Source organism: Mya arenaria, chromosome 9, assembly GCF_026914265.1.
Source record: "Mya arenaria isolate MELC-2E11 chromosome 9, ASM2691426v1".
NCBI lineage: Eukaryota > Metazoa > Mollusca > Bivalvia > Myida > Myidae > Mya > Mya arenaria.
The window spans coordinates 10,949,201-11,021,289 of NC_069130.1; the positions used below are offsets into that span (position 1 = coordinate 10,949,201).

General features: G+C 34.0%; 3 protein-coding genes and 1 pseudogene across 4 annotated transcripts in view; 2 read left to right on the forward strand and 2 right to left on the reverse strand.

Annotated features, from left to right (window-relative positions):
* LOC128245721 (uncharacterized) overlaps positions 1-3,186 on the reverse strand; it is a 14,111-nt gene extending 10,925 nt beyond the window's left edge. For both annotated transcript variants that reach the window (XM_052963949.1, XM_052963948.1), the window contains exons 1-2: positions 2,670-3,186; positions 1,592-1,654 (exon numbers count right to left, since the gene is read on the reverse strand). In XM_052963949.1, coding sequence (XP_052819909.1) covers positions 1,592-1,654; positions 2,670-2,690 — 84 coding nt within the window. In that variant the 5' untranslated portion in view covers positions 2,691-3,186. The remainder of the gene's footprint in view (positions 1-1,591; positions 1,655-2,669) is intronic.
* A 24,124-nt stretch (positions 3,187-27,310) lies between these two features.
* Positions 27,311-32,222, forward strand: LOC128245733 (uncharacterized). Its single transcript, XM_052963959.1, has 5 exons — positions 27,311-27,398; positions 27,513-27,836; positions 30,213-30,434; positions 30,952-31,242; positions 31,370-32,222. The coding sequence occupies exons 1-5, from the start codon at positions 27,311-27,313 to the stop codon at positions 31,567-31,569; spliced, it is 1,125 nt and encodes a 374-aa protein (XP_052819919.1). The 3' UTR covers positions 31,570-32,222.
* A 17,110-nt stretch (positions 32,223-49,332) lies between these two features.
* On the reverse strand, positions 49,333-51,097 carry LOC128245734 (uncharacterized). The gene is made up of 3 exons (XM_052963961.1): positions 50,960-51,097; positions 50,411-50,670; positions 49,333-50,197 (listed from the first exon to the last, which is right to left on the reverse strand). Exons 1-3 carry the CDS (start codon positions 51,095-51,097, stop codon positions 49,333-49,335), a joined length of 1,263 nt encoding a protein of 420 aa, XP_052819921.1.
* Positions 51,098-57,976: 6,879 nt separating this feature from the next.
* On the forward strand, positions 57,977-59,881 carry LOC128245735 (putative nuclease HARBI1; annotated as a pseudogene).
* Positions 59,882-72,089: the final 12,208 nt, after the last annotated feature.

Genomic DNA, 72,089 nt, shown 5'->3' on the forward strand with positions numbered 1-72,089 from the left:
TGTGTACACATGCTCCAAATGTCATTGAAGCACCTTCGAAAAAAGTGTCAAAAGGTCCCAGTCAAAGACATCTGAGGTCAACATTTATATTTACTATCAAATGTGTACACATGGTCAAAATTTCATTGTTGTAGCTTAAAAAAATTGATCAAAAGATTTTGAGTCATCTTAGTCTCTAGGTGCATAATTTGAACGAAATTCGGTAGAAGGCCATTATATGATGATACATAGCAAATATCAAGACACAAATATATAAGATAATAAGAACTTTGTGAAACCGTGAGCGGGGCCTGCTTTGATAAGAGGAGCATAATTTAAACACATTTGCCAAAAACCACATTATGAGGCTACATTAAAAATATTACATGTATTGGCCTTGTGGTTTCAGACTAGAATATTCTCAAATATTTCCTTTTATAAATTTATAGGATACTAGTTACCACCGGGGTTAGCCAGTTCTGATGAAATTGGTATAATATAAACAATTTTGGTACACGACTACTATATGATGTTACATAACTATTAAATACCAAGGGTCCCGGCCAAGGTGTTTCAGACAAACAATATTCAATGATTAATCAACGTATATGTTTGTAAAACAAGTGACTCCTAGAGTATGGACGTTTTCACTTTATCAGAATGAGATGTGTTAAGGGCAACTAGGCAATGCTGCACACCAAATATCTTGGCTTTAAGCCCTGCAGTTTTTGAAAAAAAAGGAATTTTGTTTCAAAGATTTCCTTTCGGTTGCAATGGCAATTCAAATTGTGGAATGAATTTCATACCGTACCAACACTCGAAACAACCCATAATTACGTTGTGTTTTTTGTCAGAGTTCTAACCTTTACCGAATAATGATGGGTTTTTTCGTCACGGATTGAAAATTACACAATTTACATGAAAAAAATCAATATTTTGAATTAAATTGTTTTCGATTAAAATTCATGGAACCGCAGCATTCGTAAACCTATCCTAAATAGCCAGTTAGCCATAATGTCAAATCAATACGTACATCCTAAAGATCAGATTAAGTTTGCTATCATACTGAAAGGAAACGTGCAGTGAATGTATTATGTATGACTTATATATCTTTGTTATAATTATAATTTCGTATGTGTTGGTAAAGATAAATATCGGGGATGAATCGTGCGGATCAACATGTGATCCAAATGTCACACAATGTGTGGTGCTCCAAATGCGCAATTCTATAAACACACCATATATGGCTTAGTAAAAGAAAATCATTCCTAGATAGATGAACATGTCGACAAGAAAAATATGGTTTCGATTAAATAATTAGCAAACAATTCACATTTTAAATCCGTAAAATGGTTCATTCAATAATTAATACCAGTTAGTATGTTGGCATGTTTGTCACAGATCACACCGTTCCCGAATTATGCACCTTTTGTTCTACTAGTTGCATCTGACTTCAAAAATACATTATGCAAAATCATTCAAATGGCTATAGGATACGTGCATTGATATAATGGCCCAAATCAAATATGAGGAATTCAACTTCTAATATTTTATGTAATGTGTGTTTAAGGTAATATGTGGAAGTACAATGCTGTGTGTAACTTTTACAAACCTTTTTCGATTGATCTAAGTCGCGCTTGACTTGCTTCAACTGTGCAGTGAGCTCCCGCCGGGTCTGAAATCAAACATCCAATTATATAACAGTATATTTATCATATAAAACTCAATTAATTGTTACCAGTGATAACACATATGTACGCATTTGATTTTAGCAAGGATTATTGTAAGTGCTTACTTCAAATTCTATCTCTGTACATATGTAAGAAACGTTTCATAAAATAGTTTTGTAAATGTCACACCTAAAGTTCAGCCAATGCAACAATTAATTGAATGTTCTTGGCATTTATTATTTACTTGTATCAACTTGCCTTGTAATGATTTTCCACAATAGTGTGCTACAAAATCAATGGCTGACTTCCTGTTTTGCTTTTAAAAAAATCTCCTCTGAAACTACAAGTTCAGATTCAATTAAACTTTACAGAAAGCTTCCTTGAGTGACCCTCTACAAAAATACAACAAGGGGTCACGATTGATGAACAACAAAAACAAAACAATGGCTGACTTCCTGTTTGGCTTAAAAAATATATCCTCTAAAACTACAAGTCCAAATTCAATGAAACTTTACAGGAAGCATCCTTATGTAACTTTCTACACAAATACAGCAAGGGGTCACGATTGATCAACAACAATCTGGCCAACTTCCTGCTAACGCTTTTAAGAAACATCACCTCCCAAACTACCAGGCCAAATTCACTGAAACTTTACAAGAAGCTTAATTGCATTACCCTCTACAAAAACAACAAGGCAATGAAATTGATTAACAAAAACAAAATGGCCGACTTACTGTTTTGCTTTTAAACAAATATCTCAAACTACCAGGCCAAATTCAATGAAACCTTACAGGTATCTTCATTACATGAACTTTTACAAATATAAAACAAGGCAATGTCAACATTTAAGATATGTTTAACTTGCAACATTTTCATAAATGCTTTATCACAGAGTTTTGGCCCTTTGCTTAGGTGAGCGTTTTAGGGCCAGTATGACCCTCTTGTTAATATTATAACAATATATGCCTTATGTGGTAATATATATCAATGCATATCATATCATATGTAAATGAAATATACCTCTGGATTGCAATCGCCCATGTCAATTCACTCGAATATTCGGTAATATGTAGCCACATAGTTATAATCAACTTTGGTTTACATTTAGTATCAATTATCGGCAATTTTATCCTTTAGCGTCGAACTTATTTAATAAAGCAATACCATGTCTAAATTCCAAACGTACGCACAAATCATTTCAGTCGTCACAGCTAAATGAAATCTATTTTAAAATCTGGATCTTAATGTTAATAATGCAGAAGCAAATCACTTCCTTGATTAAATTCAATCTCATTTTTATCTTTGCTACGCTTGAAACACTTATTTTTTATCAATTAAAACACATTTATTCAAATATTGAACACACTCCAAAAGATAATATTGAAACATTGATAACGATAATAACGGTAAGACACAGAATGGCAGAACGAAATAATAATTTAAATAAGTCAAACGCAAAACTTATGCGTCGATCTAATTTAATTCAAACATGCTTTTAACTAACATCCAAACCAGACAAGTAACTTTAGTCGACAGATCTTAGTGAATATATTTCAGCTATGAATCTAATACTTTCAAAAATGTATTCATAAAATGAATAGTGCGAATATCATAATACTTAACATGATCACTGAAAACCGAGGATAACATACCTGCATTTTATAATCAGAAGCCTAATACTTCCTTGTTTAAGTCAGATGTTTCGCTTTCGCATATCATTTAAAACATATATTCATATATTTAACACTCTCTTAAATGATCACTTTTAAAAAACCTATTTACAATATTAATTGAGATATATTGTCTAAATGTTATTGAAGGAATGTTTTAAGAGAGTTATTAACCTCTTTCGATAGTTATCTGAATTAATAAAAGAGAATATCTATGCTGTGATACCATGAAGTCATTATTGATTCAGGGAAAAACACAGTAGTTAATTAATAACAAAGACCCTGTATAGCAAAGACCTGTATAATGAAAACCCTGTAAAACGAAAACCCTGTATAACGAAGACTCTGTATAACGCAAACCCTGTATAAAGAAGAACCTGTATAACGAAGACCCCGTGAAAAGAAACCCTGTATTCTTAGAACCTGTATAACGAAGAACCTGTATAACGAAGACTCCGTGAAAAGAAACCCTGTATATCGAAGAACCTGTTTAACGAAGATCCTGTTTAATAAAAACCCTGTATACCGAAGACCCTTTAGAATAAGGATCCTGTATAATGAAGGCCCTGTATAATGAAGGCCATGAATAATAAATACCATGGATAACGAAGACCTTGAATAAAATTTTAACCGGCATAACATTCACCCTGTATAAAGAATAATTTGTAAAGCGAAGACCTGTGTAACGAAGATCCTGTAAAATGAGAACCCTGTTTAACGAATATCCTGTAAAATGAGGACCCTGTGGAACGAAGACCCTGTAAAACGAAGGCCATGTGTAACGAAGACCCTGTAAAATGAGGGCCCTGTGTAACGAAGACCCTGTAAATTGATGCCCCTGTGTAAAGAAGACCCTGTAAAATGAGAGCCCTGTGTAACGAAGAACCTGTAAAATTAGGGCCCTGTGTAACGAAGACCCTGTAAAATGAGGGCCCTGTGTCACGAAGAACCTGTAAAATGAGAACCCTGTGTGACAAAGAACCTGTAAAATTGGGACCCTGTGTAACGAAGACCCTGTCAAATGAGGGCCCTGTGTAACGAAGACCTTGTAAAAAGAGGGCTCTGTGTAACGAAGAACCTGTAAAATGACGGTCCTGTGTAACGAAGACCTTGTAAAATGAGGGCCCTGTGTAACGAAGACCCTGTAAAATGACGGCCCTGTGTAACGAAGACCCTTTAAAATGACGGCCCTGTGTAACGAAGACCTTGCAAAATGACGGCCCTGTGTAACGAAGACCCTGTAAAATGACGGCCCTGTGTAACGAAGACCCTTTAAAATGAGGGCCCTGTGTAACGAAGACCCTGTAAAATGACGGTCCTGTGTAACGAAGACCCTTTAAAATGAGGGCCCTGTGTAACGAAGACCTTGTAAAATGAGGGCCCTGTGTAACGAAGACCTTAAGGCATTACAGGCACTAAGGATGCACACAGCGTCACAAAACAACGATAGACAACAAATGCATCAAATATGTAATCATTTAATGAATCAATTGCGATATTGCTGTTATTACCAAATAGAGGACTCCACGCGTACTTCTCAACTGCGTTATTAGTTCAATTTTACTTTTTTACGAACACTTCACAGTAATTTTCCTTTTCAACCATTCTGAAATCGGAAACAGTTCATTATTTGACGCCATTATAACGCGGACAAAATTTAATCACGTCATAGTGGAAACGTTTATTTAACTTTTTAACTTAAAATCGAAACGCTTATGACAACAATTCATTTAATTATGTTTACTGTACTGTTTGCAATCATCTTCAATTAAAGTTCCATCATGCACAAATATCTATGGAATTCAAGCACAAATATCAACTCTCCAAACTCAGTAGGTCTCTAGCCACAACACAGTAGTTCACATAAACAATAAAAGTACAATTAAATTATAAATTCACACAAACTTATCAAAATGTCACAAATGTTGCACAATATTTTAACATGATCTATGACATCATGCCATTACAATAATTTTTTCCATTGCTCACTTTGATTTTGTCCCTAACAGCTCTTCATACTTTCATTTTACTTTAATCATCTGCTTCTCCTTAACACAATCATTTTCAACAAAATAATAGGCGATTAATATGCAGCCAATACTGAATATAGTGAGAATATTTGTTTATTTCAATGTAAGATCGTATTTTATTTCACGTATGTCATAGAAAAACATGTTTTCACGAGTGGCGAAGATTTTTGATGACCACGAGTGGAATAAAATACGATCTTACACTGAAATAAACACATTTTCTGTTTCTTTTATGCTTATTTTCCGAGTTTTAATTTATTTTCTTAATTACCCCCTTTTTGAAAAATGTGTTATTTACACCACTACCCGTGGGGAGCCCCTCATTCAAAATTATAGCTGTCAATTTTCTACTTCTGGTTTGTTGAGAAAGAGTTCTCTGATATTCTTTTTTGTTTGTTTATTATTCGACATTGTTTTTTTAGTGCAAATATTTTATGAACAGTTATCAATGAATTTTAATTAGTGCATCCATGTTCCAAAATATAAGGCAAACACTTTTATTAAAAGCGTGGTATAGATACATAACAAAATTACTACGCCGCCATTTATTGAATGAAAATTTGCAATGTGTTGGTAAAACAATTGCGGATACTCATTGGATATAAAACATTTTTCTTAATTTAAGAGTGTGTTTCATGATACATGGATATTCAGTCACCTTACTGGCAGAGACCAGTCTTTTTTGCTTGAGGACAGGTCTATTTCCAGGTAATGATGATGACCACGCTAGTTTGTCGACAAATTTTGAGACGTGGGTGGGGTAAAATATAATCTGTAAATTGTTGTTTGAATTTTCCGGGAAGTTCGTATTACGTATTACAACGAAAAACAGTTCAAACTACATTTCAATTATGTACCAACAGTTGTTTTTATCTGTAATTTGTTTGGTATGAAATCAAACGTTCGAACATTCAGCTTCAACATCAAGACGGAATAATCATTTTTCTAATAAACGCTAAGTTGTTAATTTCCAAATATATCTTTATTTAAACTTATGTAACATTTCTTTAAATTTCCAATATTTAATTTGCAAACACTTTCTGTTACAAAAGTGAAGTGTTCTGGTTTGATCAAAGGGTGGTTACTACAATGGAATATAAGATTAGTTCTGAAAGTTGATATTTGCACTCCTTATTTTGCAATGAAAATATAAAATTTATATTTATATTTACTTGTTATTTCACTGATTAAACTCCATATTTCATCGAAAAGCATAAAAGAAAAAATGAGTCTTCAAACAATATTGCTATGCATGTATGTCGTAGCATATTTTCACATCTCACTTGCAAAGTGAACATTGGCAAGGTATCTCTTAATTTCAAATAAAAGAATAAAACAAATTTAAAAACAACACACGCCAAAGTTTGTCAAGACTGCAAGTTGTGTAACGAAGTCAGAGCTATTTATTTAAATCTAACAACAAGAAATATTTTTTAATCAAGTAATTAATCAAGTGGACTAGTACCAAATTTAATCTTATTTATCCAATACCAAGTATACTGAATTGTTTTCGAGTCACAAAAATGTTAACTTAATAAAATTGAATCTAAATTCAAATCAATTAAAGTATGTTAAATAACAATACATATCACACCCTTATCAAACAATTTATTATGGCATAAAAATAATTCAAATGTTAGTTTTTTTCGGGAATTATGTTCTATTAGGAATACAGAAGAATTTCAAGTCTTCATTATTCCCAAGGCATTTATTACAAATACAGAAGAATGTGTGACATCTTCATTATTTTGAACAATTGTCAGCCTGTCAAATTAAATTTATCCAATAATTTCAAAGTACTTTTAAAATCTAACTAACTACAACTTATTATCAAATTTCTTTTGTTGAATCGTTTACTGTCGGGGATTAAATACAATGACTATTTCATCAATACATAATTCTATTTTACTGTAAATGTACAAATGTCAATACACATTATCTCACAAAACCATGTGTTCAGCCATGCAAACTTTCCAAATACGGAAAGTTTACTATTACTACGAGTTTTACCTGACCTTATAACTGTGAAGTAATTATCCAATGTAAATTCAAGGTTGCATTCATGTCACAGGACTATTCCCAAAATAAGTAATAGAAAAGTACTTCCTGTCCTCAGTTTATGCAAATTAGCCCACAGGTGAAAGTAGATTTAAATTTAATGAACCACCAACAATTGGACATGATCGGATGAGACAATTGTTTATTCAAGCTGCCCCCTTCTTTTTCGAGACGCAGAAAAAGAAAGATCATGGAAAGCAATTGAGAGGATAAAGCTGTTGAAAGCCCTTATATACTGCCACGTTGTTATCATACCAATTATTTAAACAATATACCATTATACTTGTTCGTGTTGTCAGAGGGAGCTTTTGGATAAACAATAAACATTCAAATAAAAGTGAAGTCCATGATTGTGTGGTACTTTTCAATAATATCATAACTGGCAAAAGTAACACTTAAAGTGCTGTCACGGCTTAAAGCAATCTTCTATGCTCAAGAAACAATAATTATGTTATACTGAATAATGCCCGCGAAAATAAATAATACGGAATAAAATTTGAAACGCTTCTCTTATGTTAAGAAAAAAATATAGAAAACACGTCGCTATTGTTTTGTATTCTTGTTATACAGCATGTGTTTAATACTTATTGAAGCCATTGTTCAGATCGTTTAAAAATATCATCATGAAAGTAATGTTGGCAATTATTTTAGCAAATATCAAATACGTATATATGGTTAAAACCAATTTAAACTTATAACATAATCGTATCATTTGTTTTGGTTGTTATTATTTTTATCAAATACACTAGAATGTATAATGTATGGCAAGGGCGATAAAGTTATAATAACAACAAATGGAATCGACCACTCTTCAACATATGAAATTATTTTGACATCTCTTAAAGTTTTCACAGAATTTACAGTTTCAAAGAAAATGCAAACCTACTGATTAATATAAGCCGACCAATATATCCTTTCCGCCTTCGAATTGTAAAGTGGGCTCACTTTTCATCAATTATATCATTCAACGGTTAATCATTTCACAACGGCGTCTGTACATCCAACACAATTGATGACAATTATGTGGTGTTAACATAGGCAACATTTGAATAAAATTCGAGGACACTCAGGTTTTGAATTAATAGGAGAAATCTTTGCACAAATTCTATCCCACGAAGTTCATTTTTCCAAGGAACAAAGCATCTGTCATGGTATAGATAAGCTAAAAATCAATTTCCTTAAAAACGTAATATAAGTGTTTATTTTTTTGAGACCTAACCGATAAAACTACAGTTGCCTTTGCAAAGGCGGTTACCCCCACAGTGGCTTGATGACAAAGACACAATAAATAATTTCAGCTAGCCAAAATTATATTTTATACATATTTGAACATATATATCATCAATATTATACATTGCCATTAACATAAAATGAGATTTGACAAAATTCAAAAATACCCCATACTGTAATATGAAACAAGAGAAGAATGTTCGCCCGGCGAAAATGTAAACAAAGACTAATTCTCGTTGAAAATTACAATTTCTTCGTAAGCTACAAACAAAATACCTGGCTAATAGATGCAGTGGCCCGTTATATACACATTAGAACCGGCATTCTTGTCGAAATAAACAATATACAACGAAAATGTTTCAAAATGCGAATTATCACAAGCGCTAGCCAGACATTGTTAAAATGATAAAATACCCGGCTCGCCTTAATCGATTAGCGAAAGCGGCCGAAGGACGGAAACCACCGGAACAATTAACAGAATAATGTCTGGCTAGCGCTTGTGATAATTCGCATTTTAAAACATATTCGAGAACTGAATGTGTTGATGGCTGTGGCTCCACCTGTATTAAGTCAATGTAAATACTACTGTTATATTTAACTCTAAATGTCCGACCTAACGGACTTTAAGCGTATCTTTTAAAAAAGTTTTTTGTTATATGATTTAAACAATGACTAGCATTTTCTTTGTATAATATATTAAAATGTTAATGCAATAATATAAAGTACAGGAATGCAACTATTAGGCTAAGACTAAACTTTAAAAAGAATATTTTGAAAGGCATACTTTTAACAAAATACTTGTATCGAACAAGTATGCACACAAGATATGGTTTTAGAAAAACGATTTCTTATTTTCATTATGAAGAATACGGGTACTGATCCGATGAAAATAAACATCAACGAACGAAGTGTAATGAGGATTGCTGTAGTATTTTGTTTGATACCTAATGCATCATCAATCGCCCAAACGCAATTCATTTATTGATAAAATAATTGTTAAAATAAATAATTCATGAAAACGGTTGTTAACACGATTCATATTAACTCATCGTGATGGTGCTAAAAGCTACCTCACTTTGTATTCACAGTTCGTAATTGTTTTCGTTCGGGGCATTCTGAAAACAATCGTTCTATATTGATGGGTATGTAGTATTCCTGCGTCCAAATGTGTTTGTTAATAAATGTTGAGATGACCGCCTTAGAACAGTCAGAGTTGTGTGACCTGGTACTGTCCGTTAGTGGCATAACAAAACACTGACCACACGCCAATTGACAAACGAACAAAATGCATGCAATAAAGCACACAACATCTGCCTTTAAGTTGTGTCTTTATAACGTCCAATTTGTGACACCGCAATGCAAATGGTAGTTTCGTGTGGTGCAATGATTGACTAAGTATGCAACGTGTGTTTACAACAAGAAACTTAAAAAAAACGACTGTCCGACAACGAGGTTGAGCATATTAATGTAATTAATCGAGGACCATTTATTATAAGGGTCAGGCATAATATCTGTACACGTATTTTTTTAATATGCTAGAAACATTAATCGCGATAACATAATTTGATAAGGTATTGAAATACCCAAAGACAGGTAAGAATGAGTCAGCATACTTTGTCAGCATCAATCATTTGTCTCAGTTATTAACAGAAACACGATGGGTAACACTGTTTCAAATGACAGTGCATCCTTTGATTCAAAATACAAGATATTGATTACGATCTGGTAATGTCTTAAGCAACCACCACCTAAAGGATAATTGAGATGAAGTAAGTGCTAGATTACAAGTCAATGTGACTAATAAAGTTTGTTTTTATTATGTTCCGAGGAATTTGAGTTTAAATGAGTATGTAAATAAAAGCAGTGACCTTCACTTTCTTCTTATTAAACTTCAGCACCCCAAAGATCAAACATAAACACCTTTATTTCCTTAGATATGAATGACACTCAAGTTAAGCAAATACTGCTAAATAGATATGCACGTAGACTTACATATAAATTATCTGTTATCAAACATTAAATGACGTCTTACACCAGGTTAGATATATTCTTATCTTTAAAGGTGACAGAACATTGTCGAAAAAGCATGTCTGATGAGCATACGCATATAACAGAAGAGTATAAAATTTCTGTGGATGCAATCGGTCTTCCAGCAATGCTGGAGTCTGGAAATGATACAAAGTCATATAACACGATGACACAAAACAGCGACCCAATTTCGGAATCACAATGTGTTGGAGTAGCCGGTTTGAATATGTTTAATCAGTCCAATAACGAACCATTTCTAGGAACACAGCCGCAAAGTCTTGAATCACTGCGTGAAGATAAGAGAAGCCGTTCTTTCGAAACATTTCCACAGGGTCTGTCAGCTGATACGCAAGAGAAAGAATTGTTTCTTTCCTGCGCAAACGATGTTTTGCAGTGCGAAATGCCCTGCTCCACATATTCGTTTTCGAGCGAAAACAACTTGTTGAATAGCATAACGCCGCTCAGAGAATTGAAGGGCTGGACGTTTAATAACTTGCTTTGTAAAATTTCTGACAATATGTCTGCTGAAGATTTTGAAAAACTGAAACTTTTCTATGAAGGTTAGTTTTATCACATAACATTATGTTACGTACATTTGTATGGTGCCCAAAGTCTTTTCCGGCTTGATTTATCAATTTACTAACGTAGTTAATATATGTTAATTGAGGTATTAAGCTTATGGCTAAGTATAATAAAGGGTATTTTGTAAATCCGTAAACTACATTTTAGTAGTATCCCATAAGTTAACATTGACCTCATGAAACTTTTGTTCATTTGCTTTCATCTCACCCATCCTGTAAACAGTTTATCTTATGATGTCACAATAACGTTGGAAAACAAATCACTACAAAAAACTTTAAATGTTAAATTGAAATGCTAATGACACTTAATGCATTTAACAAATCGTAAGTTCATACTTTTCAACATGCTTATTAAAGTCCTTAGTGGTCTGGTGACAAAATCAATAACAAGATAACCAATTTCAATTTATGTTAAACGCGATGATTTGCCGTCCGAACATATCCAAAGACGTGCGTTCATCAGAAAATATTCGCAATTACCAAATGGCCGCTCATTTAAGGAATGGAAGTAGAGTTGTACATATGAATACTTAACTGTGATATCTAGTTAACTGGTTTGACCTGTTAGTGAATACATTTTTGGAGTATCGAAGGCGGTAACCTTATCATTTATTATTCAGATATTTAATAGTTATGTGTTGTAATGTCTTCTTATGTTTGTCTACCATTGAGTGTATGTTACGTTGCTACCATTGTGCTTTTTAACTTCGCTGTGTCTCGCTCAAAGACGACAATACTATTGTCGAAATAATTTCCTTTAAAAGTATTAGATTTATCAAGAATATGTCTTGAGTTATTACTAGTAGTGACATAGTTGTTTACAACACTACAAAACTAGTCCATTACACGAATTGACAATTTATGTCCATCAAAACTTCAAAATATAGATATAAAGTAACAATCATTTAATATGATGTCTAATATTTGAGATTATTTCCCCGTGCTTTTAAAATAGCTGGTTTTCAAACGATGATTATATTCAGACACAGTTTACCAATTTCGTTTCCGATAGAATTTAAATCGAAAATAACAGCAATTTTTAGAACTTAATATATAGTTTTCGCATTAAAAAAATATAAAACAAATAGTTTAAGGTACAAATACATGAAACGTTTATGAGTTACTTAAAACAATAAATATAACATCACATGAAAGGAAACGTTTTAATACCCTCATTATTGAGGCTACAGTATTGAAATTTGGATCCGGGTTAAATTTTGCTAAAAAAAGACTATTACCTACCTTTACATATTTGAATACAGCAATGCAATCACGACTCTTTGTACAATTTCGCAAAGAAAATATGTACAAATTTCAGTCTGTCCTTTTAAGACTTTGCATGAGATTTTGCTTAACTTTTTTTATCTAAAAACTTCAGTAATGGAGCTTATAGTATATGTTATATTTGCAAACCAATATGATAAATATTGTCCTTGGATGACTTTTTATGATGTCTTATAAAACAATGTCATCAGCTCTCTTATTCAACCACCAGTTAAACCAGTGCTGAGTACTGCATTTTCCTTTTGATGCCAATCGACATTTAATGGCTGTGCTGAATCCATACTTAAACGACTTGCGGTATGACACGACAGGGGATTGAAACTGAGACCTTAATCAATCTATCACTGGGTCGGTGCCAGTGACACTGTCGGGGCGGTTTATACGTTTTAAACTAAGGATATGAACAGCCAAAAATATAAACATACATAGTGATAGGAGTACAGCTTTTCTTACAAACTATTTATAGAAGAATTTGAAGATCTTCTCCAACAAAATACACAACATAACGCAGTTAGTTATATGTGCGATCTAGCGTCATCTTGACCTACTAACTGTCTTTGGTAACGTTATCTTCATAGGACAATGGCTTGATATACCCTTTGATAAATGATAATTATTGCCGACAATTCCTTGTGTTGATTCGTTTCTCAAGCAAAAACATAATTAAATGATATATGTTTTGTTTAAGATGAGCTTGGAAATGCCAGAGCTGTTGATGATATTACTTCAACACCGAAGTTGCTTATTTCTTTGAAACGCCGACACCTGCTTCCGATATCAAAAAAATATTAAATGAACAAACAGTTCCCTGTTTAACAAGGTGATTTCAATGTCCCTTGTACTTTTTCTTAGGCTTTCGCTTTTTCATCACATACTTGTCAAATTTATAACGATATTCCGTAAAAACAACGTGTTAGATTGACGTTCAATTATGTTTATAGTTTCCTTTATATCTTTACTCGTTAAAACATTATGATTTTATATCCTCCCTTTATATCAGGTTTATACAATACATGACATATTCGGTAGATATAGATCCTTTTAATGCCTTTTAATGCCGTAAATTTAATATCTGCAAAGCATTTTTACATTGACTGTCGAGCCAAAATTAGTGGATAGACAATCATTTTATTACTTATATATATTCTACAGAGCTGTGGAGTCGGTTCGTAAAAAAAATGTTTGTTTGACTTGTTCATTATGATTGTGAACACTTTCCGTTCAAGTTCCAATCGTTCTTAAGCTGTACGATGTATCCTTTTTATTATTCCTGAACCAGTTGAGCATTCACCTTTACAATACAAATATATTTTTCTCCCTGATGTTTGTTGTTTGTTTTTGATATTTTGGCTCCAGATGAATATTACTCTTTTGGCAACAAATTGTTTATTATATAGATATAACTGTTATGAGACTAGTACGTTTTTTTAATTTTGTTATTCGAATCATTTGATATAATTTGGTGTTGCAGGAATGAGGTCAAGAACGGTGTGAATTTAAAATGATTGCGTTTTACGTTTTTTTCTTATCTTTTAGATCCTTTAAGACTTTAAATGTTCACACATTGATAAATGTTTATTGTTCAAACATAGAGAAAATACAGTTCATAGGTTTTGCCCATGATACTTCCAGTGTTGTCCATGTATGTTTTTTTCCCTTGATGATGAAGACTGTGCAGGAACGGTATGTGCTGCTTGGACTGACAGTCATCTTACTGAAGGCATAAGATATTGTAGTTGTATTGTAGTATTATCTTAAGTTTTGTTTGTTGTACATTCTCACGAATAATTCGTCCATATTCTTTAATTTCCGGCCTGTTATGTTTGTTACCCAGTCTTTGATTTATTTTATTACATGTACTTAATGTAGAACTGGATGTCAAAATAAATGAGTTGAAGTTTGAGATATGCCGAAAAAAAAATAATGCTAGTGTTGACACCAAGAAATCGTCATGAGCTATTATTCCATATTGTTTATCCGTTTATCGATAGAAGATTTTATCATGTATTTTATATTGATCTGAAAAACTGTTTATTTATAAGTTTTAACATCATCATCATCATCATCATCATCAGCAGCATCATCATCATCATCATCATCACCACCACCACAACCACCACCACCACCACCACCAAAACCATTCGTCATAACTTCATAAAAAGAAGTAGTAGTAGCAGTAGTAGTAGACAAGTAGTAGTAGTAGAAGTGTAGTAGTGTAGTAGTAGAAGTTATAGCATTAGTAGTAGTAGTAGAAGCAGTTGTTGTAGAAGTAGAAGTAGTAGTAGTAGTTGTAGTAGAATTAGTAGTAGTAGTAGTAGTAGTAGTAGTAGTAGTAGTAGTAGTAGTAGTAGTAGTAGTAGTAGTAGTAGTAGTAGTAGTAGTAGTAGTAGTAGTAGTAGTAGTAGTTGTATTATTTGTTTTAGTAGTAGTAGTAGTATAGTAGTAGTGGTAATTGTTGTAGTTGTTGTTGTTATTGTTGTTGTTGTTGATGTTTAGTAGCAGTAGGAGTACGTAGAAGTAGTAGTAGAAGTAGTAGTAGTTCAAAGGGACTGGAAAGTTTACGAGACGTTTCCGAAACGACTTCATGATTATCATTAAGTTTGTCGTCATTATGATGGTACATTCACGATCATAATGGAAGATCGTATAATCATTTTTCAATAGTTAATAGACAATTATTTTTTACTTATATATATTTTTCAGAGCTGTGGAGTCGGTTTGTCAAAATAGTTTTTTGAAGCTTTTTCATTATGATTGTAAACGTTTTCCTTTCAATGTCCAATGTAGTTTTGTAGCTGTATAATGTAATTTTTGTGTTATTCCAGAAACAGTTCAGCATTTATCTTTACAATGTAAATTAATACTAATCCTGATAAGTGTTTGTTTGATAATTTGGTTTCAGATGGAAATTACTCTTTTAGCGACAAATGGTTTTCTTATTTAGATCTTAATTTTTATTAATATGCAATATACGTTTTATTAACTTTGTTATTCGACTTATGTTATATAAGTTGGTGTTGTAGAAATAAGGTCAAGAAACGTGTTTATTTTAGATGATTCCAGTTAACGGTTAATATATTAGAATCCGTAAAGACTGTAAATGTTAACGCATTGATTCAAGTACATATTTCATAACAATAGGTGAATAAACTTTGTAGTTTATCTTAATATGAAACTTTCAGTTTTAATATGATGTTTGTGGTTTGTGAATGTTTGTTTTGTTCTATATCTTTGGCGTTTTCCCTGTGCAATTTGACGGGGTTTAAGTTTAAACTTTCGGCTACTGAGTTTTTCTGTAGTTTTTCATTTTCATTATGGTAGCCATCGCAATTGATTGAAATTTGTATTTGAACATACTAACTTGAGCGTAGAATCTTATAAAGTAGCTGCTATGTTAATTCCTCTAAGGAAAGCATGTTTGTAATTCTTCGGTTGACTAATCACTCTCAGAGGGCCTAAAATCCAAACTTCTCGGACCGCAAAACCTAGAGCAATCATTGTGTTGGTCGAGACTTCGATAAATTGGCGGTGGGATTAGAAAGTAGGTCTAACTCATTGAGTGTACTGTATATAGTGTTTGTGTGTTGAGGGGGGGGGGGATGATGGCGGATGATGCTTATGGTAATTCAACCAACCGCACAATATTTACCACAAACTACGAGCATTGAAACCTTTTTATAAAATACACAAGCCAGTTAAACGAGTTATTAATTTGTTATGACAAGATTAGTAACATTTCAACGTAAATGTTCATGCTTTTTTCAATGAAAAATATAATTCACCTTTACAGGAAGTAATTAGACTTATTTTTACTGCCTTATAAACAAAATGGCGTCCAATGTTAACTTCAAACTTCATCAAGTTCATTGTAGCGTGATATGCAGACTTATAGATTTAAATCTTATTCCATAAACGAATAATTTTAGCGATAGTTTTTTCTGCATTATTAGTTAAAAATACGAAAACTAGTTCGCTACAAACTGTTTTGCACAGTAATGAAACATACTTTCCTATCAACAGTATTTTGAACGCATAATCAAAAATGATAGTATCAGGGAAAACCGGACTCCTCGGAGGAAATCACCTTGTCCGGCTTCGTCACCACAAACTAAGCTCACAAGCGCCCAGGCGGGAATCAAACTCCAATCGCCTAAATGAGAAGCGTGTGTGCTACCGACTTAACTTACTGGACAATTTTGATGTCAGTTATTGGAACGTCAGCGTTTACCTGTTTTGGTATCTTCTGGATATTGTATGATTATCAGATTGTGACAATGTATTTCTAATTAATGCATACTGAGCGTTCGGTGAACAGTGCGTCAGGTTCGTGAACATATTCTGTCAATAAACAAAACAGACGCGTAGAACAAATATGTCAGCTTAAACAATCATGCACAAGCTTGTCTATCACATGTATGTCCAATATATAACGTAGATATAACATTATCCTCTACTTGACCTAAATAATTTGCAATTCTGTTAATGATACTTACATTACTAGTTGAATCTTTTTTTACAAATTTAACTACAAGAATGTAACTTTGGAGTGTGTTTGGGTGTGTGTTTTGTTTTGCAATTGAAATTATGTTGCACTCTTATATATATTAGACATCATCATTATGATGTGTTGTTTTCTAATGTATGTTTCTAAAACAATTGAATTGTTGAAAAACAATATAAAAATAAATAATTAAATATAAATTTGCGAACCCAAAAACATTAATAACATATTATAAAACAATTTAAGAGGTGATTAAAAAATGGTGTTTGTTTTAACCAAATTCCTTACTATCGCTGCGTATGTTGTCTAAAAACTACCGTGCTCATAACTGTAGCCAGACATCTTCTGGAAGACTTATAATATCTTTATTGTCGTCTGAAACCGGCTTTGGCTAATATTCTGCATTCCTCTAAGCATTTAAGCCAGTTATAAAGCAGGCTTTGAATGCACTAATAATAAACCCCATATAAAATGGCCTCTACGTTTAATAATACGAATATTGCAACCAAAAAGCCGTAATTCACCGCTTTTTTCTTACAAATTGCTTAGTCTGAACAATTATTAGTGTTTCTACTTATTTATGTTCTTTGCAATAACACAATGCAAGACTGTACAATTAGCTTTTAAACGAAACCTCATAAAAAGACGGAGGCTTCATCTTTTTTCAGTAAGATTGTGTGATAAACACACTGTCATTCGATCAATTTAAGCAGCTGCAACTTAAGGCAACTTTGTCTTAATGTCATGTTATAAGCCCTTTAGTGTATAATTACATCAATTTATTAGCGTTTCGTCTACATTTTGAGGGACATACGATATTTCGAGGCTGCTTCATAAACCTTTTACAAGACAATTTATAATGCTTTTACCATTACTTTATTGCACATCCTCAGACTGAACGAGGACCAGGCTCAATTCAAGGTGGTTAAATTTAAACTGAACGATCAACATAAATACAAACACCTAACCTTTTGTAACTGTAATTTGTGGCGATTAACTATTACAGTAATACGTGACTGAAGTCATCAGGGACGATCCTAGATTTGACGATAGTGGAGGCGAATCTTATGGGGCGTAACCTTTTGACCTGCGCCCCTTCCTCAGATTCGATCTATAAGGTTTAAGGTGCTGGCAAAGGGGCTGGAGTTCTTCCCTTAGTAAATTTTGCAATTTATAGTCCAAAAGGTGTATTTTAGGCGTATCTTTTATTACTTTCTTCTCCTATGTTGAAACTAAAAGTAAACCTGGACGATTTCAGGTTGGTGAGACGGTTGCAACCCCCTGACCATCTAGAGAACCGTCTACGGTTAATGTTCATAGGGACTACTTGCCGTCATGGCCGGAATTTAGCCTTTCATCTTTTATCAGGTCAGTTAATTTGAACCAGAAAAATTTGCCAATCGTTGCTTTTTAAGGCGCCTGTAGGCTGGTAAGCTAAATACATGTCTTTGGTCGGGTCTGACCGTCAACCACCGTCAACCAATAACAATCAACACGGTGATACCCGCCGTACATGAGCATTTGTAAATCGTTACTTTCCATATATATATACTCATATATATTTACTCACTCATTCGGTCAGCTGTTTGAATTGAATGAATTGAAATCGTTCAGGGCAGAGAGGATAATAAGTGTCTCGATTACATAAAATTAGAACCTGAACAACTGAACATACATCCTAACCACACCTTCTAAATACAATCAACTTGCCTTAAGATTTGAAGAACACAACTTATTGTTTATTTATATAGCCCGAATGCTTAGGCTCTGGAGTTAATTTATCTAGAAGAAACGGTGCTGGTTAAAGTAAGATATTGATTTCAAAATGTTTGAATTCATGAACTCGACTGCACTAGTCATCAAACTATGTCTACAATTAGAGTTGCGTATGCCTCAAATGATTATTTACAGGCATTTTTCATAATTTAAACTATTTTAATGTGTGAAACATTGTTGTTTTTTCTTCGTTACAGAACTACCGCAACCAAGCTCAATCAACAAAACAAATCATTCAATTTAATAAAGAAATCAGACATAAAAGCATTGCTTGCCTATTCAATTCGTGCAATTATATTCCCTGGTCGTTGCGCTCATGGCATTACAAGGCGACCTTTACGGATTTATCAGTAACTTTTAAAGTATATTTATGTTGGTTTTTTGCTTTTCTTAGTGTTGTTTTTTAAATACTCCAAGCAATGCCCTTATTAGAATCTACAAGGACAAGCAATAAAAGTATAACCTGAGCTTATGCGCATTACACCAAAAGCTTTATTTGCTACAATCTCCTGGTCGTGTCAATCCTTAATGTATTATTGCACGATACCGAGAACGGCAAAACAAATATTTCCTCGAGGAAAACTATTCTTACAGAATTTTGCAAACAGTGTTCAGTGATGGTTGTTTATATGATACATTCATCTCCAACAGAGGAAATTGCAATACAACCTGCCCAGTTTAACGTGCAGAGTGTAATGATTAAGTCGACGTATTTGACAGACCTAATCTAGGTAACGTTTGTACTGTTACAGTTAAAACAAAGAATCAGGCAGTAAAAGGTATTTATGACATTATTTTCTCGGCATTCTACTCCAAGATAAACACTAGACGTTTTCCCTCTTTGTGATTAAATGAGCAATGCCAATTTCCTGTTGCCATCTTTATCATCAAATATCATGGAATAGTAAGCGTTAAGTCTAGCTTCGTAAGACTGCGAATGTGTACATGTTGGTAAATAGTTGGAAAATACTGTACATTTTTTGCCATTTTCCTAGTATTTGAACTGTTTAAAGATTTCAATATTAGGCATAACTTTAATTTTATTATGCACAATATTCTGCGATTTGTTATTAAAACCAATTCTTATTATTAACACATGTGTGTTATAGGGGTTACATTGGTATGTTGCTTCCTTTTTCCATCTGCTTGGACAGTATCTCCAAAAGGTTTTGTCAGCGTTTTATTGACAAAAACAAGCATATCTATCTATACCCATAGACAAGGCAAAATTAGCATTAGTATGTAGGAAATAAATCAATTTGTAATATGATACTTAAGCATGTGCTTATCAATTGACTATTTCAGATCTTTAATAAATGTATTAGAGCCATTTCACTTTCTATTGTGCTGATATACAAATTATGATTTTGTGTTTGAATTAGCCCTTTTCAACATTATATTGCTGTACAAATAGAAAATATAGATAACGTTAACACAATAAATATAATTATACATCATCAAGGCTTGCTTGTTTAAACATTACAAACAACTGTAATGTCCGCTACATAAATCATTGTCGTATCCATATCTTAGACCATCGACAAATGCAGATGAACCCTTTGTTCTGTGTCCGAAAAACCGCTTGGAATATTCATCTCCTATGTTTTACTTCTGTCTAATCACTGCAATTTTGCCATGAATGATTAAAGTGCCGTCGTTTAGTTTTCGTGAAAACAATAACACTGATATACCTTTATGACCACCTTCATGCAACAAATGCCTGTCGTAGTCCATAATCATCATCTGTTATTCGGCATACTCTTTACGTACACGAGACATAACTGAACTCTTCTACAGATGATAGCGGGATCTGGAAGGCGAAACCTACCAAAATTTTAAACTGAAAATAGGTGTGTCAAGGGAACACGCAGACAAATTAGTGCAATTTGGTGACCAGTTCTGATCAGGAACTTAACACAATCGCTGATTTAGGGGAAACAACTGCAATAATAAAGAGGCATTGTACAATGCAAGGTTTACTTCTCATTTTCAATTCTTTGTGTGGTTTGACTTTTTAAGTCCGAAATAAAAGTATCCGTTTAGTTTACAAGTCTTGTTCGCATTATGTATACAAATACTTAAATACATAATACATAAATACTTCTTTCAATTTACCGAATAAACATGAAACTTGTTTGGTTTTAAAACAATCAATGGAAGCTTGATTATCAACGTATCTCAACGCTGTCAGAAAAAACTCTGTAAATCAGTAAATTGTTTAAGGTGGAAGGATATACTGAGAGTTAGATACCAATATTCGGTCATAAATCCAGAAACCTCTGTTTACGGGAAACAAATAGTTCAAATGTCTAAACACAAAATAGTCCACACAACAAAATAGTCCACAACACTGGTCTCTTAACAAACTGACTTGAGATAAACATCCCGTGACCAAGTTACCAAATAGAGTTGAATGTATTTGGCACCCTTTTAACGGATCGACTTCAATGCAAGTGAAAGGATACACATATTTAGGGTTGCTTTATGTTCTGTCATTCTTTTAACTGTGTAACGTTTTTTTTTTCTGCGTTGTGTATATATTGTTTACAAACAACTCTAAATTAAATGTGTAAATTGCATTCTTTATTAAACATCCTTTCCCATTTAATAAAGGACCGTCCGATATTTTCAGGAAAACAAATGCATGGCTAACCTGACTAGAACTATGTAAGCAAACTGTTAAGGATTATTAGTACACGAAATACAATGATGACATTGGAAAGTACAAATGTGACTGTTCGTTGAAGAGGGACAGAGCAAGGTCAACAATGCTGACGATATTGAACAAGACGCGGCCAAAATAGAGCATGATACATAGATAAAGCATCAGTTTAAGAACTAAGTTGACGAGAAGAGCTTTGCAAGGAAGAGGAAAAATTAATCATTATAATTGATCATAATTCCTTTTTCGCATGCACGCAGTAGGGCACACCAGCAGATTCAATAAAGCGCGCAGCAATGTCAACGAGCTATGCACTGATATCTCCGAAGTTACCGTGCGACAGAAAATGCAAGTAAAATAGAAATACCGTATGGACTTTTCTTTGGTAGCCATGAAAACAAAACTGCCACCATAACACATTACTGTGATCTTTCTACATATGTTAGGAACAAACAACTAGCTGAATTTTAGCCATTCAATTTATTTGTAACAATACATCTTATTATGAACATTACGTCCGACAACTATATAATGAGGGCAGTAATTGGATATTTAGAATTGACGGTAGTAATAACATTAGACTAAATCTTAACAGTTTATTGTACATAATAAATTGATTGACGCTCGTGTTATTTATATGTGTTGTTTCTAACTTTGCTCTTATTTGATCTTAGAGTGTTATCATTAGTCTCATTTATTGTTTGAAATTTGATCTCATTAAACTCGTCAGATCCCGCGAAAAGAGAAGATGTGGTGTTTAAATATCGAAGGGTTAAGCCCTGCCACTTCCTATACTACCTCTACGACCGCAGCATCAGATTAGAATAGATGTAGCACTCGTTCTATAAACATGTAACCAGCATACCTATATAGTCTTGATAAATGTATCAAAAATAAGTGTTTTAAATCCTGTTATGACTTACACCATTAACAGTACATTGAATTGGTGTGACTGTCAAAAGACAATTAAAACTGTTTTAGGCGTTTAAGATTTTGAAACGTTTTATTTATGTTCAATTCTCTAAATATATCAACGTTTGAATAAGAAAAAAATATTGATATATAATTTTATATTTTCAGAGCACTAGATAAAAGCAAATGGTTCTGTAAATATTGTAAAACATAAAGAAACAATTGGTAGTGGAAATCCAAAATATGGCTTTTTTAGAGATGCATTTAAAACCGGATAGTTTTAAGCATCGGTACAGGACCTATCTTCACGTATTATTGATCCCTTAATCAATCGGAAGTAGATTAATAATAACAAAATAACAGGCACAAAGAAAACAATAATGTTACCGGGATCCATTTATCGTATCGTGTGTTCGTGCTTTTTTCACTGATAGATAAAAGTAGAATTATTATGTTAGTTATGTTGTCCAGTTAGCGCAGTGGTGGTGGAGATGGTGATAATGATGATGACGACGACGACGACGACGACGACGACGACGATGATGATGATGATGATGATGATGATGATGATTTGATCGAACTAATTTATTTCTAACAATAGCATCAGTACCTAAATGTGACAATACTCATTTTATCCGAGCTACCATTCACGATCTGTGCTAATAAGGTTTGCTGGAATGTTTTAGATATTTGTCAAAATCAGTGGTTGTCTCACGGAAAAAGTAATATTCCTGACGTTTCAGTGATTTCATGATATTTAATGGATGATATATAGAAAAGCGTATTATGCATTGGCAAACCGTTGCTGTACCATAAAGGAAGAAATAATTAATTATGATCTAATTTCATTGTTATGAAGATGCTAAATGATGCTCCAAAGGCAAAGTGAATATCTTTTAACATAAAACAGAACACTGATAACTAAATATTTCTACAGTGTCGACGCTACTTGTACACCGTTACGTGACTTGGATTCAGTACTTATTACATAAAAAAATTGCTCAAAATACGTTAAACAGGTATTGTAATAATAAAAAAGAAAGTAATTCCCGATTAAATGAACTTCTTAGAAGGAAACACTTATTTTTTAATCTTTGATTAAAGAAAAAAGTCGATATTATACCAAAGTATCGTTGAAGACATCATTGTTCATTGCTAGTAGAAATCACATTTCATTTTTTAAGTCTACCAAATAGATAAGATTTCTGGTAGCACCATTTACTAGGATAATAAGTAGCTCGATTATTTAAAAAAGAATGAACTACTCGCCAGAGGAGTATCCTTAATACAAATAATGGCTCCTAATTACTTTAGAATTTAGATGAAAGTATTAGAGCACATTGTGTCAAATTAAAGTTTGAGGACAACTTGGAAGTTTAACTCATAACTTCCATAACCTTCACACAGTTACAAACGGCCATTAACTATTTGGGTAACATCACTCCAAGTTATCAAATATCTGCAAATTATGGCTCTTGATCGACTTAAAAAGCTAAGTTAAAGCTTTTGGGAAACTTTGGGTTTTTAATTCAGTTCTCAAAAACTGTTCGTCCAATGGCCTTCATACTTTACACAGAAGCCATCACACAATTAGGATACATAACTCAATATAAACGCTGAATCAAATTATGCCCATTGATTGATATCCTTTTTACGTTTTTATTGATTTTTACAGGCACATTATTGAATTATAACCAGGGTTCATTCATCAAAGTAAAACTTGGTTGTTAGAATAACGTACGTCGTCATTCGGGTGGGCCGGCGGTAGGCGGCGTCAAATTCAATTATGGTGTCGAATAGTTTGAGATTTTAGGCTTGACATTAAGTGAACATACTTAGTATGTAGGAAGAGGTTATGGCTACCTTTCATGGTATTTCGTCTTTGGCCCCTAAGGTCAAATTCAAGGTCATTGTTATTAAAAATAGAAACATGATTGGAACTGAATAAGTTTAGATAGTGTTAACATATTGCAACCAAATTGGTATATTTGTGAAGTTAATAGAGACCATTTATTGGATTGTGCCACGAGAGTGATTGGCAAGGCCAACGTCACTGTTTCTCAAAAAAAAGGAAAATGGTAAAAAATGGAATAACTTTAGTGAGAATTGATAATTGTGACCAATCTTGATATGCAGGAAGATTAATTGAGCCCTTTCATTGAATTGTGTTTGTGGCCAATAGGATTAATGTCACTGTTTTTTTAAAAAAGAAACACGGTTGGTGCTGAATTATTTTAGTTAGGGTTAACATATTTCGACCAACCTTCGTATATAGGTAAAGTGTATGAAGACCTTTGAAAAAAATGCGTATGCCCCCATTGGGTCAAGGTCAATGTCATTGTTGCTAAAAATGATGGAACTGAATTATTTTAGTAAGTGTTTACATGTTGTGACTAAACATGGTGTGTCGAAAGAATTTATGGAGGACTTGCAGCGTTTACTAGAACGCGCTGTAGTACGACAACTCTTTTTGCATAGTGACGTCATACAATGAGGTATCATTTAGAAGGCATGAGCTCGCACATTTCTAAATGGGGAAATAAATGACCGAAATTACATCATTCATAAAGTTAAAATAATTATTTTTTAATTCAATAAGAAATGGACAAAATATTGAATAGTAATAAAAATTTTGAGGCCAAAAAAATTTGTTGCAATATTTTCGGTGAATCAAAGCTAGGATATACCATCTCAGACCATCGTTCGGATTGGGTCACTCTAGCGAATGCATTGCTGATTTTACCATAAGACATGTTACTTCTGAACGTTATTCAATTTTAAGTACACACGTGAAACTTTCTACCCATACAAATAGTTAAACCGTAGTTAAATGGTTTTACATTTTGGTTTATAAACAAGCTGACCTGTCTTAAACACTCCACGCCCGTTAAGGTATCGATAAAGACATTGTACCTAGATATTTCTTCGCATAGGTGGCAGTATCAAAAAGGGATGTTTATTTTTAAATTTTATGATTAACATAATACGAACGTCTCCAGGTCTGTTTTACCTCCTCCGAAATGAGACCGAAATCTTCAAATTCAAATATAAAAATGGAAATACTATATTGAAAAGATTCGATGTACGCGAAATCATATATATATTTTTCATTCCCTTTTTATCATGTTATCATATAATTTAATATGCATATAACTTTATCGATATCGTTTTCTATTTCTGATTGACACTATCACCAGTGTGTCTGATCTTACATCAATTACCCACAGTTATCAGTTGTTACCACACGTACCAGTTATCGATAGAATGACAGACGCACATTCATCAACGTATCTGCTCATATCTGATTAGAGAAGTTCAAGCCTTGTCAGGTGTTCTCATATGCTGACCGTTATCTAGTATCAAATGACATGATTAGTTGGAGTGGATGTAATGTTTAACTGTTAGATAGTAGGCTTAATTTGCATTAAATCCCCGCGTCAACAAAAAGTTGATAAATATGTTGTATAATAAAAGTCAGTGTTAAATGATTACGCGCCAGTTTACACGCGTAACATTTACCGGCAGATTGACAGACACACAGTTGCCCCCGTAAATAATCCTACCTGACTACGAATTGATGAACAAGGCTTTGAAGTTGTCAATGTATGTTAACAATTATTTAGACTTATCATATCGCACGATTAGTTGATTCTGGAACAACTTTATTACTTTAAATGCACTGTCCTATCGAATAAAGATGAAAACTTAAATTTGTCAATATAATTATTTAAGTACAAAGAAGACTTCATGTACCAAACTTAACCGAAGTTAAGTCTACCCTGGGTTAAGCGCACTTAGGTATTTTTTTTTTATTTTGTATCCCTGAACAAAATCCAAACACTTTCAGTCTTTATAACTAACACCTGGACTGCATTAGGAGGCATACACTTTAAAACGGAACAATGATAAAATATTCGAAGAATTAATGAAATTTAGTTAGTAGTTTGTCACATCCAAGGCTAATGAAAATCAACTCCTATATAGTATAATTTGTACAAAGAAATATCCTTAGGTACTTGAGATGCAAAACCTTAAATTATTTCATCAATTTATCACCAAACTTATTCCATCATTGCATTCACAGCCACAACATACTTTTCAGTCTAATGTGTGTTTTGTCAGCTTTAACTGTGACCGTCTTTCAAAAATGTAAGACCAGCTTTAAATCTCTTAATTTAGTCTTATTTGAAGCTTCATTTGTATGAATAAAGCTTCAATACTATCAGTCAACACTTTATAGACGTGTGTTTATGAATTGACGATGTCGTTTTATTTTTCAATTATATGACTTAAGTTCTAATTTCACTTTATTGCCCATTTATTGGCCAAAGTATGCGAGATTTTCTATTACAAAATTAAATAACATTTTCATTCCTCTATCATCGTTATGTTCTGTAGATAAAGACTTGACTAACATGTTTCTACAGAGGTGTTTGGTACATGTACGAAGTTTAACAAATTAATTTTATTATCATAGAAATTAATTAAGTACCCTTTGAAGTTGTATTAATACAAAAAACACTAAATCAATTTGACCTCATTAAGTATTTATCATGGTTGTAAGTATGTGCAAATAACACTATCGTTTAAGTGCAGTTGAAGTGGTTGCTTAGTGATTACAAATATAATCTAGGTTTCTAGTATTTAAATGCGTAGCTCCAATTAGGCACAAAAACCCGGGCCTGCTGATGATTTCAAAAATGGTATTTTAAACTGTTTGCATTTTTGGCTTTGTATTTTATATCCAAAGAGGTATATAGTGGTATATACGCACCTAATGGCATCACAATCAAAAGCGAGGGAACATGCATTTGAACACCGCTAGCAAACCGGGCCTGTCCTTTTAAATTATGTCTAGCTACGTCCTGTATTTAATTTTCATTTATATCTTAATTACATACAATAATGACAGCTCACTGTTAAAAAGTCATGTCTGACGATCATACAAATTTAACAGAAGAGGATGATATTTCTGTTGATGCAATAGGTCTTCCAGCTATGCCAGAAACTGGAAATGGTATATATTCAGATCACACGATTACACGAAATAGTGGAACATTTTCTGAATCCCAATGTGTTGGTGTGACTAGTGTCGATTTGTTTAATGATCCCAATAACGAATTCGTTCCAGGAACACAGTCACAAAGTATTGAACTATTGCGTGAAGATAAGAGAAGCCGTTCTTTAGGAACACATCCACAGGGTCTGAAAAAAGACGACGGCCGAAACATGTCAGCTGATATGCAAGAATATGAATCGTTTCTTTCCGGCGCATCCGATGTTTCTCAGTGCGAGATGACCTTCTCCACAAATTCGTGTTCAAACGAAAACAGTTTATTGGATAGCCAACTGCCTGTCAGAGAATTGAAGAACTGGGCGTTTAATAATTTACTTTGTAAAATTTCTGACAGCATATCTGCTGAAGATTTTGAAAAACTGAAACTTTCTTTTGAAGGTTAGTTTTATCATATAAAATTACGTTTTGTATATTTTAGTAGTACCCAAATATTTTACCGGTTTGATTTCTTGATTTGCTAACGTAATTTAAATGATTATGTCCATTGGGTTTATGGATAAGTATAAGAAAATATATTTTGGAAATCCATAAACTAATAATACTTTTTAGTAATAGCCTATAAGTTAGACCTCATGAAACCTTTGTGTAATTTTTATTGGCTTTATTCTTTTTCAAAAGAATGAATTACGTCATTGATGTCTTTATCGGGGTATAAACGTTCATTAATGTCAATATCGGGGTATAAACGCTGTTGGACTGGTTAAAGTGTTAGATGTCCGAAGTGCCAACTGCGTTCAAACCCCTGAAAATAACACCAATCACGCGATTTTTTTTTATATTTACACCTTTAATTTATTATTTCTTTCCAAAATTGTGAATAAAATACTGAATTGCATTAGGGAAACCTAAACTATTTATTTTTCACCCATTCTGTTATTAGAAGGACCAGACCGTTACCGGAAACAGGTTATCTTATTATGTCACAATAACGTTGGAAAAATCAATACGAAACACTTGTTAATAATAAATTGAAATGCTTATTACATTAAATACATTTAACAAATCATAAATAAATACTTTTCAACATGTTCATTAAAGTTTTGTAGTGGCCTGGTGACAAAAACAATAACGAGACAACCAATTTTCAATTTATTTTTAAACGAGATGATTTGCGGTGCTAACATATCTGAAAATGTTGCATTAATCGAAAAATATTTCCAATTGCCGGAAGGCCGCTCTTTTAAGGAAAGGAAGAAGAAGTGTAGATATCAATACTTAACTGTGATATCTAGTTAACAAAATTGACCTGTCAGTGAATTCATTTGTTGAAGTATCAAGGCGGTAACCGCAATATGTATTGTTCATATATTAAATGGTTATGTAAAATGTAATCTCTTCTGGCGTTTGTCCATCATTAAATGTATATTATGTTGATTTCATTGTGCTTTTTTTACTTTGTTGTGTCTCGCTAATAGCCGACGATACTATTTTTGAAATAATTCCCTTTAAAAGTACTAGATTTATTAAGAATAAGCCCATAGTGTCATAGTTGGTTTCATCACTACTTCGTTGCTCGAATTGACAATTTATGTCCATTAAAACTTCCCAGTATAGCAATAGAGTAATTGTGGAGAAAATCACTCAGCTCTCAAATTGTAACGATTATAAATCTCTTCTGCCGCAATTTTAACGACAAACAATTATGTAATATGATATCTAATATTTGAAATTATCTCCCCTTATTCATTAATTGCTGGTTTTCAAACGATGATTGTATCGACAGAGACACAGTTTACCAATTTCTTTTTCGTCAGATTTAAATCGGCATTAACTGCAATTTTTAAAACTCATTATTTACTTTTTCGCATTAAACATTATAAAACACAACTAGTTCAAGGTTCGTATTATACATAAAACATTAACATTTTACTTTAAACAATAATTATAACATGTTAAAACCCTCATTCCTTCGGCTATAATTTTTAAATTTGGATCCGGTTAAAATTTTGCCAAAAAATGACCAAGACTTTTACCAACCTTCTCATATTTAAATACAGCAATACAAAGGAATTATGTACAAATTTCAGTCTATAATTCATGGCAATACATGAGATTTTGACTAACTTTATTAATTTTAAAACTACAGTTAAGGAGTTTATATCATATGGTATATTTGCAAACAAATATGATCAATATTGTCATTGGATAACTTTTTATGAGGCCTTATATAACCATGTGACCAACTCTCTTAATTAACCACTAAGTCACGGGATACAATTTTTCTGAGTTAAACCAGTGCTGAGTATTGCATTTTCCTTTTGATGTCAATCGAAAGGCAATGGCTTTGCTGAAATCATACTAAAACGACTTGCGGTATGACACGCAGGGGATTGAAACTGAGACCTTTATCAATCTGTCACTGGGTTATCGGGGCGGTCTAATGTTTAAAACTAAGGATATGGACAGAAAAAAAATAATGGGTTTCATCTGGTAAATATACATAGTGTTAGGAGGTACGGCTACTCTTACACACTATTTATACCAGGAATTTAAAGATCTTGTCCAACAAAATGTATTACATACCGAAGTGACTCATATTTGCGATAAAGAGCCAACTTGGCCTACTAACTGTATTTGCTTACGTGATCTAAATAGAACAATGGTTGTATATACCCTTTCATAAATTCAAATCATCGGCAGTTAGACATGGAGTTTTATTTATTTATTTTTTTTGTATCTAATAAAATAGATTATCTATACATAATGGCATAACAAAAATATAATTAAATGATGTATAATGATTTATCGTTATAGATGAGCTTGGAAATGCCAGAGCTGTTGATGATATTACTTCAACACCGAAGTTGCTTAGTTCTTTGAAACGCCGACACCTGCTTAGTTCCGATAATCTTATCTATTTGCAAGCCGCTTTGTTTAATTTGCGCAACATGGAGCTGGTGAGGCTTTGCGCAGAATACACTCGGGAGGAAAGAGATGTCTTTCATTTTTACACATGCACTGAAGAAGGAGATCTAGGTAACATATTGTGATATATTGAACGAACACATGCCAAGGCCAATCGCATTAATTATCTAATTGACAACTCATTATGTATCGTCTTAATTCATATAAGAAATAACATTTCATTATAAACATTTGGACTCTTTTGAAATAAATAAGGTTTTGTCCGTCAGGGCACGGAATATCTTATTGAAATAAGTATTGGTACCGTTCAATATTTAGGAGTATTGTTTGCATTCCTAAAATTGATAACAATTAAGAATGTCAGTACGTTACCTAAAAAAGTGTTATAAAATTATCTTTAATAATCTCTAAATTTATATTGATAAATAAAAGTCAAAACTCCGTATGTCGAAGTCATTGGGACCTCGGAAAATATTTTGAAATAACAAACAAACGGTATGACCGAAATGCAAGGAATGTCTTACGATAACTATTATTCGAAGAGTTCGAGATAACAGAGTTCGACAATGCGAGTTTCCACGGTAAAGTTTTGCAATATATGAATGTGTATACTGTTCTTGCCTTTTAGGATCACAACAGACTTTGATCAAAGTCCATGTCAAGGGCTTCGACAGGCTTTCCCTAATCCAACTGGATACGATTAAACTCAGGATATCTAGACTGATATTTCTCCCAATGGAACACATACGTCTCGTCTGCATTCAAAAATCATCGAGTTTTATACTCGTATTTCAATTGCCAAAGGAATATGCTTCCTACTTAAAAGATTTGTTCGAGGAAGATATCACTCTTTTCAACCAAATTTCTGGTTATGGCATCGACAGCATCCTTGTTGAAGGTGTTACTTATCGACCCAAAGGTAAAATAATAAACCGCATATGTTAACTATGGTGATAACTTTTTTTTACTTGGTTATTGTGATTCCCTTAATTTAAACATGAGTGTATATTTGTCTGTTTTTGTGCAAGATGAATTTACACTTCCAGACCATGTCTACAAGGAAACCGGAACATGCGAAAATTTTCAAAAGCAGACACATGCATTACCTGTGAGCACCTCCCAGATTTCGGAAACTAGCACTTTTGAGCAACAACAATTGCAGACCGGAAATGCTGAAAACGTTCAAAAGAAGAAAACGTTTGGTTCCTGTCAGAATTTGATATCGAAAACAATGACGAGCATTTAAACGAAGACATTCGAAGGTAGTCAATAGGATATTGAAGCATTCAATCAACAAAACATTGAACCAAAGCATTCGGAGAAAAACGAAGAGTGATCTAGTTTGAACTCAGTCAAAGGGTAATAACGATAGACATCGTGTCATGTGGTAAAGTTCATGTGAGATGACCTTTTATGGACATTTACCATCTTTATGAAGAATATTTAGACATAGCTCCCTGTCCCTTATTGATATATCTGCAAAGCATTGTTACATGCAACTGTGTTAATACACAATTTCCGCCATTCACTTACAATATTTTGTTTCAAAAAATAGTCTACAGAGTTGATGAGTCGGTTTGTAAAGATAGTTTTTAACTTGTTCATAATAATTGTAAACACTTCCTTTCAAGTTCCAAACGTCCTTTAGATGTACTATGTACTCTTTGTGTTATTTCAGAAACAGTTGAGCATTTATCGGCACAATGCAAATGTATTCTAACCCTGATAAGTGTTTGTTTGTATTTGAATTTTTGATTTCAGATGATAATTACTCTTTAAGCAACAAAGTGTCATTTTTTAGAGAAAACTTTTTTATGTATTAAATAGTATGTAATTTACGTTTTATTCATTTGTTATATGAATCATGTTATATAATTTGGTTTTTCATGAAAGAGGTCAAGAAATGTGTGAGTTTTAAAATGATTCCTTTTCACGGTTTATTTATCTTTCAGAAACCTTTAAGACTTTAAGTGTTTACACATTGATACATGTTTATAGTTCATATAACAAAACATAAACACAGTTTATAGTTTTGCTTATAATACGCTCAATGTTTGTGTCTTTCCATTTGACGTTGATGGCTGTGCAGGAAAAGTAATGGGCTGCTTGGACTGACAGTCATATTCCTTAATGCAGAACATATTGTAGTCTTTGCAGATTTATTTAAAGTTTGGCTTGTTTTATACCATCATGGACATGTCGTCAATATTCTTAAATTTCCGGACTGCTATCTTTCTTTCTTTAACCCAGTCTTTGATTTATCTCTTTTCATGTACTTAATGTAAAAGTGGTTGTCAAAGGAAATAAGTTAAAATATTAGTTTATGTCCCCAAATGGTTCATTCCTCCAGTTTATTCATTAAACATGTTGACGAGATATCCGATAACATTAATTTAATGCCCGGGTTTACACACAAAAAATATCGTCATGCGTTTTCCTTCCATATTGTTCATTCGTTTATCGATCGGCGATGCCAAAATATGCTTCTGTAGACACTCTGGATCTGAAACTGCCCGTTACAACCTTATTCTGGTTTCTGTTTTACTTTTGTTTTGTAGGGAGTGATGAACCACAATATATCTATAGTTTTTTAATCTTCCACATATCTAACTATATTTTCTATATTTTCCGATAGTTCAAAACATACATACTACTTTTAAGGTGAACGAATATATTGGTGATACTGTACTGAATGTTATGATCTCTAGCATGTTTCTGCCTACTACTGCTTGCATCATCACCTATATCTCATAACACCAGTTAATGATAGATTCATCCCACAATAGTTGAGTCATTGCTATAAGACTACTACAATATTACACAAATGATCTACACAATCTGGCAATTTGACATTTTTCAGTGAATTTAACAAGTGGCAACTTTATTAAAAATGATATTTAACAGTTACATTTCGTCAATGTTTATAATACATTTTAGAATGATATATAGCTTTAGTTTATATTAATTTGCTTAAAAAAACAAATAAAAGGTGTTTTTTTCGGGGCAAAATGAATTGATGCATATTTTATGTAAGCAGTGAATGAATACTCATGTAAAAAGCAATAATAAATTCCAGTATGTAGCTTTCGTCTTCAGCAGTCAGTGCTAACTCTATAAATACACGCCAATTAATGAACTAGCCCTTTTTATTGCTATTTTGTAGAGCTATTATTTGTATATATAATATGACTAATTGTTATACTCCAAATAGTTTTCCTTAATTATTTTCATCTGTAGAATTTATTAATCAACACTTAATTATTTTTTGGGGGTGATTCAAGCCGTCGTTATACCCTTGTATCTGAAAAAGGAAATTGACATTTTTCGAAAATTAATGTTAACGCAATATTCATATAAATTGGTTTATAAAATAACTTACGGCGCAGGAGTTATATAACCCCATGCAATCATTTTCATATTAAACTAGTGTAATAACTACGCAAAATTAGGTTACCGAATAAACCGTTGTATTTGGACATGTTTTATTACGGAACATGAGTATGTTGTAAATTTAAAATTAATGACTTGCAAAGTGTATACTCACATAAATGATGTGTCTCCATTATCTGTGAATACAGCCATGCATGGACTTCTAACTGATATATAACTGTTGTTTGTTGTAAGTTGGTAAATGTGACCATTAAGCATCGTTAGCTATTCTTGACAAAAAAACGTAAATCTGTTTATCGATTGTTAATAGCAAACACCTAATTGGCAGCCTTATAAACTAAATTGAAATTAACTTTGCAGCACATAGTTTTTATTTATTGTTGTTGTATTTGTTATGTTAAAATGTGCATTTCTGTCGTTTCATTCAATACGCACTGTAAATATTGTGTTTATTTATTGAATGCCACCATGCTAAACGTCCTTTCACATTTCGTTTTAAACCATTATCTAGGTTTGTGGTTACATGGTTGGATAGGTAAATCAATTTACTCACTTAATCTATAAACAGATGCAAGCCATATTAATTCTTAACATTATTTAACTGTTATAATTCTAAGCATGCAATCATCTAAAGTTAGCCAGAATGATATATTATTCCTTTATGATAATTTCTTTGATTTTATAAAGAAATAAATGAAGTCTCACGTTTATCATAATAAAACATGTAGTGACCTTGTAATATCAAAAAACTAACGTTTATATGTTTTATCATAACTGCTTTATTTTGAGCATTGTTTAAACAACTAGCGTGTATCTTTGTCTAATCATGTAAGTGTATGTACCATTGGAAATATTTGAAAACATTGTGTTTGTCCTCATGCTTTTGGAATCGAAAATAAACCTCTGTCGAAGCTCATTTCATGTAAAACTGTATAGTTGTAAACCTTGGTAATATATCTGCAGGGGTCTGTAATACTCAGAAGATTTCGTTATACATGACCATAAGTAACGATGGGGATAAGCATCGAATTCAAACTGGATGTGTTTTGCTTTTCTCAACCGAAGACATCAGTTTGCGTTGAATGTGTCATGTGAAAAATAAATGTAGACCGACTCTTCACATTGCCACGTGCTTAGTGTCATTGGAATCTTAAGACTACGGTCCCTGTAATTCTATGTTTTGGAGAAGCCAAAAGACGAAAGCCATTTTCAATGTTACCATGCTGGTGGAACCCCAAGCCAGGTCCGAGATGAGAGGGGGAAGCTCATTGAGCCCATGGCTCAGTAACGCCTCTAATGTCCATATCCAAACTAACACCACCTTGTCAGCCAAGGTAGCAAGACTTGCCATCTAAATGCCATTTTCGACCCACACACCACAGGGCCTACAGTGTGGGTCAACTAGAGGTTACAAGACAATGCTTGTCCTCCAAGCACTTAATTTGGCCCACTAGTGGAAATAAGGGTACGGGCATTTCATCAGTCAGTATGATTGAGTAAATTTTGTTGTCAACTGTTATCGAGTTAAAATTCGGCTTTGAAACGTTAAAACAGGAATATTTAGCTCTTCAACATCAGATGTTTTTACCCCAATAATAGCATAATAATGCCTTTCAGAAGAAAAATATACATATGATTTTTACATTAAATAAATGACGAGTGAACAAAGCGAACGAGCAAACATAGGAATATGACCGAAAGTTCGTGCATATCACAGTCTTACATATAATGCTTCTCATTTCGATGTTCGTATGCACTTGGAGTTCAAAGCCTTGTCGTTCGACGAAGAATGCGGACTTTCATATCCAATATGGCAATTCCAGTTATAGGTTGCGTATATTTCTACGTATTTTATATTAATTTACGTTGTAAATCATTCCAATTATACATTGCTTCAAATCAAATTTTATTAAGAGATGTATTTGATAGTCCAATATACAGCTTGAAATAGTAAGTGAAGGCAATCGGGTCAGTAGTCGCTGTATCAACTCATATCTGATAACCCTATTGTTGAACAAGTTGTCAGTTGTTATCATGTACTGACCTTTATCTGGTATCACATTATTCGTTGAATAAGACTCGATATTTACTGTACATGAAACTATGATTGTATGCAGATTGCATTGATTCCGAAAGTTAAAACCCCGCGTCCCAAAGTCTATAAAGAAGTTGTACAATTACATTAATCAGTGTTATGTGTATTCTAGCCGAATATTGGTGACAATGACCGAAAGGTGTCAGTAATTAACACTCTTACCAGTGATACATAGGGACAGAAGCACTATCGACCTCTTATCTACTTTTACCTGATGACATAATTGACGAAGAATGTTTTGTCAGTTATCAGCATGTGTTGACGTGTATCTCCTATATACAAATCGCATGATTCGCTCACGATAGCTATGCTTTGTTATGTATCCGTATTGAATCGCAGTGCATACACTGCAAGCTGGGAAAAACATTGCATCACATTCAGTCCCAACTCAGGTCAGCCTTTTCAATATACAGCTTGTCTGCAGTTGTCTGCGCCTGTTTGTATTACATAGTAAAACAGCTGACATTTCACACGATTGTGAACCATGACCCTTGATGTCATTCGGTTGGTCAAAACAATGTAGCGTTTACTTATAGGATAGTTAATATTGGTGGTTAAAATAAGTAGTGATGTTTTTTGGAATTCTCCATAGAAAACGAGACAGGCATTTTTGACCCCAGTCACATTCATCAGTGTGGATTTTCCGAAAATCTTTCAAAAGGTACATAGCCTGTTTTGGATGTAATGTATTTACCCATGTTTATACTATATCAAAATAAATTAATCAGACATGATATAATCAAACATTTTCAACAAGAGCAAAATCACGTTCTTATATCCATGGGCGAACGAGACTGCATTTCGTATGTAAAACAAATTTCATGCAAATGATAATGTTTCTATGTTTATCAAATACTTTCACGGAAGTGGATTTGAAAACAAGAACCGCAATTTACTAAAGCGATCGCAATTGATTGATATTTGTATTTGAACAATACCAGCTTTAGCGTAGAATCTAATAAAGTAGCTGCAGAGTGAATCCCTCTAAGGATAGCAGTTTTGTAATATTTCGGTTGATTGATCACTCTCAGATGGCCTAAAATCCAAACTTCTCGGACCACAGAACCTATAAAAATTAGTGTTTTGGACGCGACTTCGATAAATTGGCGGTGGGAATGGAAAGTAGGTCTAACTCATTGAGTGTGCTGTATATTGTGTTTGTGTGTTAGTTGGGGGGGGGGGGTGAAGAGGAGAGCTAAAAGCAATTCCGCCAACAGTAAAATATTTACGACCCACTACAAACATTGAGACCATTTTATTAAATACACAAGACAGTTAAAGAGTTATTAATTTGGTTTGACAAGATCAGTAACATTTTAAAGTAAATGTTCATGCTTTTTTCAATGAAAAATATAATTCACCTTTACATGAATTAATTAGACTTATTTGTACTGCCTTATAAACAAAATGGCGTCCAATGTTAACTTCAGACTTCATCACGTTCACTGTAGCGCGAAATGCAGACAGATATATTTAAATTTTATTCCATAAAAGATTAATTTCAGCGATATTTTGTGAATTTGTCATTCTGCATTTATAGTTAAAATGACGAAAACTAGTTTGCTACAAACTGTATTGCACAGTTAGTAATGAAACATACTTTCCTATCAAAAGTATTTTGAACGCATAATCAAAAATGATATAATCAGGGAAAACCTGACTCCACGGAGGAAATCACTTTGTCCTGCTTGGTCACCACAAACTAAGCTCACCGGCGCCCAATGCGGGAATCGAACTCCAATCGCCTAAATGAGAAGCGAGTGGGCTACCAACTAAGCTAACTGGACAGTTTTAATGTCAGTAATTGGAACTTCGTTTACCTGTTTTGGTATCTTCTTGAGATTGTATGATTAAAGATTGTGTTTAACAGTGTTTTTCTTATCAATGCATACTGAGCGTTCAGTGAACAGTGCGTCAGGTTCGTGAACATAATTATTCTGCCAATAAACAACAATGACGCTTAAAACAAATATGCACCGATGACAGCTTAAACTCGCATGTACAAGCTTGTCTTTCACATATATGTCTAATACATAACGTGATAGAACATTATCATCGTCTTTAGAAAACTTGACCTAAATAGTTTGCAATTCTTTTAATGATACTTCCGTTACTTGTTGACTCTATTTTTACAAATTTAACTACAAGAATGTAACTTTGGAAAAATAAAGTTTTGTGTGTGTTTCTTTCAATTGAATTTATGTTGCACTCTTTGATATGTATGAGATAACATCATATGAAGTGTTGTTTTCTTATTTATGTTACTAAATCAAATCATGGAATTGTTGAAAAGCAATACATTTTGTTATTAAATATAAATTAGCAAACCCAAAAAACAATAAACGTATTATAAAACAGTTAAAGAGGTAATGAAAGAATGGTGTTTGCATTCACCATTTAAAAATAATATCGCTGCCTATGGTGTCCAATAACTACTGTTTCCATAACTGTAATCACTAATCAGACTTCATCTCGAAGACTAATACTATCTTTATTGTCGTCTGAAACCGGCTTTCGCTACGTTTTTTCCTACCTCTAAGCATTTAAGCCAGTTTTACAGCAGAAATTGTATGCAATAATAATAAAACCCATATAAAATTGGTCTCTATGCTTTAATAATACGAATATTACAACCACAACGCCGTAATTCACCGGGTTTTTTTCTTACACATTGCTTAGTCTGAACAATTGTCAGTGATTCTACTTCTGTGCAATAACACAATGCAAGACTGTACAATAAGCTTCTCAACGAATCCTCATAAAAAGACGGTAGCTAAATCCTTATTTTCGGTAGGGATTGTGTGATGAACAGACTGTCATCCGACCAATTTAGGCAGCTGCAACTTAAGGCAACTTTGTCTGAACGTCATTTAATAAGCCCCTTAGTGTATAATAAAACTTATGTATTATCGTTTCGTCTACATTTTGACGATCATACGATATTACGAGGCTGCTTGATAAACCTTTTACAAGTAATAAAGACAATTAATATTGCTTTTACCATTACTTCATTGCACATATTCAGACCGAAAGGGACAAGGCTCCAATAAAGACGGTTTAATTTATACCGAACGATCAACAGAAGTACAAACACCAACGCGTTGTTACTCGTCAATTTGTGGCGGTATAATATTACTATAATACGGGTCTCAGGGACGATCGTAGATTTGTAGATGGTGTAGGCGTAACTTAAGGGTTGTAACCTTTTGACCTGCGCCCCTCTCTCAGACGCGTTTCTGTAAGGTTTAAGGTGTTCGCAAGGGGGGTACAGGTACTCGTCAAAGACAATTTTGACAATTTCTAGTCCAAAAAGGTGCACATCGGGCGTATTAAATTACTTTTTTCTCGTACATTGAAATAAAAAAGTAAGCATGGATGCTTTAAGGAGGTTGGGGGTTGCACCTCCCCATGGATCCGCTAGTTGTCCTTTTACGGTTCATGTGCATAGGGACTACTTCCTTTCTTTGCAGGACTTTAGCCTTTGACCTTTTTTCAGGTCAATTAATGGGAACCAGAAACGTTTGTCATTAATTGCATATTTTAAGCACGTGCGGGCTGGTAAGCAATTAATTAATGTTCTTGACGGGATCTGAACTCCACCAACCAATGAAAATCAAAACGGAAATAACCAACGTACATGACAATTTTTAAATCGTTACTTTCCGTAAATATATATGTATGCTCATTACAGCGGCAAGTGGCATACTTTACAGTCTGTGATAATTGGTTGATCTGAGGCAGGCTTGGTGGTATGACACCCACTTCGTGTCGCGGTTTGACATTTTAGAGTTTAGCCCCATCAGTTGAACCTACATTCATTCATTCATTCGTTCGTTCGTTCGTTCCTTCGTTCCTTCCTTCATTCCTTCCTTCATTCATTAATTCCTTCCTTCATTCATTTATTCATTTATTCATTAATTAAATAATTAATTAATTCATTCATTCATTCATTCATTCATTCATTCATTCATTCATTCATTCATTCATTCATTCATTCATTCATTCATTCATTCATTCATTCATTCATTCATTCATTCATTCATTCATTCATTCATTCATTCATTCATTCATTCATATTTACTCACTCATTCGGTCAGTTGTTTATATTGATTTATTAAAATGGTTTAAGGGCAGAAAGGATAATAACTGTCCTGATAACATAAAGATTAGAACCTTTACCCTCCATACATCCTAACTACAGTCAAAATGCCTTAAGAGTTGAAGAACACAAGTTATTGTTTATTTATATAGCCTGATTGCTTAAGCCCTGGAGATAATTTGACTCCAAGAATCTGCGCTGGTCAAAGTAAGACATTGCCTTCAAAATGTTTAAATTTATGAACTTGACTGCACTAGTAGCCAAACTATGTCTACATAATTATATAGTTGCGTATGCCTCAAATGATTACTTATTCCAGGCATTTGTCGTACTTTAAACTAGATGGTATTTTTAATCTGTGTCAAACATTGTTGTTGTGTCTTCTTTACATCATTTTATGAGTAAAATACAGCACCCAAGCTTAATCAACAAAACAAATTTGCTATTTTCGACAAAGTAAGAACTCTTGAATTTAATAAAAAAAAAACAGACATAAAAGCGTTGCTTGCCTATTCAATTCGTGCAATTTTATTCCCTGGTCACTTAACTTATGTCATAACACGGCAAGCTATACTGATATTCCGGTAATTTTAAAAGTATATTTCTGTCTTTCTTGTTTGTTTTTTTTTTGTTCTATTGATGTTTTGTTTCTAAACACTCCAGACAAAGCCCTTACTAGAAACAACAAGGACAAGCTGAGCAATAAAAATATAACCATGAGCTTATGCGCATTACTCCAAAGCTGTATTTGCTACAATCTCCTGGTAATGTCAATTCTTAATGTATTATTGCACGACACAGAGAACGACATGAATGTAAGGCAAAACAAATATTCCCCCGAGGAAAACAACTCTTACAGTGAAGAATATTGCAAACGGGGTTCAGTGATCGTTGTTTATATCATACATTCATCTCCAACAGAGGAAATTGCAATACAACTTGCCGTTTTTACGTGCAGAGTGTAATGATGAAGTAGACGTTTTTGACAGACGTAATCTAGGTAATGTTTGTATGGTAACAGTAAAAACAAAGAATCTGGCAGAAAATGGTATTGATGGCACTATTTTCTAAGCATTTTGTTCCAATATAAACAATAGACGTTTTCTCTCTTTGTGATATAATGAGCAATTCTAATTTCCTGCTGTCATCTTTATCATCAAATGTCATGAATATTAATCGTTAAGTCTAGCTTCGTAAGAGTGCGAATGTATACATGTTAGTTAATTCATGAACAATATTCTACATTGTTGCCATTACCACAGTATTCTAACTTATTAAAGTTTTCCATATTAGGCAAAATTTAAATTTTATTTTACATATTACTCTGTGATTTGTTATTGAAACAGATTCTAATTATAAACACAAGTGTTGTTATGAGTAATACAGTGGTGTGTTGCTTCCATTTCCCATCTGCTTGGACAGTTCTCTAGTTAATGATTTGCTTCTCCAGTTGAGTGTCTTTTGTATTGTGACGTTGTGTTCCCCTAGTTGAGTGTTTGTTGTATTGTGACGTTGTGTTTACTCTAGTTGAGTAATTGTTTTATTGTGACGTTGTGTTCCCCTAGTTGAGTGTTTGTTGTATTGTGACGTTGTGTTCCCCTAGTTGAGTGTTTGTTGTATTAAGAGGTTGTGTTCACCTTGTTGAGTGTTTGTTGTATTGTGACGTTGTGTTCCCCTAGTTGAGTGTTTATTGTATTGTGACGTTGTGTTCCTCTAGTTGAGTGTTTGTTGTATTGTGACGTTGTATTCCCCTAGATGAGTGTTTGTTATATTGTGACGTTGTGTTCCCCTAGTTGAGTGTTTGTTGTATTGTGACGTTGTGTTCCCCTAGTTGAGTGTTTGTTGTATTGTGACGTTGTGTTCCCTTAGTTGAGTGTTTGTTGTATTGTGACGTTGTGTTCCTCTAGTTGAGTGTTTGTTGTATTGTGACGTTGTATTCACCTAGTTGAGTGTTCGTTGTATTGTGACGTTGTATTCCCCTAGTTGAGTGTTTGTTGTATTGTGATGTTGTGTTCCCCTAGTTGAGTGTTTGTTGTATTGTGATGTTGTGTTCCCCTAGTTGAGTGTTTGTTGTATTGTGACGTTGTGTTCCCTTAGTTGAGTGTTTGGTGTATTGTGACGTTGTCTTCACCTAGTTGAATGTTTGTTGTATTGTGACGTTGTGTTCCTCTAGTTGAGTATTTGTTGTATTGTGACGTTGTATTCCCCTAGTTGAGTGTTTGTTGTATTGTGACGTTGTGTTCCTCTAGTTGAGTGTTTGTTGTATTGTGACGTTGTATTCCCCTAGTTGAGTGTTTGTTGTATTGTGACGTTGTATTCCCCTAGTTGAGTGTTTGTTGTATTGTGATGTTGTATTCCCCTAGTTGAGTGTTTGTTGTATTGTGACGTTGTATTCCCCTAGTTGAGTGTTTGTTGTATTATGACGTTGTATTCCCCTAGTTGAATGTTTATTGTATTGTGACGTTGTGTTCCCCTAGTTGAGTGTTTGTTGTATTGTGACGTTGTATTCCTCTAGTTGAGTGTTTGTTGTATTGTGACGTTGTATTCCCCTAGTTGAGTGTTTGTTGTATTGTGACGTTGTGTTCCCCTAGTTAAGTGTTTGTTGTATTGTGACGTTATGTTCCCCTAGTTGAGTGTTTGTTGGTATGTGACGTTGTGTTCCCCTAGTTGAGCGTTTGTTGTATTGTGACGTTGTATTCCCCTAGTTGAGTGTTTGTTGTATTTTGACTTTGTGTTCCTCTAGTTGAGTGTTTGTTGTATTGTGACGTTGTGTTCCCTTAGTTGAGTGTTTGTTGTATTGTGACGTTGTATTCCCCTAGTTGAGTGTTCGTTGTATTGTGACGTTGTATTTTCCTAGTTGAGTGTTTGTTGTATTGTGACGTTGTGTTCCCCTAGTTGAGTGTTTGTTGTATTGTGACGTTGTCTTCCCCAAGTTGAGTGTTTGTTGTATTGTGACGTTGTCTTCCTCTAGTTGAGTGTTTATTGTATTGTGACGTTGTGTTTCTCTAGTTGAGCGTTTGTTGTATTGTGACGTTGTATTCCCCTAGTTGAGTGTTTGTTGTATTGTGACGTTGTGTTCACCTAGTTGAGTGTTTGTTGTATTGTGACGTTGTATTCCCCTAGTTGAGCGTTTGTTGTATTGTGACGTTGTATTCCCCTAGTTGAGTGTTTGTTGTATTGTGACGTTGTATTCCCCTAGTTGAGTGTGTGTTGTATTGTGACGTTGTATTCCCCTAGTTGAGTGTTTGTTGTATTGTGACGTTGTATTCCCCTAGTTGAGTGTTTGTTGTATTGTTATGTTGTCCTCCCCTAGTTGAGTGTTTGTTGTATTGTGACATTGTGTTCACCTAGTTGAGTGTTTGTTGTATTGTGACGTTGTCTTCCCCTAGTTGAGTGTTTGTTGTATTGTGACGTTGTATTCCCCTAGTTGAGTGTTTGTTGTATTGTGACGTTGTGTGTATCTAGTTGAGTGTTTGTTGCATTGTGACGTTGTATTCCCCTAGTTGAGTGTTTGTTGTATTGTGACGTTGTGTGTATCTTGTTGAGTGTTTGTTGCATTGTGACGTTGTATTCCACTAGTTGAGTGTTTGTTGTATTGTGACGTTGTATTCCCCTAGTTGAGTGTTTGTTGTATTGTGACGTTGTATTCCCCTAGTTGAGTGTTTATTGTAGTGTGACGTTGTGTTCACCTAGTTGAGTGTTTATTGTATTGTGACGTTGTGTTCCTCTAGTTGAGTGTTTATTGTATTGTGACGTTGTATTCCCCTAATTGAGTGTTTGTTGTATTGTGACGTTGTGTGTATCTAGTTGAGTGTTTGTTGTATTGTGACGTTGTGTTCCCCTAGTTGAGTGTTTGTTATATTGTGACGTTGTGTGTATCTAGTTGAGTGTTTGTTGTATTGTGACGTTGTATTCCCCTAGTTGAGTGTTTATTGTATTGTGACGTTGTGTTCACCTTGTTGAGTGTTTATTGTATTGTGACGTTGTGTTCCCCTAGTTGAGTGTTTGTTGTATTGTGACGTTGTATTCCCCTAGTTGAGTGTTTGTTGTATTGTGACGTTGTGTGTATCTAGTTGAGTGTTTATTGTATTGTGACGTTGTGTTCCCCTAGTTGAGTGTTTATTGTATTGTGACGTTGTATTCCCCTAGTTGAGTGTTTGTTGTATTGTGACGTTGTGTGTATCTAGTTGAGTGTTTGTTGTATTGTGACGTTGTGTGTATCTAGTTGAGTGTTTATTGTATTGTGACGTTGTGTTCCCCTAGTTGAGTGTTTGTTATATTGTGACGTTGTGTTCCCCTAGTTGAGTGTTTGTTGTATTGTGACGTTGTATTCCCCTAGTTGAGTGTTTGTTGTATTGTGACGTTGTGTTCCCCTAGTTGAGTGTTTGTTGTATTGTGACGTTGTGTTTCTCTAGTTGAGTGTTCGTTGTATTGTGACGTTGTATTTATCTAGTTGAGTGTTTGCTTTATTGTGACGTTGTGTTACTCAAGTTGAGTCTTTATGGCGTCTTCGCCGATTAATAGTTTTATTTCTAGATGCTGGGTTTATCAGTGTACCTTTTGCCGTTGAAAAAAACAGCGCCAACGTTTAAAATAAAAAGAATATAAAACGTATGTGATCGAAGTGTTTAAGTCTTCCGGTCAAGGTCTTATCTGGACATAACTTCAGTAATTCCATGAGTCCTCAAATAGAACCGTCGTTTATCTTCCTTTTAATACCAACTTCGTTAAGGATCATAAACATTGAGCAGCTGCATATTAGTGCAATCTAGTGACTAGTGCTGATCAGGACCTTAACATTATTGCTGATTCAAGGGAAACAACTGCAATAATCTAGAGGCATTTTTTATTCAAGATTTACTTCTCATTCTCATTCTTCATTGACTTCTTTGTCTGTTTGGACTTTGGTTGTAAGTCCGAAATTAATAAATCCGTTTAGTTTACAAGTTTTGTTTTGCATTATGTATGTAATACTTCAATACACACAATACTACTTTGACATGAAGCTTGTTTGGTTTAAACACAATCAATGGTAGCCTAATTATCAAATTATTTCAACGCTGTCAGATATAAAACCTCTGTAAATCAGTAAATTGTTTAAAATGAAAGAAAATAACATAGGTTAGATACCACTATTCGATTGTAATTACAGAACACTCTGTTTAAGTGTGAAATTTTTGTTTAAGGGAAATAAATAGTACTTATATATTAACACAAAATATTCAACAGAAATGGTGACCAAATACGGCTGAATGTATTGGGCACCCTGATAACGGATCGAGTTTGTTACATGTGAAAGGATTCATATATATCTAGGGTTACTTTATGTTATGTCATTCTTTTAACTGTATAACATTACTTTCTGCTTTGTGTATATATTGTTTACAAATAACTCTTTATTATATTAGTAAACGTTTAAATTGCATTTTATTAAACATGCTATTCCATTTAATAAAGGACCGTCCAATATTTTCAGGAAAATAACTGCATAGCCTACGTGATTCGAACTATGTAAGCAAACTGTTAAGGATTAATAGTACAGGAAATACGATGATGACATTGGAAAGTACAAATGTGACAGTTCGATGAAGACGAGAAAGAGCAAGGTTAACAATGTTGACGATATTAAACAAGACGCAGCCAATTTAAAGCATGAAACATAGATAAGGCATCATTTTAAGAACTTAGTTGACAACAAGAGCTTTGAAAAGTAAAGAAAAAATTAGCATTATGGCTGATCGCATTTCTTCTTAAGTTTATGTTGTATGAACGCAGTAGGGCATACCAGCAGATTCAATAAAGAGCACATTAATAGCAACGAGGTATGCACTCATATATCCGAAGTTACCATGCGACAGCACATTCAAGTGCAAAACAAACACCGTATGGACTTTTTTTTTGGAAGACCCATAAACATAAAACTGATTCACCACCGAAACGAAAGTCAGGAAAATCAGAACTTCACAAAAATGTAAAAAAATAACAAGTTGAAAGCTTAACCGAAAATGAAAACGTATGCAGACAACAGACGTCATACAAAAGACGCAAACTCAAAAGTGAGAGACCGTGTACTAGTGAAACAAGGAAAGTGTAACAAAAACTCATAACACCGTCTGATCTCAATATTTATTTGAAAAACTACAAAAACAAGTACAGTAGTCAAAAGTTTAAACAGAAACCCCGTTTAATGGCACTGGGTAAACGCTAAAGACATAGAACACAAAAAAAAAACAATCACAAACCAGAAACATGGAACAACAACACAAACTCCACAAACAACACACTACATATATAATATATAAAAAAAAACTAGGGGTGTTTATCAAGAATTATAAGGTAACGCCTTGGAACGGTCATTAAAATACACTGGAGGTTTAAACGAACTCATTGAAATAAGGTTTCCGGAGAGGGTACAGCAGAAAGACAAACAAATAACACGGAAGTCGTCAAAATTCAAATTTGTTCGGAATTTGCGAGCTTTATCCGGTACAACTAACCTTGCCCCAATTTCTCAAAACTTGTTAAGTCCCTTATAACACTATTAAGCTAATCTCATTATTATTGGTTTTCAGTAAATTGCGTAATATTAACTTCTTTAAGAGTTTTTATACTTTAGATATATATTGGCCCGGTTGTTCAAAACACTCGTTTAATTACTTACGCTTACGCTTACGTGTTAGCGTTAAATCATCCATGTCAACGTTAACTAACGACATTAGCGTTATCCTGTTGTTCAAATCCCTCCTGATGTAAGCGTTAGCTAACGTTGATGTACCGCTTATGTGTTAGCGTTAGCATCAGCGTTAAGCTCACTTCCTGTTTGTTTTCCCATAATCATTTACAATTTCCTGTCGTCTGCTTTAATCCAAGATGGAGGCTGTACAATCTGTTAATTCAGTTCCTGAAGTAAACAAAAGAAAAAGGAATGAAAACTTCAGTATTGGAGAGTTAGAAATGCTGACGCAAAGCTACAGAAAAAGAAAACTTAAGTATTTGAAAAGTAGCAATGTTGATAAGAAAAACATTTGGGAAATGATTGCTGAGGATGTTTCAAGTGTTGGGATTTCATTAAAAACTGGAAAAGAGTGTAAAAATAAGTGGGCAAATGTCCACAGGGTAGCAAAGCAAGAGCATGTTAGCTACAAGAAACACCAGAAGGGCACAGGAGGTGGGTCTCCATCAAGGAGTCCATCAATTATTTCCAAGATGGTTGTCGAAAGTGCAAATGTAAATTCGACGAAATATGCCGGAATTGTTGGGGGAGTAGCAACAAAACTTGGTAAGTGTCGGACTGTATATATTTATAGCCAATTAGCACTTAAACAAGGCGATATAGATGACAACAACATAGTTATATCTTTAGAAAAATATAAATGCTCGTCTGTCATGTAAGAAAAGCCCTCTTTCTAAATATATACTTTTAAGATCTAAAAATAGATGTTCGGGAGTCTCCAAATTTTGAAGACGAACTAATAATAAAGTATTCCCTATTATTACTTAGACCAAACCTAGCTTACCATTAACTTTAGGGAAAGAACACGTGAGGTCTTTATTAAGCAGTATATCAAAGTACGTCTTGCTTCTTCTACAGCTGATCTCGAACTCCCCGAGATGTGCTCACAGACCAGTGACGTAAGCACTTCATGTGTCAACATGTCAAAGAGTGCATTCGCACTACACTCTCCCCCTGTTTCTTTTGTTGAGACGGCACCGGGGTCTGTAGAAGGCTGATCAAGTCAAAAGTATCTGACAAGATCACTGCTAGGGCTGGTCCAACCAGTAAGTTGAACGAACCACCGACGTCTACCAAAATATCTACATCAGTAAATATTTTCTTCCAGCACTTCTGGGTGAGGCTACATGGAGTAACCAACTGCAACTAGGTGTTATGGGCTCAACTCTTGTAAACCCATCTACTTCACCTTTCCCCTCCCACCTAGAAGAAAAGGAAGGCAGCTAATCCTGTACTTCAGGATACTGCTTACAGCCGCTGACCATAAGCGTTGGCTGTCATTGATACTTCATGCCCCCCTGGATCCCATGTCCTGCTTTCTGCTGTTGTCGGAGAAGCCTGAGTATCAGGCTCAGTTGAAACGGCTACTTCAGACACAGCTATTTGCTGAGAGCCCACTCTGTCCACCAGCTTGCCACTGTCGTCACAGACATGGTGTTGTTGCTCTGTAATGTATTGAGCACTCGCTGATCCCCTGTGCACAATCTCACTCTGTATCATTGAGCCCTCCGGCCACGAGATACTATGTGCCCGTTGTGTACTACCCAATGTGGCTGTAGCCCCCATTCCCTGACAGACGCTCCCGGATGCTGGGTTCACGAAGGCACGACCTTCCCCAACCTCAGCCTTCTGCGCTGTCATCGGAACTACATCTACCTTCCGGGAAAATGAACCACATTGGTTGTCAGCCCTCACACAATAATTACAACCACCGCAAGGAAGATCTTCAACTGCAACTCCAGCTACATATGAATTGCAGTGACCAGGATGTGACTCCTTTCCTGATCGGCACTCCAAGACCATGTTGAACTGAGCCAATTCCTCAATCCAACAAGCCAACTGATCCTGCGGTTCTTTGTAATTCAATAACCAAGTCAAACTTGAGTGGTCGGTCCGGACCTTAAAAGGTCTACCAAGCAAATAATGTCTATACTGTCGAGTAAATCTTACAACTGCTAACAGCTCTTTTCTCGTAGTGCAGTTTTTCTGCTCTTCTTCCGTTAGGATGTAACTGCCATAGGCAATGACATGTTCTGTACCATTCTGAATATGCAAGAGCTTCGCACTGACAACATTGTCCGACACGTCGCAATTCAGAACAAACTCGCATACCGGTTTTGCTAATGCTGATATGGATATCAACAAACAAACCTTGACAGGAGGTGCAATCTCGTCGTCTGTAACTCTACCAATAGCTGGCAGAGATCCTGGAGTCGAACAAGGAGCAGGAACCTCCCTTTGTTCTTTTGGCTGGATGTCATTAGTGGTCTCATTTAATGAAACAATGACCGCAGACGGGGCGTCTGGTAGTGAATTGGATGGTACGGTCTCATTAGAAACAAGTTTGCTACATACCTCGTTTCGCTCTTCTGGGTTTGAGCCGGAGTATTCTTGGGTCAAGGATTGGCTCCCTATCCTGACCCTTTTGCGTTTAAAACAAACGCCTTAAAGTCCTTCTTGTGGGGACATTCAGCGATCAAGTGCGACTTACTATCACAAGTGTAACAGCCATACGTACCTCGCGGACGGTTGAAACGCTGTTGTCTGCTACGCAGTTGAGTATGCCTAGCTTCTCCAAGCCGCTTCACCTCTTCTCGCAGACTCTGTAGTTCTCTCTTGAGAACGCTCATGTCTAACGCAGGTCCAGAAGGATTCTGAACGGCGTAGACATTTGCTACATCTTCGTAATAATCTACTGCTTTATGAATAGATTTTTCTTTCCCATAGCACTCTTGGAATGCTGAAACAACCTGATGTTATTCATGGCCTCTTCAATGGTTGTATACTTACGCATGAAGGTGCTATGACCAGCTTCTCGATCTTGCAGGCCTTGACAGAAGCGGTCTATCGCCTGCTGGTTTGTGAAGGTCTCCGGCAGTGACCGGAAAGCTTCAGCCGCTAACTCTTGTACCCTATCTGCCCAGTCTTCCATACACTCACCTTTTTCCTGGGAAGCGTCAGCGAACTTGGCTTGCGCAGAGGCGGGAAACTCTGAGCCGAACCGCTCCTTAAGTTTGCTCAATAAAGAACGGTAAGGCATTTTTGGACTGCATTGAAGCAATCGAGCACATTTGTCGAGTGCCTTCCCTGACAAACAATGTAATAAACAGAGTTTACAATCATCTGTACTCCAGCCAAATGATTGTGCACACTGCTGAAACTTCATTTCAAATGAATGCCAGCTCGATTTACCATCATATACCAGAGATTTAGGTATATCCTTCAATGCATGACTACCCTTGCGCATAGAGAGGCCATGAGGGGACGCCTGTACTACCTCTTGGGGGTATTCCGCATGTTTTTGCGAAATATGGTCCTTCTCAGGTAAGGAGGAGTGCAACTTGACTTGCTCACTCTTTATCATTGGGGCTTGTCTAGTGTCGGACTCATCAGTAGATGAATCAAGACGGTGAAGGGACAGGAGTTTGGAGTGAGGTAACCGACTGCTTTTATGCATACGTACCTTTTTCTGTCGGGTACTGTATGAGCGAGGGATACCAGACGCTGACTGGACATCCTCGTCACTGTCACTTTCTCGCAGTCTACCCAGGTCCAACCTTTGTTGAACGGGGTACTAGGGTTTCAGCTGTTGTGGTGTTGGCATATAGTGGTGGGCCATTGGAACAGGGGCATTTGTCTGATTGTAAACACTGGGGAGTGGCAATACATGATCAGATTTATAGTGCTGTGGGACACTAGGTAGCATTGATGTAAGTTGATCAATGCGGTCATTCAACTGCTTTTGTGCAGAGGCAACCAAGGTCTCAAACCCGTCAACCTCTGTCTCAATTTTTGAAACAAGAGGGGAGGTATGGGATGTTTGTACACCTAGAGGAGGTGGGCAGGTGTTGCCGACCAAGTCTCTGTTTGGCGTGAAATCCAACTCTTGCATGACAGTGTCCGGCAGTTTATGCCGAAGCATTGTCTGCAAACTTTCTGGTGTGAGATTGCCATAATGCTCACGCAAATCTACAATAGTAGATGCTAACCTTGGGCCAATATTTGGAATTGTCTGCAAGTCTTCAGGACGCTGAAAAGGCCTCAAAAAAGAAACAAAAGCAAACGAAGGGGCCGGGTTAGTGGCAGTCCATGGAGACTACGACGTAGAATCAAATAATCAACTGGTAAGACCAGAAGAAAATTAACAACGGCCAAAAATTGACGAAAAAATGTGGCTTCAAACGCGGGAAAATTCTCGAGGAAAAATTGCCAACAAAAGTTGCAGAATTTCAGCAACAATTGCACTGGAACGGCTTAATAAAACACCGCTGCCACCATTAAAGTATTCCCTATTATTACTTAGACCAAACCTAGCTTACCATCAACTTTAGGGAAAGAACACGTGAGGTCTTTATTAAACAGTATATCAAAGTACGTCTTGCTTCTTCTACAGCTGATCTCAAACTCCCCGAGATGTGCTCACAGACCAGTGACGTAAGCACTTCATGTGTCAACATGTCAAAGAGTGCATTCGCACTACAATAAGAACTGGCATTTATTAAGAATAAATGTCATATTAAGAGCAAAGAATATCTAACATAAAACGGAAATATGAAAAGTTACAATACCTTTGGTTGACACATTCCTGAAAGTAACTTATTGTTTGTATTAGAAAACTTTGTCCTCCACGCGATGATGATTTCGCTGAAACTTCCGGTCTTCTATTTCCCGTTCGGTTTCGTACACCTCTGGTCCCGTTAACCGTTTCGTTTCCGTACATTTACAATTCTTGAAACCGGGCCTTTATCTTTAAGCTAATTACAATACAACATTTTTCATTTATCAAATTCAATTTAAGTACGTATTTTGGCTATTTAAAAGAAGCCAATAAAGTATGTAAAGCTTAAGAAGTATCGATAAAATAGGGCCAGGAGATTAACGCACAGTCCCAATGGACAAACACATAAAAACTTCAAAAACCAAAAAGATATCAAGATACCCGGGTATCTCAAAAAGTATGTGTGTAATAAACAGTGTAAATAATTAATTTAAGGAATGAATTGCGGGGTTGATGTCATTATCGGGGTATGAACGCAATTGGGTTGGTCAATTCGTGTGGAGTCTTCGGACTCCACACGCGTACTTTGACTAACCCAATTGCGTTCATATCCCCGATAATGACATCAACCCTGCAATTCATTCCTTATATTTACACCAATAGTTCATTATATCATTCAAGAATTGTTAAAAAATGTCTTCTTTTTATTTTAGAAAACCTTTAAGTAATCCTTTCTTACCCATACTGTAAATAGAACGACCCGACTATAACCGGAAACATTTTTTTCAAATGACGTCACAATAACGCGGGAAAAGATCAACCACTTGAAATCACTTTAAAACGTAAAATTGAAACACTTCGGTTACCATTATGTTTAAAATTTAAAAAACTAACACTTTTAAAAATGTTGATCTATATTTTACGGGACCTGCAGACACAATACAACCAATAACAAGATCAATAGCTTTCATGTAATATATTGTTATGCAATGAATTACGATCCGAACATATCCGAAAATGTTGCGTTCATCGCTTGATGAACGCAATTGCCGAAATGCAGTTCATTTAAGGAATGGAAGTTGAGGTGTAAATATTATGCAATGGGATAATACTCCATTGTCATAATCATGAGTTAATATGTGTAAAGAGATTAAAGATGCACTATTACTCCCAGATAATATTTACCACAATTAATAATATTGTTTTAATGTTCAAGAAAGGATGAATAAATGTCGCAAACAATAGTTCTTATGAATGCCACCGAGTTTAATTTGAAAAAAATGAGCACAAAACATGCCATTTCTACCTTATGAGACTATAGTAGACCACAGTAGATATTTTAGCATTCACCAATCATTTATTATGTTTGCGCTTTCTGCTATTAAATCTTGTTATCAGTAATTAATATTTTCCATAAATGCATTATTTAGTAAGAAGTAAAATGTTTATCTGTCAAAATTGATGTTTGTTATACACGTGTATGTATTGATTTTGAATAAGAGCGTCACTTTAAGCGTTATAACATTTTTCTTAAATAAATCATTTAATATGTGGATTTATTTTGGATTTATCATTATGGATTATAATTGTTTTGTTATAATTTTATCATTCAAATTCCATTTTCACCTTCTTAATACTTAATTGTGGTGTGTATATAATAATGTGTGATCAATGTGTGCATAATTCTAAAACATAACTAATGTCAAAAGGATAATTGGATTTATAAATCACCAGAGAACATAAAACTTTACTATGAACCTCCTACATATCGACCAAACAACCAACTAACGTTTAGCCATGCAATTTAATATGTACATTTTATCCTGTCATAAACACTCTATCTAGCAACTGAGTAAACGAGGGTAGTTAGTTAATATTTAGAACTCACAATAGAAATAACATTAAAAACACTCTGAACAGTTTATTAACTTGTTTCACCTTCGTGTAATGTATACGCGTTTAAAACTTTGCTCATATCTGATCTTAACGTTTTATTAATATTCTCATTGAATTTGAATTGAAACTTTTTGCCATTACACAGGTTTAATCATGATGTGCGAGTAGTGTTTACATACCAATGGGTTAAGCCCAACCCATTTATATTTATAACGATTAATACTACCTACACGCCTCTACGATCGCAGCATCAGATTAGAATAGCTCTAGCACTCGCCCTGTAAACATGTAACCAGCATACATATATAGTCTTATTAAATGTATCAACTATTCAGGGTTTTTTCCACCCATGACATAAATAGTAAACGAAACATTAGACTGCATGCAATTGTGTAAATGACAAAATACATTTAAAACTGTTTAAGGCGTTTAAAGGATTCGAAACCTTTGATTTGTTCTATTCTAGCAACGATTTAATTCAGAAGAACAAACGTCGATATACAAAATTTTCTATTTTCAGAGCACTCGACACAAGCAATTGGTTTTGAAAATGTATGCTAAACAATAGGAACCGGAAATCTCAAATATGGCTTTGCTATAGATGTATTTAGAACCCAGATACTTTTTAACACTGGTACAGGATCAAGCGTCACACATAAATTGATTCCTATGGGCAATCGGAAGTACATTAATAATAATATAATAACAAGCACAATACACAATAATGCTACCGGGACCCACTTATCGTATCGTATGATCGTTTTTTTCCATGGATGGGTTGAACTTAAGTAGAAATATTATGTTAAGTTGTCAAGTTAGCTCAGTGGTCCAAAGCGTTCCGGACGGATTGGTTCGATTCTCGGCCGTGGCGCATTTGAGGTTGGTTTGTGGTCACCAAGCCGGCCAAGTGGGTTTCCTCTGGGTACTCAGGTTTCCCCCATAATACAAGATTACACTCACGTCCATTTTCTTGCTTGTTCCTATATTGCCGGCGTACAAACAGTGTTACTTTTCTTTGTTATAGTATTCAGTTAATATAAACAAATGTAGTGATCCACTAAATTAAAGTTTGCATTTGTTTACTAAGATGCTTGATGAATTTAAACATTTCTCAGTTTTATGAAATACCAAAAGCATTCAAAATGACACTTGATTGTATTTAATCAGTACATACGTAAACAAAATTCCTTGATACTTTGTCTTATCCCCTTGTTCGCTGGATATGGATGATGATGATGATGATGATGCTGATGATGACGATGATGATGATGATGATGATTGGAAACTCAGCAGAAACAGCAGTTTGTTTCCTTGGAACCAGTCTCATTAATGGTCGCATCGCAAAATTAGACTGCGACGTCGCAAATTTGCCGATCGCATCGCAAAATGCGTTTCATCAAAATTGCGACGTCGCAAAGAGCACCTGCTGGTCGCAAATATCGGTGCTTTTTTTGCGACGTCGTACTACCAGTCGCAACTTGACTTTAAGACGCAAAAATGGCCGACGCAGTTGCGGTTATTTTCCAACAACGACGTTGTCGTCGAAGAAAAGTGCCCATAAGGCGAGTTTTTAATGCTCGCATTTCATCGATAGTGGTACGGGGTCTTGATTTTGTTTCCCGTTACCGTTTGGATCGGGTTTTGTTTCAAAATTTGCTGGAAACAGTCGGCCAGACTTTGGAAAAGACCTATCGCGGTGGACATACTATTCCTCCCGACACTCAAGTAAGAGTCAAATGTACTTTACATGGGAGCAGGACTTTTTAACCCCGAGACTTTTCAACCCCTTCTCAAAACGAAGACTTTTCAACCCTTAGACTTTTCAACCCCTATTTTAAAGACTTTTCAACCCCTACCTGTTTGGACTTTTCAACCCCTAAATCAAAGACTTTTCAACCCCTAGTTGAAATATTTTGATAGCCATATTGAAGACTTTTCAACCCCTATATCAAAGACTTTTCAACCCCTATTACTTTTGTCAGGCAGGTGTTGTCTTTTTCATTGTTTTTGCAAGAAACTTAACCAATTGTTATTGAAATACAATTAGAGATTTGTTTGGCTTATTTGTTACACTTTTCTCCAAAGTATTGGATGAAATTTACAAAGGCTTTGCCTTGATTTACTAAGCACTTGATGGTTAGGTTTTTTCAAAATAATATTCCGAACATTAACAATGGTACGGTAAAGTAAGATTTTGGTGCCTGGTTACTCCGAACATGCAATTGTTGTATTATTCTGAAGGATATTACATATCTCAGCGAATTCACATATATTATGTACAATGTTATTACCATAATTGTGTTCTTTAAATAACAAATTTGAATAATTGCAAAAGAAAATGAATGCATAGAAGAATTTACGGAGCATTCTCCTTTTTGTGCCTGTAGAATGCCAATAAAAACCTGAACGTGAACATTTATAAAATTTCATTGCTTTAAAATAAGGTCAACAGTGGAAACTTTTTTTGTAGTACCATATTGCTATTTCAGTACAGTTTGATTTTTTTTGTTTGGTTTTAAATCCTGAAAATCATACACAAAATGTATCAAGCTGCCCATAGTTTGAAATGATGGCCATGATATTAGAACCTTAATTAACTGACACTTTCAAGTTACTATAACCTCAATTAAAGGTGTTATGAAGCCCCTTAATCCCTTAGGAATTTATGACCATGTCACACATGTTGCCCATTAATGTTCTATTTTCGCAAATAACTAAACTATCGACGAATTCTGGCATTTCACATGAACAGAATGTTGTTGTTTTTTAATTTGAAAGTCTTAAGGATCGCGACTTTTCATTTTCTTTATGAAATGGATTTTTTTTTATTTTCTAGACAGCTGACTAGATGTTCCCTCATTTCACTTACAACGAAATTGACATTTGTATTTACAGAGCCATTCTTAAAACAAAACTCCATAGCATTAGCAATTGCAAAGACACCACTGGCATGTACATTTGGTTGTTGTAGAACTCGTGGAACTTATTATTTTATTTTGTCAAGGAACTCTTCATAACAGGTTTATGACAATACACAATAATGTCATACCATGAAAGGTGTAAATGCATTATACAACGTGTGTCAGAGATTAGCGAATGCCCCTCGTTAAGGACATGATAAACGGATTAGCCAGTTTTATTACACACGCACGGCTACTGTTCGGTTCATACCCTAAAAATATGTTTGTTTATTATAAAGGCAATTTTATAGAATAAATGATTGTTATGCAAAGGCTCTAATCAAGTTAAGTTAAGAAATAATACGATGATAACATACAACCAAATTCAAAAATAAATAAAATAATCAGCATCAGATTTCTTAAACAGCTAGAGATTTATTGCAAACTTCAAGTTGACAAATGAAATATATTCGGCTAAAGTTGTGTAATAATGACGAAGGTATTCAAATGTATTCAATGTTAGCGAATAGCACAAAATTATAAACGAAAAATGGAGACATAATGTGTTGATTACTTAAGAATGGCGCAACTTCAAATACACACTCTTCATCTAGTAGCTTTAATGTCTTAGCACACGCATACTTACTATAATAGGATGTTATACATTGCAACTATTAGCTCCAGAAAATGTGTTTGTGTACTTTGTCTCCATTCATTGATTTACTTGTTTACATGCTATGAACATTGTATAATGTTTTACGCAATAAACATATCGTATCGTATCGATATGAGTCGGATATGGAACTTTTCAAATGTAATCATTAATGCTTAAAAAATATGATGTCTGGAGGGGGGGGGGGTAAACAAAAGAGGAAGAGCGATAAACAAATTTGACATAACATAATTTAAAAGGTGCAATTCTTAGTTACTCCATAGTCTAGCCGTCCTCAATCTTTTATGCAAAAGAGCATGAGCATTTGTATTGCCATCGCATCTTTCTCTACACCTTTAACACCAATTGCATAAATAGGTTAGACCTATAACAAATTGCATGAATTAAGACATAATGTTTATATATTTTATACCATTTTGTTACATATAAAAACAAATAAGATTGTCAAATTAGTGTAACAACCATCGGCAACACAATCCGTTGCCTGGAGCCATAAGTTATGAACCGGGAATTATGAGACAGGATGAGACCGGATTTTGCGATGAGAGACCGGGAAATAGTATCGCCCAAATATTTAATGGATTATTGTATTATCATGTGTTTCAAGTATGTATATTTTGTATGTATTTCATATTTTTGTTATATTTTTAGTCTTGATATATTCTTTATTTTTAAAAGAAATTTCAAAATAAATTGTTTAGTGTTGTAGTTATTTTCATAAAAAGGTGAGAAATTAAGGGGTTGAAAAGTCTTCGTTTATTAGGGGTTGAAAAGACTTTGTTTAAGGTGGGGTTGAAAAGTCTTAGCACTTTTAGGGGTTGAAATGACAAAGGGGTTGAAAAGTCTTTGATTTCACAAATGACAAAGAGGTTGAAAAGTCTTGGGGTTGAAAATTTCGACAGCCCTTTACATCAGTATTTAATGTACTAGTCGGTACGAAATCGAACGGGAAATACGGTGTTTATAGGTATAATATGAAATCAACATCCGGCTGACCTTCACCGTCACTGAGCAAAATGCAAATACGTTTGGGATAAATGCAGCTAAGTTTTCCATCTTAAATACGTTTCTTTCTGATAGTTTGGGCATTCATAATGTAGATATACAGCCCCTTTATTGAATTATCTCGTCATTTGCTGTTTAATTCGCTAAATCGTATGTTAATGGACAATTCTATGGATATTGGACATCACAATCTGTCAGACCCAGTTGTCATTTTTAATGTTGACATATCTGTTCTATTTGAAAAGTGGTAGGAAGTGTTTAGTCTTAACAGTACTCAACATGAAAACCAAATATGCTTCTGTCATATCATTGGAGGTATATAAGGTGTTATGAAATGGGTGCCTATAGCCTATAGGTTTCATGTACAATGAAGAGTAAGCCGTAGATTCAAGTAAAACTTTATCATTTCATCATCATTTAAGAGAATACATGGTTCTTGAATTAACCCCAGTGAATACTCTGAATGTAAATGTTTGCGTGTTATTCTCATATTAACATTGAGAAATTATTTCAGGTTCTTGTTGGTCTCCGGTGCCTGGCAAAAGGTGCCTTTTTTCGGAGGTTGCTGACACACACGGAGTGAGCAGATCTAGTGTCTGCAGGATTATCTATGGATTTGTCGATGCTGTAATCAACAACGTTGACAATATCAAGTAACATCACTCATTCACCTTTCTGTTCATAATTAACATATTGATATTATATCAATTCTCTACCGAAAATCAAATGCCATTTAGGATAGCATGGTGTGAGTGCATAACATAGTGATGTAATTGTCCACTAAAGGCTGATGTAAGCATACTTGCTTATGACAAAGACAACCAGAATTGGTGCACAGCTTAGGCAATACAATTTTTATAGATGTTTACCATGTTCGATAAGTGGGTCTCATCTTGGTACTCCATTATGCCTACATGATGGACTGTGTATGTAATAATACAATGCAATCTTGTAATAACCCAATAACAACTTTGTTCACAATATTTTGATAGACTGTGAATAGTAATGAAATAAGTATTTTTGAATTGTTGATATTGTCAAATTCAATGCTCATACCTTTTGTTTCAGAGTTACAGTTATAAAACAAGGCATTGTTTACTGACACCTATATCCATTCATCCTATACACATATATCTGTTCTTGACTTCTTATACACCTATATCTGTTAATCTTATACTTTGCTTATATTTAAAAGAAACACTCAAAAATTTGCAGGTTTCCTGTTCAGAGGGATGACCAGATGTCAGTGAAGAGGGGTTTCTACAGGAAGTGTAAATTCCCAAACATTGTAGGTGCTGTTGATGGTACTTTAGTACCGATACTGGCCCCAACAGTGAATGAAGAGTCATTCGTATGCCGTAAGGGGTTTCATGCCATCAGTTGCCAAGCAGTGGCTTCCTCAGACTTGAGGTAGGTGACTTATTCCTTTTGACATGAAATAAATCTTGAGATGCAAAAAAACAAAAACTTTTTAATTTAAATGATATACTTGCCTATTTGTTTATATTATTAGTATAACTTTTCTGGAGCATAACTTGTTGAATGAATTTTTTTGTTAAATCAATGATGTTAAATGAAGAAAATGGCTTTGTATTAGTTAATGTTTTAATTATTGGCAATTTCAGATTCATTGACATAGTGGCAAAGTGGCCTGGTTCCTCACATGATGCTGGTGTTTTTGACAATTCGGTGTTAAAGGTATAAACATTGCATGGTTTAAGAAGTAATCATGTCTCACAATGTGATTTTACTTCAATGTCATACACAGGTCTTGCATATTATTTTAATATGCCTTGTTATATGAAGTATATGAACAACTGCAATTATTGTATCTACTGTAAAGCTGGCCTGTTATCTCTTCGAAAGCCCTTGTTTATTTTCATTCCCTTTTTTCGTCTTAATTCATTGAATAAGGGAAGGTACCGATAAAAGGCCCTGTATATATATAAAGAAATCATGGTTGTGTAAGAAATGCTTGAAATAATGTCAATTTATATAAATTTTATATTACAATGTACATGGAGTGTCACCCATATTTAATTTATTCTCACTTCAATATGCAATGTATTATATCTACATGTAGGACTATCTAGAAGCAGACTTGGAGGCTGTACTTCTAGGCGACAGTGGGTACCCGCTGAGGCGTTATTTAATTACTCCTATCCTGCACCCATCAAATGAGAATGAGGAAAGGTACAACAGACGCCACAAGACTGGAAGAGAAGTTGTTGGGAGGGTTTTTGGTGTTTTGAAGTCAAGATTTAGGTAAGCCATTTTTAGCTTGACTATTCGAAGAATAGGTGGGCTATACTACTAGCCCCAGCATCAGATTCCGGTTAAAGTTTTAGGGCAAGTTGGGATTTTCACATATAAGTCCAATACCCTTCATTCAATTGACTTTATAATTCACACAGTTGTTCAGTGCCATCACATGATGAGGTTAGATAACTCTATATTATCTTTTATACAAATTATGGCCTCTGATTGACAATGGAACTTAGGTTCAAGTTTTAGGGCAGGTTGGGATATTTATTAATAACTTCTATATCCTTCATTTAATTGACTTAATACTTCACATTATTGTTCAGGACCATCACCCAATAAGGTTACATAACTCCATATCCTAAATACAAGTGATGGCCCCTGATTGACGTAGGTTAAAGTTTTAGGCAATTAAAAGTTAAGGGCAATTTGGGATTTTAGAAAAAACAACCCTCTATACCGTTTTTTCAATGCACTTAAAAAAAAATCTAAATTATTTTTTAAGTACATTCAGCTGCCATAGCTTTACAAGAAAGTGTGAACATTACTTTCAATTTTGTCTATCATCCATAAACAATCTTCTCATTATAAGACTGCATAAGTTTTCATATGCAAATAGATCACATCAAGGATAAGAACAGTGCACAAGAACCATTCACATGTTTGCATAATTTTTAATTTATCGGCCTTTCTTTTTTATTCATACTTATTTCTTGCCTGGAGCAGAACTTTTTAAGGCATTGACTGGAATTTTCCTACACAGATGGGGGAGTGGTGGACTGCACAAAAACCATTACTTTGGCTGGCGTATTTTTAATCTATAGAACCCTCTGTTGATATTAATTGTTGGCTTTTTATATCACAAAGTCCATAATTTTTTTGCAGCATAATACATCTTAAAAACATCACATCCAGAAAGATGTCATGGTGTAGTCCACAAGAACCATAACTCTGGCTGCAATATTTGTTGTTGTTTTTTAGAAGTGCACAATGCACAAGAACTGTTTCTCTTGACAAAGTTAGATATTTGACAGTAAATTTTGAGGCCTTTGATTATTCTATTAAAAGCTGCACTCTCATTGTTAGGTTGTGTTTATTATATAGAAATTTAAATGATCATCAAACTATCTTTTTGTGCCTGCTGTGCCTTGCTCTCTTGCATTAATGTGTCCTTATTTTTCTAATTTTGACACTCAATTTATTGTTATTGATAGACCATTTAATAGTATTGCTCATAATAAATGTGTAAAAACAGAAATACTTATAATTTCTTAAAGTTCATTTGTCTACCCTGTTGAAGAAATGTGTTGCTTGATTGACATTATTTGAAAACTACAATTTGCTGGACAGTTAATGTAAATAATGTCCTTTGTTTTTGCTGAAGAGGCAGAACTTCAATAGGATAGTAGTGATTAAAGTCTGGGTACATTACACTTGCTCTTTTTCTAAAACACCCCTTGGTTCTTTTACATGCTCAGTGTAAAGCAGCGATACACGGGGCACAACTTTCCTTGGTTAAACAAGTACATGTGTACTTAGTACACCACGTTACTAATCACTAGCCTTTAAGTGCCAAACACCAGACAAGGGAGCTACTTGTACCAACTTAGGGTATGACGTGGCCAGACATTGAACCAAAGGCCTCCCGCTCCGCAGGCGAATGCATTAACCACTAGGCCACGGAGACATATTCAAACAAGTTAATGCTGAGTAAAGTAATAAGTAATCATTTATTGCAGTATTAACACTAATATACATGTATATCACAGTATTGAAACAGTTGAAAACAGAATCTACATGTCTCTGACATTATAAAAACAATACATCTGTTGGCTATCACAGATAAAGCTAGAGACTAAATGTGATGTAAATATGAGGAATGTGTAGACAGGTATTAATTTATTTATAATTCGACATAATTATTATTATTGGCCATATGACATGATGGATAAAGAATAGTTCATGTGAGTATATATAGATAAAAATGCATATGCTATGAACATTATTTTAAAGCTATCTGCTCTCTTTACATACACTTTTACTATGCCAGAAATAAACACATCTATGTGAAAAATATAACATAAAAGAAAATGCAATAATATGATAATAACAATGAATGACATATAATAAACAAACCATATATGGAAGTTGGTTCAACAACAATAACAGTGTCATTAAGATTCAACAAAAACATTTTATATACATATGGATATGTCACATATTAACTGGGAAATCTTTTGTAAAAAATTGCAAAAATCATAGGTGCCACAAAAATACTACTCATCTCTTTCCATTTTAAGACTTCATGTATCATAAAAAAGCATGCCATGGAAATGCGTTCTATAATTATAACTGATAAAAATAAAAAGTTGTCAAAACATCAAATCTGTGAGAGTGCAGCTTAAAGATTTTCATGATTTAGTTTATGACTTATAGAGTAAAAGTAACTAATCTTAGGGAAATTTTAATTGGTTAATATGTGGACATGTGGCTATTTATTTAAAGGACTCATTTATGAAGTTTTTTTTTTAACCTGTGTAGCCTTTGTAAAGGATGTATACGTAGGATTCGCATCAATCTAAATCTTTTAAATAACACACTTGAAATTCAATGATAAGCCATCCATCATACCAATAAACTTAAAGTGACACTCTTAATCAAAATCAGTTCAACATGTATGTCAAACATAACATTTGAGTGATTCACTTTTTACTAATGCATTCATGGAAATTGTTTATTAACAAGACTTGATCTATGTATGAACTAGCTGAAAACATGGGTTAAAACTTTATTTCTTTTTACAACAATTGTGAAAGAAGCTATTACTTCTTTATATTAATCACTCTCTTCGGCACAATGTTGCATGAGGGAGTGGTTTTGTGTTGTATAAAATAAAACAATTATATATCTGGTAAATCTGATGTAGGAGTAAGAGCATCTTTAAAGGGGCTGTCTCACGTATGATAAAATAGCGAGAAAAAAGAAAATTGTCGAAAACTGTCATAAACTTGGCATCGATGTGTACAATGCATCGAAACTTACTAACTAAAGTACCACATAGTTTACAATTTATTTAAGTTTAGCAGTTATTTTGTATGTTTCCATTAATTTTTTTCTCTGGGTATGTCTACCAGGTAGAATTCATTCTATATGCGTGATTGGCTAGTCAAGCTGTTGATATATCTTATGATAATTGAAGGATTATTATAGTTATAATAAAAAATATAGTCCATCATAATTTTATATACTTAATTTTTAATGCATGAACATCATTATATTGGATGGCTTACCTTAAAAAAGTCAATAAAATAATGTTGATAGGTAAGTTCATTGAAAACCAAGTAAATCACTTAATGTCTGTCGGTCTCTTTGCGAAACAAGAGATTTAAGGGACCCGCTTATTTCCCGCAGCAGTTCATTGCGGGTCCTGCTCTCTGCCAACAGTTCCCTCTGTAAACTGATCAGCTCGTCCGAGCACTGGCAGTCTATAAAGATGCATATTCAATTTTTTAAGTCAATGTATTGAATTGATAATGTTTAAAACACCTATTTGGAAACAATATATTGTAATGTTATTGTCCTTCAACTTTAACAGATATATGGGATAGATGTAGTATGGTTTTCAATTTAGAAAACATCATGTAATGAATAAATTCTGTACTGTTCCACTGTATTGAATCAGTGTTTAATAAAAACGATTATGTAATGATTCTCATCAAACCTGTCATTATAAATCATTTGAAGGAGTTTATGCATACACAAATAAAAGGAATTAAGAGGTATGACTAGCAGCAGCAAAAAATCTCATTTCAAATAATATAAAAAAAACATTGTTATCAAGGCTTTAAATCATTACTAAATTTTAGTGGTGAATCTGTGTTCTAATGGTAACACACTTGTTTATCAATCAAGGGGTCGCAGGTTCGATTCCCAGTCTCATCACTAAAAAGTACTAATTGTCGTCTGGGAGACACCTGTTCATGTTAAATAACCAGAGAAGCTTCTTACCAGGGTTACATTCTGTCTGTGCAATCTGCTAAAAAATATTAAATGACTTTCAATCTTAACAGAGCACTGGCTGTATGGGTAAGGCCTGAGTGCATGTATAAATAAGCTTACACACCTGACCGCCATTAATTAATATTACTTAACAGCCAATGATAGGAGCAAACACAAAGCTTTTTTTTAAACATTGTTTGTGAAAAAGGTTTTGTTGGCAAAACAATTGTTCTTAAGAGTTAATTTTATACCATAATATTCACGCTTCCTTTTTCCTGTTGAGGATGGCCCAGAGCTACATCTTACATTTTTTACTGTGTCACTTGATGATTCTGTAAGGAAAGAAAGCTTTTAACAAACAACTTTAATTCTTGAAGCTATTTATTAAACTTTAACCGCACACTGGCTACATATTGGAAAGTATTATTTATAAATGTTATGCAAAAAAGTGCATTTATAACATGTGGAATTTGTTTCACTGAATCTAAAAGTGCCAAAGAATTGCAATTAATGTACATTGCGGAAGGTTGGAAAAAAATGGTACTGGTTAGTAACATAAACTATCATTATTAAACTTTAATTTAGCTTATTTTGCAAAACATATTAATACCAGATCAATGTTGTGAGCTTGACTTTCAAAGTTTGAACGTAAGTCTTGTGAATGACACATCATTTTGTTAAGTTAGGTATTTTTAATGATATCTGTGGTTAAAATCAAACCATTAGGAGAAAGAGTAGGATAGGACAAAAAAAGAAACCGATAAGACAAAATTGAGCAGCAATCAGATCTACTGACAGACCTTCTCACCTACGGGATTTTTGTACTGCCACTTAAAATCAATGTATATAGAACACCTTAATACACTTCAAAAAAGAATTAACTGGTGAATAGTTTTAGTTCTTACCAGCACAGTTTGTGTATGCAGCCGCTGAAGGGCAATTTTCTTTAAGGAAACCACTGCAAATACAATAATGTCAAAATAAATGTATAAATATATTATAAATGATAAATTAATGAGCAAATTTTGAATTAAATTGGTTAAATTTCTTTACTTCAGCTTGTCGAGAAAACACTCTCCTTAAATAGTTAAATGCAAAATCAATTCAAACAATCTTGAACTGCTGTATAAATCATCATGTTTCAGTGTCAACAATTAGTTATCCAAAACGTTTCTTAAAGCTGCACCCTCACAGATTGAACGATTTGACAAGTTTTTATTTTTCGTCCTTGAACGAGCCAATTTTTGCGAATATCCATGGAAACCAGTTATTTAAGACTGCTGACAAAATTATATCACAGATTTTTATATTTAAGTTAATTTTTTTATGTTTTATGCATTTTTCTTAAACTGTTAGTAACGGTTTAAGCCATAAAACATTAATTTTCGAACGGAAATATGAAAATCTACAATCTTATCTTATGTCAGCAATCTTATATATTTGGTTTGCAAATATTTACGCAAAAATGTACTCTTTCCAAGACAAAAAATGAAAAAAAGTTGTAAAAATGGTTATTCTGTGAGAGTGCAGCTTTAACTGCCATAAAGTATTGAACATTATGGAAATACTTTTATAATAAAACATGTTTATAAATCCTTCTTCCTCATCTTTTATTATGATACAATTGTTAATACATACCTTCTACCTCATCTTCATTTGCCACTCCTAAGAACTTGGAAACTAAAAAGTAATACATTATGGCTCATTACATTTCACTTATCACAAATCAAAACAATGATATATAATGATGAAATACATATATATGTCAACACCAATATAAAAAAATGCTTTTGATATAAGAAGTAAGACATTATTAAGTGAAACAAATGACAATTGATTAATTTGAATATTTAAATATTTAAGTTAAAAGATGTTTCATGTTGCTGTTTAGTGGGAGTGTTTTACAACTCACATGATCTGTTAGTAAGATAAGAATGAAATTTACATCTTTAGAAATATAACAAAAAATGATGGCATATGTCTGCCTGTTAAATTGCATATGTCTGCCTGTCATTTTTTAACTATTGAAATTAGAAGACCCCCCCCCCCCCTTCAAACACACACACATGGTTCTTTTTTAACTATAAGCAAATAATAAATTATCCACCCTTCCCTCTCGTTACACACACTTACATAAACACACGAACAATATATATTTCTCAAAATGTTATAGATGATTTTGTTTACATACCCTTTCCTCCAGCTCTGTTAGGATAAGGGGTTTTGGTATCTCCCCCAATCCTGAACTCCTCAGGTCTTTCAGGCGACCCTGCTCCTTTTTCTTTGTTCGACTCTGTGATGAGTAGAACAATTCTAGCATTTTATATAAAAACAAGCATGACATGCATCAGGAAAATTGTTTTGAGTAATTTTTTTGAATATTTTGGGCTATAAATATTGATCAATATCACTATAGTTGTCATAAGAGTAGGTTGACCTCATGAGTCATGTAACTTATATAAATAGTGATATAATTATTATATTAAATGATACTGTATACACTTATCATTGTTATTTTAAACATACTTATATATAATTACTAAGACAGTTCTACATATGAATAATACTTTCAAATCCTTCCACTTCTTGGACATTTCATCAATCGTCCTCCCATTCCCGCCAACACTGTTCACACTGATATAAAAATGTTGTAGAGTTGAATATACAGTACAGTAATATACATTATTCTCTGTTATAACATTGCTCAGATGGCATATGTCGTTCTACTCGTGATATATTAATCATTTTTATGACTCAGGTTGATTTAAATATGTAATAATTTGAACAAGATACAAAAAGATAAAGCTCATCATTGACAGCATTGCATCCACTAACTTAGTGCTTGTCGATAGTGTAGTATTAAAGGGGTAGAAATCTACACACATTGAAGTGGCAGCTACTGTACAAAATACAAACCTCAACAAAATTTCATTGAGAACTCTTTTCTTCTCTGCCTCTGAAGAACTTGGCCCGTGTTTGGAAGTTAAAAAGGTGCAGTGTTTTTTGTACCCAGCAGCGAGTTCCTCCAACTCCCGCAACGTCCAATTTTGCTTCCTTTCTGTCATTGTGTCTATGCAGAAGTCCGTCTGTCAAATCTGACAGATGGCGCGTAAACAAACAGGTACTCGCAGTGATGCTGTGACGTCATTTCGTAGACTGCGTATCGCAAATTATCGATAGAGGAAAAAGTCGCAAGCTCTATTTTGCGACGCGATTAATGAAACGCAAATTGCGCTGTGTCGCAAACTCGGTCGCATTTCTTGCGACTTGCGACTTTGCTGGATTTGCGATGCGACCATTAATGAAACGGGGCCCTGATCATTAGAAAATACTTCCTTGACCAGCATTTGACCATCTCTATCTCATTGGTTGGCAAAGAGAAATCCTGCGTGAAATGAATTTTTATTCCAAATGGAAGTACTGCAAATGTTCATAGTAGTAAATCTCAGTTACATAATGTTATTATATAAATAACACTGAAAACAACAGGTCTAATGGTTAATGGTTAAAGTAGAAGTAAAATGCCTGACGTTTAAGTGATTTCATGATATTGTAATGGACGATTCATTTCGCTGCCAATCTATACGAGAATCCCTATAAATAATGTTGCCTTCTAAAAATTTACTATAGGTTTATTGGTACTGCGTTTTAATCGGGGAAGTGGTATTTGACTTGAATGGACCTTTTAAAATACTGTTTTTATGGATAATGATACTGAATTAAAAAAAAAATCGAACGATTAAGAAAACTAATAAGAACAATGTTAACATCAACTAAATATTAATACAAATTAAATGAAAAGCGCAAAATGGCCAAGTCAAATATTTACTTTAAATTACTGCCCTTTAATGATAAACAATACTGGTTAAAGCACTTAAAAGACACACGTTTTCAAATTAAATGTCATTTTAATATCACGCAATGACACGTTTATGATGTGGCGTCAGTAGAGTGGAATGCGGTCGCATTGCATTGGGGTTTAATTTGGACTGATTTAATAATATTTATTGCATGAGAACACATTTGACAGTAAGAATATCAATTCAAATTTTAACACAATATTCAAACCGACATTATAAAATCAAGCATGCAAAGGGATTGGGCCACGAGTTTTGCCAACATCAGTTACGGCCCTCTCCCGGACTTCGGTATTTTGCGATATGTTTTGCGTTTGGAATTATGATGGTATATAATAAAACCCAACGTGTCAAGTGATTCCACTCTTATTTCGTCTTTCATTTTGTATGTCCTGTTTTCGTTTGTATCGTTACATTTTATTTATCTTAAATCTCACACACATTCACTGGTAACATTACTAGCTAGTGTCAAAACCCGTATACACTAGTTAAAACACATTAGTTAAATTTAACTGCACCATTTCTATACATATTGAAATATGTGTATTGTGTCTATAAAAGTAATCGTAAAAATAAAGAAAAAAATATTGTTGTTATTGTTATTCATTTAATTTGTCCTCTATGTTTGTATGACAATTGAACCCAAATAGGTTACTTTACGATATGTGAGGGCAACAAAAGCTGTTTAGAAATGAAATGTTTTAAGTATTGTACAAATTGTCACTTCAAATTCATGTAAATGCTTCTAATAGGAAATATATTTCCTGGCATCCGTATGATGAATGAAACGCATTAAATTAGTGTATTTTACTGACCGTTCCAAGGTGGTACCTAACAATTCTTGATAAACATACCAATTATATATATATATATATATATATATATATATATATATATATGTATATATATATATATATATATATATATATATATATATATATAGTATTTATGCACTGTGCTGTTTGTAGAGTTAAAGTGCTGTTCTATGTTTCTTGTTTGTGAATTTGTGTTCTATGTCTTTGGCGTTTGCCCATTGCCACTAAACCGGGTTTATGTTTAAACTTTTTGCTACTGAGCATGTTTCTGTAGCTTTTTGCATATATATTTATCCTTCACTTCATAAGGTCAACTTTTTTAAAGGCTTAAAGAGTAATCAGCTTCGAATAATTTGAACACTCACCCTTGTTTACCATTTACTGATATTTAAAAGCGTCCATCTGAAATCGATACAGGTCATTGAAAAACATGTAATTGAAGAGAAAAAGGTTAAATCGTCCTCCTATAATATTGTTTGATTGCTTTCGGAATTGATTCATATTTGTGTCTGCTTTCAGGAAAAAAAGAACTTTAACTCGCCAGTTAATATAATCTGCTGCTTTGAAAACATCGTATGAAATTTGTACCGATGACTCTTTATTATATTATGCAGTGGTTATCATATATGTTTATGTTCATATTCGGGTGCTGAAAGAGATGCCTCGTTTGATGTTTTAGCTTCCTCAACTTGCATCAGAATGTCTCCTGCGACTAATGATCAGCAGCCTCAGAGTATCATTGTCTATCTTTGACCGTGCCAGACTGTATTTACCTAACCATTTCAGTCCGTCAGTCGCAGCGCCTGTCTCTTTCCAGATTCACAATCAAATAACATTGTGTTATGATCGTTTAGAAATTGTTTTGAAATGAAGAATAATTTCAATCGTTTCATTTTTGAAAAAAAGTTTCGATTCTAAAGCATACTGCCACTGAAAGCAGAAGGTAGAAGAAGAAGGGCCATAAATGGTTTGAGATATTGCTTTCAAAGTAAGGATTTAGAAAATAACGTATATACTACTAGTTTGACTAAAAAATGACTTAAAAGGACATGTTTCTATTACATGACCATTTCCCTGCCCGAAAATGATGCGATTTCTAGATAAAAAATGCAATCGTTATTTAGCTTTATGTCTGTCATATCTGTTTTGCTTTCATTGTTTATGACGAATATATAATACTTAAAATGTTCTTTGAAACAAATTGTGTCAGAGCCGATAACATGTATCAAAGGAAGACCGCTCCGATGCTTTTAGACAATGACCTGTATGATTACAAAATGGTGTGTACATGTTCGATACCTTGTTGAGTTACAATAAACGTTTAAGTGTATTGTTTGTTTTTTGTATGCTTAATTGCTGAAGTTCTCCCGTAATTATATTAAGCTTGCGTTCGTTATTTTAACCTTTAATATGTCGGATGATGAATATCATTATTTAATGGAGTACAGATACTCTAACAACGGTAGAACTTAAGTAAAGCTTAATGTTTAATATCCAAGTGTTCATTATATTAAATTGGTAATTTTTATAAACTATAAATGCAGAGCTGTGAACGTTGCACTAGTTTGTAAAATGATTTGGACTGTAATTAATCTCATTCCCTCTTTAACATTTAGCATTCATTGTTTCTTGAATTTGGCTTATAACGTGGATTTGTTCACATAGATAATTGTTTACATTAATATATACAAATATTTTATAAAAATGATAATAATGATAATTTGTAATGCTGAAACTTGAAACTAAATTGATATGTTAATGTTTAGTCGAAAAAGCTCATTTACGTTAAACTTTAGGAAAATGGCCGCCCAAAGTTATTGTTATGCCGACAATATAGCGTTTAACAAAGGCTTTCATATCTAGCCAAAAGGCAGCCAACTTGAAATATATCCATATGCACGGTGTATATGACCAAGCTACAGAAAAGGTGCGTATTAAATGACAAGAACATTAATGGCGATAAATTCATTACCACACCACATCTATTTCATCATAATTATTTTTCAATCATTTGCAGTAACTCGATATATTTAGCAAACTAAAAAGCCACCTAAACGCAACTGTTTTTCTCCTTATGAATTACACATCTTATCAATTCTTAAACTTTATTTTTTTTACTTTGTTTGTATTGTGGTTATCATTGTAGCTCTGTACGCTCTGTGATGACACGGAAAACATGTCAGAACGTCTTGGTGCATAAATGATCAAGTGAGGTTGTTAGTGGTAATTGTTCCGGGTCAGTTATACGCGCGACAATGATAAGTACAGATTATCTACCTTTATCAGCAATCAAATTTATATATATCATTGGGATAAAGAATACCTATATTAGTTCTCCCTTTTCCAGAATTGTTTACACCTCATGTTTGAGTGCGACGTCTTATCTCTTTTTTACTCTGGTCTAATTTATTAAGCAGATAGCTTGGTATTTTGTCGGTGTTTTCAGACAGCAGTCTTCCATGATTCACGAATGTATATTAAGGCTGACAAGTTGAGTGTTTGGCTAAACGATAGCGATCTGAGAGTAACCATATACGTAATATTGACTTTTAATGCAGTAATAAACGACCGCATGCCATGTTTGTTTATTGAGGATTGTAATGATCTGATACGTCATTTTCAGCACCCTTGAACGAATGATTTATTAAAGTAAATACTGTTAAGCGTCTCAAACTTCTTGATCTCTTCTGGATTTTACTAGCACGAATATTAATCACACTCGAATACAAATTTATTATCACGTTACGAAGTACGGACGGTTAATTGATTGATGGTTTTAACGTATTTACACAATCTAACAATAATGTTTTTACTGCTGAGATTTATTACGAAAGAAACGACCTAATTATACACCGAGAAACTCAGTTGAACAATTCATATGCATGATAGAAATCTCATTTCATTAAACAATTAATTTATATTTTAAAGCATCTTAACTCAAAGTAGTGTTTTATTAGAAGGCATTAGGTATTTCCTTATTTGTTAACATAACCTAACGGGAATGCACTAGTGATTTAGAAATACAAATTGTATCTAAAGTATTAATGTTGTGTGGTACGTTAAGGTATCAACGTTCGTAACAAGGTTTGCACACTGAACTACTAAACCGTCGATATATTGATTAAGGTAAACGTTGAAGTACAAACTAATAAAAACATATGTCTGGCATCCTAAAAAATGTATGAATAATTGCAATTATCTTTATTCACTTCTTAATGCTGATAGTCAAACAGTGCCTTTAAATCCGTTTGAACTCAAACGCAAAAGCTACACAGATTATATCCGTAAAATGCTGCCAAATTACCTGAAATGAGAAGAAATATATTTGTCATTAAGTTTCCCGGTCACGATATTGAGTGTCATTGCAGCCAAAATGAGTAACCGTTGCCAATATTTTTACATAACTAACCAGTCATCCTCCCCCCCCCCCCAAAAAAAAAAAAAAAAAAAAAAAAACATATTGGAAGGCCTTTTATGTATTTGCGAATCATTCTTGAACAATAAAGGAAAAACTAAAATGCATTTAATTGTATTATTATAATAT

What these genes read in the sequence shown, in the direction of transcription:
- LOC128245733 (XM_052963959.1), top strand. Translation starts at nt 27,311, where the DNA reads ATGTCTGACGATCATACAAATTTAACAGAAGAGGATGATATTTCTGTT. An exon ending in TATGCCAGAAACTGGAAATG is followed by an intron (nt 27,399 to 27,512) that starts GTATATATTCAG and finishes AATTCGTTCCAG; the next exon opens with GAACACAGTCACAAAGTATT. An exon ending in TGTTACTTATCGACCCAAAG is followed by an intron (nt 31,243 to 31,369) that starts GTAAAATAATAA and finishes TTACACTTCCAG; the next exon opens with ACCATGTCTACAAGGAAACC.
- LOC128245734 (XM_052963961.1), bottom strand. Translation starts at nt 51,097, where the DNA reads ATGTTGACACATGAAGTGCTTACGTCACTGGTCTGTGAGCACATCTCG. An exon ending in TTCTTTCCCTAAAGTTGATG is followed by an intron (nt 50,671 to 50,959) that starts GTAAGCTAGGTT and finishes AGGCCTTTTCAG; the next exon opens with CGTCCTGAAGACTTGCAGAC. An exon ending in ATTGAGACAGAGGTTGACGG is followed by an intron (nt 50,198 to 50,410) that starts GTTTGAGACCTT and finishes CGTTCAACAAAG; the next exon opens with GTTGGACCTGGGTAGACTGC.